The sequence below is a fragment of the Juglans microcarpa x Juglans regia genome, chromosome 3S (genome assembly GCF_004785595.1).
Source record: "Juglans microcarpa x Juglans regia isolate MS1-56 chromosome 3S, Jm3101_v1.0, whole genome shotgun sequence".
Lineage (NCBI taxonomy): Eukaryota > Viridiplantae > Streptophyta > Magnoliopsida > Fagales > Juglandaceae > Juglans > Juglans microcarpa x Juglans regia.
Window position 1 is genome coordinate 12,565,366 of NC_054599.1, and position 72,089 is coordinate 12,637,454.

General features: G+C 36.1%; 1 non-coding gene and 2 pseudogenes across 1 annotated transcript; all 3 read right to left on the reverse strand.

Moving 5' to 3' along the window:
• Nucleotides 1-17,172: 17,172 nt before the first annotated feature.
• On the reverse strand, nt 17,173-17,742 carry LOC121257145 (annotated as a pseudogene).
• Nucleotides 17,743-20,357: 2,615 nt separating this feature from the next.
• Nucleotides 20,358-20,460, reverse strand: LOC121258908. The gene has a single exon (XR_005939460.1). It is a non-coding gene; the product is annotated as a U6 spliceosomal RNA (small nuclear RNA).
• On the reverse strand, nt 20,452-31,108 carry LOC121258695 (annotated as a pseudogene).
• Between the last annotated feature and the right edge of the window lie 40,981 nt (nt 31,109-72,089).

Genomic DNA, 72,089 nt, shown 5'->3' on the forward strand with positions numbered 1-72,089 from the left:
GACAAAGAGCACTTGAGTAGTTACAATAAAAAAAATAAAAGAACCAACAAAACTCAGGTGCCAAAAAACCCTGAACTAGACCAAACACCCCACCAACAAACCAAAGCCATAAGTGTCTAAGATAAGGAATCCCAAGTTTGTCGATACGAATAATTCCCCGAATAGTTCCTTGTACAGAATTCGCGCCACAAAATTCATCATTACGCCCTCGAGTCCCTTACTTTGCTAGAAAATCTGCGACCATATTAGCTTATCTAAAAATATGATGAAACCTGACATTGAGCTCAGAAGCCAGCACTTTAACATACTCCCAAAAATCCCATAGAAACCAATACTTACAGATCCCCAAAGCCAACCAACCAACCAACCAACCTTTGAATCTGACTCGACCACTAAATCCGCAAACCCAATTGCTTACACATTCATAGGCCATCGAAAAGAGCACAACATTCAACAATGGTATTAGTAGAAAGCCCATATGAATGAGCAAAGCCCGCCACAACCTCACCTTTAAGATTTCGAACAATACCACCTCTCCCTGACTTCCCTAGGTTACCACAAGAGCCTCCATCCACATTCAATTTAAATCACCCTCGTTTCAACGTTCTCCAAATAATTAACTTAACTTTCTTTGTAACCATAGGAATAATCGGACAAGATAAAATCTTCATTACCTCCCTATCATGCTTACCCAAAACTGGAAAATTTTTAATCTTACCCGAGTTATCTCTAATGAATATTTTAACAGAACGTATAACATCTTCAAGATTGAATTTTGCCCCTTCCATTCTTGCCGCACATCTAGCTCTCCATAATGCCTAAGAAATTACTATGGGGAGAGTTCCTTGAAGCCATCCAACCTGAGAATGCATTGACGCTCTCTGCCACTAGAAATTCATCATCCCCTCCTATTTATGAATATGAAACATCCTAATATGACAAGCATCAGCAAAACAATCCCATACTGTTTGTGCTCCTTCTCCCTCACATAAAATATGGTTAACAGTTTCCATGTGAGGTTGAACACAACATTCACATTTAGAAACTAATGGAATTCCTAAATTCTAGGCAATATCATTAGATGGGATAGCCTTTCTTTGAAGGTCAACTTGACTACATAGTTGAGCTCCTCTCCCTGCTGGTGATAATGTGCACTCCCACTCCCCTACCATCCTGGCAGGATGAGCCGTCTACGTAGACCTGCCAGGGCTTTCCTTGGGGTGCACTCAGGACTTCCTCCGGGAAGTGATGAACTCGGCAACAAAATCTGCCAACACTTGTCCTTTGATCGCGGCTCGGGGCAAGTACTCCATATCAAATTCGCTGAACTCGATCGCCCATTTGGCGAACTGTCTCGAGGTGTCTGGCTTCTGCAGCACTTTCTTGTGGGGGAGATCGGTGAGCACTTTCATTGAGTGGGCCTGAAAATACGGCCTTAATCTTCTGGCCATGATGGTTAGGGCAAATACCAACATTTCCATCCAGGGTACCTTACCTCTGCTTTGCAGAAGGCTCGGCTCATGTAGTAGACGGACCGCTGCCCATCTTCAATTTCCCAGACAACTACGGCTAATAGGGCATGTGGGAACACTACTAGGTACACAGTCAGGGTCTCCCCAAGTCTTGTCTAGCTTAGCAGTCGGGGGTGGCTCAGGTACAACTTCAAATCGGTGAAGGCCTCTTCGCAGGTCTCATCCCACTCCTGGGCTTTCCTCTGGATTTTGAAGAAGGATAGGCACCAGTCAGTTGATTGAGCGATGAAGCGGTTCAGGGCTGCTACCCATCTAGCCAGCCTCTGAACTAAATGAAGGTTAGGGGGAAGGCATTCCTATCACTGCTTCCACCTTTTCAGGGTTCACCTCAATCCCTCTCTCGGAGACCATGAACCCCAGGAACTTACTGTCTATACTCCAAACGTGCACTTCAGCTGGTTGAGCTTCATCTGATATTCCTGGAGGAAGGAAAATGCTTCCAGAATATCTGCCAAATGTTGTCCGGGCTCTTTGCTCTTCACCAACAAGTTGTCTACGTATACTTCCATCAGTCTATCTGTTGCTTGAACTTTCAGTTGACTAGCTATTGGTAGGTGGCCCCCGCATTGTTTTGTAGCATTAGAGGCCTTGGTCCATTACAAACACTATCTTCTCTTCGTCATCTTGGTTCATCCTGATCTAGTTGTACCTGGAGTAGGCATCCACAAAGCTAAGGAGGGGATGTCCCGCCATCGAATCCACGATCAGGTCGATGCATGGTAAGGGGAAGTTGTCTTTCGGGTAGGCTTTATTCAGGTAGGTGAAGTTGACACACATCCACCATTTCCCATTGGCCTTCTTCACTAAAACTACATTAGATAGTCATTCCAGGTAATGGACCTCCCAAATGAATCCTGTCGCTAGGAGGTGATCTACCTCCTCGGCCATCACCCCATACTTCTTAGTGCTAAAGCTCCGCCATTTCTCCTTGACTTTTAAAGCCGCTGGATCGATGCAGAGCCATGCTCGATGATGGAGTTGTCGATCTCAGGCATATCCTCATGGCTCTAGGCGAACATGTCTCGGTGTTCGATAAGGAGAGATATCAGCGCCACTCTCATCAACGGGTCTAGCTTAGTCCCGACCCGAACCTTTCATTCTAGTTTTTGCTGATCGACTATAACCAACTCCAAAGGGTCATTGGGTTCTGCCTGCCGAAGGGACTGTTCATCGCTAACTTCTTCATCCCATTCGGTCAGGGCAAGAGGTGAACTCGGCTTGGGCGCTTCTTCCATCCTTTTGATGGTCGCGATTACTTTGACCTTATGCTTTAGCTCTCGGTCATAGCATTCCCGGGCCAGGGCCTGCTCGCCGTGGACTTCACCCACCCCCATGTCAGTGGAGAACTTCATTTTGAGGTGGTAAGTTGACATCACTACCCTCAAGTTGTTCAAGGTGGGGTGCCCCAGTATGGCATTGTACGAGGCTAAATTTTCACTAATTGCAAACGAACTCCAAATTTAATAAAAATTCATGGAATTTATATTTTTGGCATTCTAAAACCATTTATGTACTTGGATTTTCAAAAATCAAAGTGGAACTTGCCCAAATGCTCCCAACTCGTGGCATGCACTCTAGTTGATACCTAAGTGTATTTTCAACGATTGGTCCCTATGAATGCATGCATATTAGATTTTCTTTAATCACAAATGATCACTAACATCTTTAATGACATAATAAAGACTAATTATAGGATAATAGAATTCATTCCAACACTTAATCATGGCTAAGATATCTTTAATCTCTACTTCATTCAAACGATTCATACTTGATGATCAAAACAAGATAGATTCAAAACCTACCATGGGAGCTTCTAACCACAATTTAAACCTTCCATAACCATGTTAATACAATAATGAATCATATAAAATCATGCTTAAGACATGACATAGCTAAATTCCCACTTAAAAACATTTAACTAATCAAACCATCCCTTAATTGACCCAGTTTTGATTTAAGCATGATAACCTTCCCAAAACTCACCCAAATTTTGTACCAACACATGGAAACAAAACTTGAAATGCTAACTAAGATCAAAAGCAAGAAAACTTACAAATTTTGTGACCTTCCAAATACTCAAGACAACCTTACAGAAGAATACTCAAGAACTCACTAAGTACTCACTCGATTTCACTATTTTGATATCTAAGAGCGAGAAGTGCTCTTCAAGGCTCAAGAGGAAGCTTGGAGCTAAGGTGTGGAGGAAACGAGAAGGTGAGAGGGCATTTTATAGGCAACCAAGTGGAAGGGGACTTGGCTTTGGTCGAGGGGATTGATGGATCTGAATTTTCTAGATTTGCACTCCATCACTTGTGTCATCTTGTGCAGGTCAAAACAGTGCCCTAAATCACAATGATTTCACTCCTATGGTTGCTACATTACTCCTATGGGGGCTGGCCAGGTCGTGGGGCAGAGGAGATGGGAGCAGAATCATCAAAACCACGCAAGGGGGCTGACGGGTTCAGCTGGTTTTCCTTTGGCAGATTTTGATCATTGACTTGACTGATCCCTTTGAACCATCATCATGGCTGATTTGTGCAAGCGCAAGGTCACTTTTTGAAGACTTTTTTTGGTGGTAGAGGGTGGAGAGTTGGCTACCAAGTGATCATGAAGGTGCAGCCTGAAATAAGGTGATGAGATGGAGGTGTCCTGTTGAAATTTCCAAACTGCCTTCTATAGTTTGTGTCCTTTTGAGCAAGGGGAACAATGGCCTAAAACCACCATGATTTCTTCCCTATTGTGGCTATAATGGTCCTACAGTGGTGGCCAGGTCGTGGGGTGATAAGTGTTATTTTCCCTTCAATGCTATTGATTTTATTTTATTTCTATATATTTTTATTTATTTTTCATGGATTTGAATGAATGAGAAGATTTAGTGCAAAAGGAAAGCATTTTGGTACAAAAGAAGAGACTAGGCCTTGTTTGTTTTCAGAAAACATCTCATCTCATCTCACCTCATCATTACAACTTTCTCAAATCTCCATACAAAATAAAATAAACAATTAAACTTTTTCAAATCCCAAAACAAAAATAATATTAAAAAATATATTCTAACAATATTTTATTCAACTTTTTAACTTTAATCTAAACTCCTCTCATCTCATCTCTGAAGACAAACGAGCTCAGATCCAGACCGATGAGAGGCGACTAGATCTGAAGAGAGCCAATGAGATTTGGGCGAGGTGCCTTGTCCCGTGGGCAGCAATGAGATTTCTCTCGATCAAAGGTGAGAAGGCTTACCTCTCGGTAGGTGAGGAGATTCGCGACTAGAGGGCGAAGACCTGGGCACGAAAACCAAAGGGCGCGAAGACTTGGCAAAAAAGTTCTGGGTGGTTAGATCGAGCGACTAGTCTAACTGACTAACTTAAAAGTCCACCTAAACGACATCGTGGGCAATAACTAAAAAAGACGAGAGGAGTCTTTCATCCCAGTCGGGAGTCTTTCTACATAGTAAGCAAGGAGAGGGTCGTGTGGTCTTTGTGACCTCCACATATTCAGCGCATCCAACATCTACTCGGTGAGATAATTCATCTTGACCGAGATCAATCTGCTGCTGACCACCAAATCTGAGTTCCACAATCAATCTGTTGGCAACCAAATCCTTCTGAGCTCCGCAATTTAAGCCACGTATCACTGATCCTTCCATTTTAGATAATCTCGTTAATCTTATGTGAATTGTGTACTAAGTGCCAAGATTAAGGCTAACCTTACCATCAACCCTAATGTAATTAATAACCCAAAATTATAAGCTCCTCTTGCCAACTCAAATATATAAAGTTATTCTTATTCTAGAATAGCTCAACATCTAATTAACTAGGATTAAGGTTACTAAGGTCAAGGGCTAAGGAGCATTTTAGGCGGGGTGTTACAATTATGTTTTATAGTATGACGTGCTATTTACTAAGTATTCGGCTCATTTTTGTTTGTTTCTATGTTTTCGTCTGTCTATCTGTTACAGGTGGAGATTGTGATACCGTAAGATAAATATAGATTTATCAAATAAGATTACTCACAAAATCTCCAACTTCGATTGCATCAGATTCAACCATCTTTGGTTATAATTTGACCAAACAGCCTCAAGCCTTTGCCAACCAAAGGATCATCACCAATATAAACATTTAAATGCTTTCTAAGAACGTGAAAAATGGGAGAGTAAAAGCTTCCAGACTTGGTAATTACTATCTTCACTCGAGAAATTATGGCAAAAACAAAAGCAAAAGAGGAGTAGGAAAAAAAAGATAATGATTTCAACAGAGAATCTATGAACATCAATGATAATGACTTCACTTATTTTCTCTAGAAAAAAATTGTATTAAAGCATGCAAAAAGGCAGGGAAAAAAAAGAGGATTGCATGGAGGGAACCAAGAATAAGAATAAGATAATACCAAAATGTTTAAGTTGTCTTGTATAGTTACACTCAAAGAGTAAACTATAAAGAGTAAACCAGATTTGTTTTCCAAGTATTTAAAAATAACAGATTGTAAAACAATAACATATTCAGAAAAAATTCATAACCCCAGCTCGATCGGTCAATTGAGCACAACCAAGCCAAGCCAAACCCCTATTCCATGTGTGCATGTCAGTGATGTTACTTATAAAAAACTTGATGCAATCTCATCTTCATACATACTTACCCATGAAACTTCCCAAATAATTCACGAAACACTCAAACTCCCATGGCAGGTAACACTCGAAGTGGAAGTGTTCGAAGTGAAGAAGACAGTTTGGGACTTGGGGAGTTTAATCTTCAAAAGCTCAAAACAGCATAGCTTTGGCAAGCCTTAAGGAGCTAAACGACGTCACTTGTTTTAGGAGGGGGAAACGACACAGTTTAGTCTTATAAAAAGGGGATGGGTCAGTTTATGTAAACGCACCATTTGGAATAATAAAAATGGTGCGGTTTTATCTTATCTTCAGAAGTTAGTTACAAGGGGCTTTTATGTACTTTCAATTATAGTCAGTTAAGTATCACGCCAGGATGGATTTTCCATTCATTTTGGAGCATTTTCATCTATATGGCAGTTACCTTTTATGGAGGAATTGGAGACCTCGAATATCCCAATGCGTATGAATATTTGAGGTATTTCATCACTATTTGTGTCATCTTCTTCACTATTACTGCACTGTTTCCATACTATTACAATGTTCATCCTAACAGAAGTGGAGAAGAAAGCAAGAGGGAGGTGCTACGTAGTGGGTCAAGGGTGACGGTGAGGTAGATAGGTTTTCACTTTTCAGTGTCAACCCTAAGAAGAAAGAAGGCTTTTATCTATCGGGATGTAGGTATCTAGTAATCCGCATTTCCAAACTGCATCCAGTTAGGTTGTGGGCAGTTTAATATAAGTTTTACCCGCTGGGTATAATCTGGTAGATAACCGCCCGGATTAACTCTGATTTTCTGGTTTTGGACCGATCCGGTCCGGATGCACACCCCTAGGTTAAAGAGGGGAAATACTCCAGCCGAGGGATGTAGTTGTCATTTGTAGCAACCTTTTTCCATCTCCATAAAATGTGAGGGACAGTCCGGTAACTTTGGAGGTCTTGTAGAAGTAGCAACGCTCCTTGTGTGTGTGTATATACACAAATACACACATACACATAGAGAAACCTAGGTTTTTCTATCATTGAGCTTAGTCTTGCTAATCTCGTCGTAGATTTATGTGATTCTGCATCTCTCATGTGCTCTTTACGGTTTATCTTTACTTTTCTTCTTTGACATCTAAATTTTCATTCATTTTCTTTTCTGTTTTCACTCATGAATTTGATCCGCAACCTCCAACTTTTTACCCAAATCCTTTATTTACAAGTGTTATGTTTTCCAATTCGCTCATGTACAATAGTGTACAATAGTTAATCACTAAGTGAATATTAAATAAATATAATTTTCGTTCGCTTTGATGCTAGAGTTCTCATTCTCTCCTACTTCATTTGTTTACTCTAGGGTTTGTGAAAAATTCAGCTAGGGTTTAAGCTCTGCACTCGATTAACAATGTATTTTAAATACGTTTCAAGTTGGTGTGATTAATTAGAGGAAGTAGAAGTGCACTACTTCCCCTTCGTGATTTGGCGAGGCGTGTATTCAATGAAAGTGCTATTGGCTCGTTTTGTTCTTGCATCAAAAGGTTGTTAATTAATTGTTGGTAATAGTTGTGAAGCTTAGGTTTGGATCTATGCCAGTCTTAAATATAAAAGGATGCAGACTATTTTTTTCTTTTCATGTTACTTTTCTATTCACTTATTTTTCTTGAGTGGATTAGCTTGTGTAATGCCCGTTCTTGTGGTGGAATTTTTTAGAAAATGATTTTAGAAAGGACGATAGGAATTACTAGTCGTTTTAAAAATTTTTACTTCCATGCCCAGGGTGCAAAACTCTACGTTATAAAATAAAACATGCTTTGGGAATAAAACAAGTTTATAGCGGAAAAAATTTCACTTTATAATAAAAAGGCCTCTTATACACTTGAAACTCTTATGCCTAGACTTTCGTGCTCTTACCCTTGGGCCGTGTCCGTCCTGACGCTTTCTGCTCATTTAGTCCCTATGGGGGAGGGGCATACATAAAAAATTAAATGAGTTGAATACTCAGTAAGCATTATTTCATACCGTGAAAATATAGCAACATAGGATTTCAGTCATGCACTCTTCACTCACACGTACATACATACAAGACAATAGACATACATTCATTTTCTAAAACATCACTAGGTGGGGATTTTCTTAAAATGATTTTCCTTTCGTAAAACATTTCTCCCACCCAGTGCCTTCATTTCTTAAAGAGTCAACGGACTCGTGCATTCTCTTATCACTTTCCATAGGTTGTTACACACTATTACACCCTGTTTGCTAAGGTTAATGGATCTTCCTTTGGACCCTAATTCCGCCCGTGGCTGTGGGTTGGGAATCCATCGGTCTAGGTGCATCGCCAACACTACTTCCTGGCATTGCAATCTGCCCTTTCATTGGTACCCTCATTGGTTCATTCGTTCGTTCATCGTGGCCATTATGTATTTTCATACATCATAGCATTCATTCATCCAGTCCTTTATTTCATTCTTTCATTAGTCAGTTCATTCATGAAAAAAGATCATTTAAAAGCATAAGCATCAACTTAAATATTGCTCGAGGCATCATTCGAACCATCGGTTCGTGGCATCCATAAAGCATCAGTTCGTCAGGACATCTTTAAAACACTTTAATGGCATCGCTTAAAGCATCAGTTTACAAAAGCATGAGGCATAAACCTCAAGTTTTCATTTTACATCCAATATCTACTATGTATAGTCATCCATCACATGCATACAATTAATTACATCGGTTGCATAAAAAGGGGCTGCCAATAAAGGTCATTGCATACGTATACTTAAAGACTTATATTTAGCATGTTCTTGTAAAATGTGAGTCATTTTCGTAAAGCATCATAAAGAGAAATATTTCCTTTTTCATTTTATTCGTATCTTTAGAAAACTCTAGAAGCGTATGAACATAATACTTAGCTGGTTTTCAATCTATTCTCATACCATGCAATCCATTCACGTGCGTGTCAGATGACAACCAACCTACATGCATACACATAACCTTAGCGTCATTCTCTATCCAATACATAAGTAACTAAACTAGAAAGAATCTACACTTCACTTGGGACACTCTCCTTCTATCCTCATGTCCTATGTCTTCCCTTACTATGCTAAAACCTTTGGGGATCCACTTATGGTCACTACCTCTTCCAAACTCAACGTCCTATCTTGAATGTTTATCCACTAAAGTGAATCTCCATGATTCACCTTAGGGTTAAGACACTAGTACCTAGACCTTACTCTTCCTATTAACCTCATCCCGATGCATGACCTAGACCGACCAAGTCACACATCTCAATCCTAGTCAATACACACGTCGCTTCCCGCATCCAAGCCTACGCTTAATCATCGTCATCATCATCCTTTTCCATGCATACCACATGACTCTAAGCCAGCTCTGAGGCTTAAATATCGTGTACCTATACTTAGAACAGATTACCCATTACATATAGTAAATTTGTCTGGCACGTATGTCTCACCAGATACACTTGTATCTTACCCCCTTTTATCTAAGATCTCAATACGTTGATCACTTACCTGTATAAACAAGCACCATAGTCTGATACCAACTTTCTCTTACTTGGCTGGCAGGACTCTTCCTACTTCCCGTCCCGTTACAAGTTCATCCCAACACTTGACATGACAGGAATCCATCACAACTACACCTTTTGACATGACACGTAGTGGCGGCTAGAGGGTGCTTGGAGGTTGTGGGTGGCGGAGCTTGGCCATGGGTATGGAGAACCTATGTAGGAGATGGGTTCGTGCGTGGGTCTAAGGAGGAGCTATGGGCTTTGAGTCAAGGGGAGGAGGAAGAAGGTGGTCATGGCGACACCGTGGTGGTGCTCGGTGGGGCTGGAGTCTGGCAATGACGCCGCATGGTAGCTAAATGGGTGAAGAACCTGTGTAGAGACCCATTTCGGGTTGAGGGAGAAGTTGCACATGGAGGGGGCTGCCATGGCGCTCAACAGTGGCTGGAGGGTGCTTGGAGGTGGCCAGTGTGAGGGGGAGGTGGCCAACGATGAGGGTTGCTTGGAGAAGAAAGAACAAAAAGGGTGAGGGTTCATGCGAGCTGAGGGAGAAAGGGAGGAGAGAGAGAGAGAGGGAAAAGGGAATGGGGCCTAGAGTTTCCTCTTTTGGTATTTATAGGCCCTACACCTTGGGGTCTTCAAAACAATCTGATGGTAGGCTTTAAATGCTGATTTAAAAATACGTAAACACTGACTTAATTGAAAATACTGAGGAATTAAGATAGAATATAATTTAAACTAAACTTTAGTTTATAAAATATAATCTTTCATCAGTAGTTAAATAATGAAGTTTTGCTAATGACTTTTAAGAGGATAAAACCATCTAATTAATTAGAGTTTTCAACATAATTTAAATCCCATAATATTTTAAACAACTGGAATCATTTAGATAAAATGATTTTCTATAATTATAATATTTTTGGAGCTCTTCAAAAATATTACAATTGTCTTTTCTTAAAATAGGCTTGGTCCAATAACATTGGAAATACCTCATATAAATATTTTCAGTACATTTAAAATATACGAGGACATTAAAACACTGGGCATACTTTAAAATCAACTGCTATCTTTAAAAACACGCCATCGAGGTTCAGCACGTACAACGAGACCCATGACTATTCGAGAGAGAAATGAGCAGGTTGTCACATCCTTCCCTTCTTATAAGAAATTCTGTAATCGAAATTTGCTAATACTAGAGAGAAGAAGTTGCGGGTTATTAGAGCATTGGCATTGGATTGGCCAAATACCTTTTTATCTTTATATTTGACTAATTTTAACAATAATTGGCCCACATTGAATTAGCCAAAGACTTTTCATCTTAAATATGAGCTACAGTAATTTCATTTTTCTTTTCAAAGATGAAAAGTCCTGTAGCAAGTCTAAACCCATTGTTTATTATATTTCATCTCCTTCTCTCTCCCGCGGCTCTTTTCCTTGATATCGTGTGATGAAATTTTGTTTATTGGATTGTTAAAATGAAAATAAATATGATTATTGGAGATTATAGGAGATTATGAAAATAGAATTAATTAATTATAAAAATATGAAAATAAAAAATAATAATATTTTATTATTATAGAGAGTGTGATGACTAATTCAATGTTGATTTTAAGTTTTGAATGATTAGCTAAAAGTGAAAAAGTTATATATTAGTCAAAATTTGAAGAATAAAATAGCCAATCCAATGCCAATGTTCTTACATCTTGATATGTACAATTTGACTGTTAATTATTTTAGTAGTACTTGGATATTGAGTTTTGGTTTTTGGGTTTTGGGTTTCTCATGTTGTAGGAAGCTATGAAAAATCCCATGTTTATTACCGAACAGATGAGTTGTAATTGTAACTTTTATTTAATCAATTTTTCTTTCGGGAATTGTCTACTCATTGCTTGTTGGATTCATGCGCTTGTGAACTGTTTTAAATGACTAATTGTGAATTTTGTTTTACCGGAACTCAAACCAGGTTTTCTCTTCATGCAAGTGTGTGGTTAGTTTAAGAATAGAGTTTGGTGAATGTGGATGCAGCACTATCGTTGCTATGTATCCTTGACATATCCTTATACATGGCATGTACGTGTCGCACGGATATTGTATATTCCTTCATACTTTTTTTTTTTTAATTTTTGACAAAATATATTCCTTCATACTTGTGTCCGTGTTGAGTTGAGTTTTGGGATACTTGGAAAGCTTATTTTCTCATCTTCGGTCTCATTAATAATCAGCTCAAGAGGTCCTATTAGACTATTAGTATTTGTATAATTAGACTATTAGTATTAGTATATATATTAGTATTAGTTATAGTGATTAGAATAACCATATATTAGTATTTGTTATAACGAGTTTAATTTATTATAACTATATTATTGATAGAGTATAGTGATAGTATTAGGATACTAATGCTAAATTACTAATAGTATTAGTATTACTATATCATTATTTCATATGTAATTATTTAGAATAGTGGTTTATAAGTAATTTATATATAGACTTAACGTATATTACTAATAATAATATAGTATTAGACTATTAGTATTAGGCGATAAAATGAAAATTGTAATTAATATACATTATATACAAATATTTAGTAATGTATTATGTACTTATCAAAAAGAATATATTGAGAAATTAGAATTTATTAGGCCATAAAAATTTGATAATAATATTTGAGTGATTCTTTTTTTTTTTTTTGCTAAATAATATTTTAGTGATCTTATTTACAAATTTGGTATATAAATTCAAATATTTTGATATTTAGGATTTTTTTTCTCAATTTTAAACTGATTTTAAGTGATAAAAAAAATATTGGTGTGATTCATCAATTTTATTTATAAGTATTTTTTCTCAATTTAAGTGGTTCTTATGATAAAATGTTATTAATATATATTTTATGTTTAAAGCATATGATCAATTAAATTCTCATGTTTAAGATTATACTTTTATTTTATAAATTGTAATAACATTATCTTATATATAATTATAATTTATATTATTATATATATTACATATAAAAATTACATATAATATAAAACATATTATATATAATATTAACTAAATAATTTAAAATATATATTAAATGGAACCGGGCCGGTCCGGGCCAAAAAAGTCCAGAACCAAAATCAGACTGGTTCCAGTCGGTTCTTCCATTCTGGAAACCAGTTCCGGATCAAATCGATCCAAAACCGAACCAGCTTAACCAGTTCGAGCAGTTCCGGACAAGTTTTCCGGTTTTACGGATTTTTTTTACACCCATAAGAATTGCAAATATCATTACCATTTCTGCCTTTAAATTCCGTTTGAATAAAAGAAACGTTTTATTTCATCTTATCTCATTATTATAATTTTTCTAAATTTTCACATGAAATATAATAAATAATTCAGTTTTTCCAAATTCTAAAAAATAATATTATTATTAAAAACTAATATTTTAATAATATTTTATTGAACTTTCATATCAACTTACTATCCAAATCGCACATAATAAATTATCTCTTTTAAGTAAATCCAAACCCTCGATTGATCTATTGTCTCTCTATTGAATATGTGCTTGTGATCCTTTTTCTCCTTTTTTTTCTCTCTCTCTTTACTTGTTTAGAAATTGCCACGAGCCAAATGGAACCAAATCCAAGCATTCACTGGATCAGAAGTAAACAAAGCTCAATGAATAGCAATAATGTATGCTGCTGCTTCAAGTTCTACACATGTAGCCTTTGCATCTATAAAATACTCCACTGCCTTCTCAGCCTCCCCTTCCTTCAAACATGCACGCATCATCACATGCAATGTATAGCAATCACCGCTAATTCCTTTCAACACCATCTTATTATGCATCTCTCGCACTTCATTGAACAAGTTTCTTCTTACCAATGCAGTCAAAAGAATATTCATATAGGGTACCCAAGGAGTTATATCACTCTCTATCATTCTATCAAAAGAAAACATAACATCTTTTATTCTATTGGCTCTAATATAACTATTCAACAAATAATTAAAGACCCTTGGATTTAACCCAAACGCAAAGCTTTTAGCTCATTCTACTAAGTGATCGACTAAAACATTCGGGGCGGGACAAGAATCACCCGAGATGCACTGATTAAGCAAAATTTGAGAGGCTTTATGGGTCGGCGAAAAACCCCCCAAAATGTGCAGCAAAACAAAGAAGGAATCCACGCTTTTAACGAAGCCTCACTTTTTCCCGACGCTTTTGAAGTACTTTAAAGCCGATCTTGGTTCACTCTTGTGGCTCAGAAGGATGTTTATCACGTGGGCTTGAGTCAAAACCGAGTTTTGAGAAATTTCTGTGGCGACGTCTGCGTGTTTGGGTTCTAGGGAAAATGCGCTGATGGAAACTTCTGGTTTTGTGGTGGGTTTTGCAGGAAAGTTAGATTTTGAATCGATTTCCTAAGAACAGTAGGCATTTGGATTAGGATACTCTGAAGATGAAGGCTCTAAGATGGGTGCTTTATTGGAAAATTGTGGTTGCGAGCAGAAAGATTTAGGGTTTTAAAAGGAGCGGGTAAGGCATGGAGAATAAGTGATTGAAGATCTCATCATTCGAGGGATCGCACAAAGAGAAGGTTACGAGCTAAAACCCTGAGACGTTGAACTCAAAAGCACACTTCAGATGTCTTCACTACTATTTAGACGAGGCTGGAGCTTGTCTAATGTCTAGTGTTTATGCCCCCCATCCCTCTACTATTTCGACACTTAAAAGTTGAGAGAAAGAGAAAGAAAGTTGTAGAGAGAATTCCACAGAGGGAAGTAGATGCTGGAAGAGTGCTATTGGAGGCGCTACTAGAACAATGAACCCTATTGAGCTACAAACAGGCAGAGCTTGTGTAACACCCCACTCCCTTATAAAGATATTTTTAGAATTTTTGGGAAGCCAGTGTGCTACTAAACTTAACTAAAAACTTTTCTTTTAACGACGCGCCAGATGCGAAAGATAACATAAATAAAACGAACTTTATTAAATACTTAAAATCCAAAATAGAGTCTGCAGAAGCACTTGTTTAAAAAAAAATACTAAAATCTCATGTGCTTATCAAAATAATTTATTTAAACCTTAAATCATAAACTGAACATGACATACGCTATCTAGGCCTCTGTCTCGCCTCCTTGAGTCAAGTCCTGTCCTGCAGTCTCATCCTTATAAATGTCATCACCTAGAGTGGTTTAAAAACATAAAAATATACAAAAATGGGTCGAATACTCAATAAGCAATGCAACATACAGTAAACATAATAAACATAAGGTTTCGTGAAAAACGTGCATACTCATAAATACATACGTAAATAATATGAACATGAACATGAACTTATCTTTCAATTATCATAGGCCGATACTCACTGTTGACCCCCGTGAGTTAGGGTTAGTGAATCTAAGTAGATTTCAATTTCCGCTTGTGGCCGCGGGTTGTGGAATCCATACATAAGGAAGACATACTGGGTGCACTACCAGCATGTACGACCTGGCAATGCAATATGCCTATAGCATAGGTATCGTCTTCATATCATAACATAGGCTATTACATATCTTATCATTCATACTTCATCACAATAATACTTGCATACTTGTCATATCATAGATTTCAAAAGAAATCAATGCATACTTCTCATATCTTATTATATCATAACATAGATTTTAAACGAAATCGCATTATTTCATAAATTTCTGTGATACATGTTTCCTCACATAAAATCATGATTTTTCAAAAATATTTTGATGCATAAATCTTCACATAAAATCATGCATGGCTTTTCATAAATATTTTAATGCATAACTCTCATATACAATCATGTCATTTCATAAATCGTTTGATGCAAAACTCCTTTCATAAAATCATGAATTTTCATAAATAATTTAATACATAATTTTTTATAAAAAAATCATGGATTTTCATAATTTTATCATGACTTGGATACGTAAAAAGGAGCTTCCAATGGAGGGCTACATGCATATATTTTTATAAAGGACATGTCGTTTACCGTATATAAGTGTAAGGGTATAATCATGCTACTTACCTTGTAGCGCTAATCCACTATTTTCGGCACATAATCAGTCGCCTATAAAAATAAACACGTAATTTGCATAAATTTCTAATTAAACATATGATTTTATTTAAAATCTAAATTACTAAAATAACCTATATTTCCTAAACCTAAAATCTTCCTAACACTAAATTATTCTCAATTGTAAATCCTAAAAAGGAAGGGGTATTTTCATAATTTGACCCCACATACACTTAATATTTCATGCTATTCATGTATTCAAAGGAGGCTTACACAAGACAATGGTCATGGCTTTCGGGCTTGGTGGTGCTTCACGGCGGAGCTGGGTGGTTCATCGGTGGCTCAAGGCTGGAGAGATAGAGAGAAACCGAAAGAGATTACGAGAGGCAAGAAAAATGCCGAAAGGCTATGCATGGCGAGGATTGGCGTGAGGAGTGTAGAAGAGGTGGAACGGTGGTCTTGAGTGGGGGAGAGGGTTCATGGTGTTGAAGAGTTTTGGTAGTGGGGGCTATTGCTGCTCTGAAAACCCTAGGATGCATGAAAGGCAATATGTGCAAGGGGCTTGCATGAAGTATATTAATAGACGTAGAGATGTGCATGTGTGATTAACGGAGAGAGATGTGCAAGGTGTTTTGGTCCTGGTTGTAACGTAAGGTATGAGGTGCGGCTGGTTCTGGTTTATGTCATGAGAGAAGAAAAGTCAAGGTGGGGGAGGGAGAAGCAGGTATATATTGTATACTATTGGTTCAAGAAGTTTTAATGTGAAGAGGTTACGTAGAGTTGTAATCCTAGTGAACTGTGATAATGAAAGACATGCATGGCTTGGAGTTTACGGAGGAAAATTAGTTAGGGGTTTTATTATGAAGATGAATCTAGAATGCTAATAGTGTTTGGAGTCTAACACTCCCGAGCTTGGAGTTTAAAAAAATTAATGGAGCCTTAACTCTAGATTAAAATAAATATAACTTATCCGATAAGCTCTTTTATGGGTTTTAACTCATTTATTGAACATAATAAAATTATCTATAATTTATCCCTAAAAATATAGGATCGGGTCGTTACAGCTTGTCTAATGTCTGGTCTAGGCTTGGGACGAGAAAATGAATCACTGTAGAATCAAGATTTTTTCTCTTTGTCGTTGTGTTTCTCTTTCTAGTAGATTTGTGTGTGTTGCGATTGTGTGCTGAAAGGGGGGAAAATAGATAGGGTTTGTTAGAAAAAAAATAAAGCAGTGATGCTAGGGTCAACTGGGAGGTAATCGGCTTTGCATGGAATTAAAAAAAAAAAAAAGCAGAAAAGTAAAAATTAAAAATTAAAAGGCAAAGGACCCATGCTAGTGATGTCACTCCCTCTTCATCTTCTTCACCCTCCACTCAATCCAAGCAACTCGAGCAATGTAGTCCCTCAACATCCCAACCAAGATCCATGTCAAAGCAAGAACAATGCCACCAACACCACCCTCCTCTAATCTTTCCATCTCAATCTCCCTTGCTCTCTCCCTTTGCTTCTCAAGTGCCAATTTTGTTAGTATAGAAACATAAAACATTTTGATTCTTGGCAGTTCAAAGAGATCGCAATATTCCATAGTGACTGACTAAAAGGAGTCAAAATTCTTCAACCACATTTTTCTACCCTCAAGGAGATCTTCAAAAATAGAAATCAATTATATTCTCTCTCCCTTGCTCTATTGTTTTCGAGCTTCGACTTTCTTTTTTTGCCAGAGACGATCCAGCGCATTGTCAACATCTCCCTGAGCACGAACAAATCCACACAGAGCAAAGGTGGAGTAATGGCCATTGTAGAGCCATTCTCATCCAAATGCCCAATGTTGATCTGAACGGAAGCATGGTCCTTTGATGTAATCAACTTGTTTGTAGCCAAACATTTCCTGAGAATGTAAAGCTTGGTTATAACCCACTCTTCGTTCTGCATCTTGGCTTCTGTTTACTACTTCGTCAAACACTTACCGATCAATGAAGAAGATATGAGCAAACGGTGACAGAGACGACTGTGGATGTGAGACAAAGAGAAGAAGAGAAAGAATGGAAAAATTGAGAAGCCTCTAGAATGTAGTTCTTAGGAGAGAGAGAGAGAGAATGAGAGTGTCGATGGCGAGAAAAGAAATAGAAGAGAGAAAAATGAAAATAAGGAAATCGACCAAATGGGCAGCGTTTACCCAGTTGTTGTTCCAGCCGATTGTATTTAGCATTTTTCAAAATAAATTGGTATAAATAATAAACATTTCTTTTACCTCTTTTCCAAGTTCAACTTGGACTCTCGATGATAAAAAAGAAGGGGGGCGTTGTGCGCACTAACTCGTCTAAAAGCGTTATCCCATTCATCTGGACTTTGTTTCGTTTCGTTTTTTTTCCCCCTTTGAATGAATCACAACACATATCTCTCGAATTTTAATATTTAATATATAGATTAAATTTAAAAGTCAAGGAGATCAAATTTTTTACGGCCATAAATTAATTTTTTTAATGTATCTTTCAAATTTTTAACTTCTTTTTAGCGAAAATTCAATTTCATTTAAAAAATTAAGGAACTTAAAAAAAAAAAGTTTTGTATGGTTGTCAAACGTGGTACTCCCTAACATGTTTTATGTAACGGAGAAAAATATATAAAATGTCTGATAATATCGATTAAATATAAATTTATATTTGGGAGATTTATATAAACAATAATAAATATTATAAAATATATTATATTAATATTTTTTTTCTTGATAGTATACTAGATGATAGAATATCTAATATGATTGTTAAAGAAAATATTTTAGCCACAAAAATATTATACAAAAATAAATTGCAAACTAATGTGGTTTGATGTGATACATCAAATTATAAAGTTATTTTTATTATAAAGTAAATCCAATAAATTGTAAAAAATCATGTCAGTTTGTAAATTTATTTTTACATATTCTCTTTATATTCGTAACAAATCTCAATTACTAAAGAGGCCCAATATGGAGGAATGATTATGAATTGACAAGTATCCAAACTAAAATTGATATTCAAGAATAGTATTGATCTCTCACATGCATAGTTATCATGAAAATCATTGTGAAAAATTATGAGAATAAAGTTTGTGTAATGACATATAGTTTTAGGATGTTCAAGTATCGTGTATTCTTTTTTAAAAATGATTGGACTTGTTATTAAAAAAATAATTTTTTTTACGTAGACTCATTTTTTTAAAGGAATGTGTTGGGTTTGCACGTCTTAAGAATGCGAATATAATTTCTCTAATAGTTCAGACTCCTCTATGATCTAAATAGAAACTGACCATAATTCGGTGAACAATTTTATATAATCTAGTATACTTGTCCTTGTAACACACTCTGTTGGTTAAATTTACAGATACATTTACAAGATTGCTGTGTTCTCTCTTTGAACAAGACTTCAGATATTTCTTGAAAAGATTATACGGATGAGAATGATATGTCCAATCTAACGTATAATATAAATATATGTTAATTTATAAATTTATTTTTAAAAGATCACTTTGTGATTAAAGCATCGGCCTTCACTCATCACCCACTAGCATGCACCACATGCGTCGATAGAGAAATCTATGAGCTTTAGATGTCCAACATTAATTAATCAGTCCAATTTTGTTTATCACAATCCATTGATGTAACACTACATTACAAATCTTCACCAAACTCTTTTTATTCAAAGGCACCCATTTTGGGACTACTACCAAACAGAAACTACTAGACACGATGATCTCCCTCTCTTGGGCTAATGAACCGATCCCTTTAGTTGTATTTCAAGTTCTTTTTTAGAGTTTGGTTAGGGGCAATTGTTGAGTATCCTCACTCCTCAGAAGTAAGAAAACGTAGAGTTTTTTCAAATAAATACAAGAGAAAAGTTTTCACTTTTCAGCTTCAAAGAATCTTTCTTTCACCTCCTCAAGAATAGCTGTCCATATGACGCACCAATATCTACTCTATTATATTAAGTGGCTATCTAATTGTAAATAGTAACTTTTGTTATTTTTTTGTTAATTTTTCTTGTTTTTCCGTCAAGTCCTATTTTTCCAAAAGGCCCTTAAAACCCTTTGACCATTTGACGTGTAGCTCCCTTATAGAATTTAATGAAGGGTCATTTCACCAAAAGGTCTTTAAGACTCTTGACCATTTGACGTGTAGCTCCATTGTAAAATTTAATAAAGATCATGTTTTACTAAAAGACCCTTAATATTAAATTAATAACATTTTATTATTATGTAGAGAGTAAATAGATAATCCAATATGGATGCAGACCAATGCTCATACTTTGTTAAAGTTTAGATTTTTTTTAATTTTGATTTTTTTTTCTTTAACGTTGTATTTTTTTTCCCAGACAAATAAACTACTGACTTTTTCACTTTTTTATTTATTTAAATCATTATATCAGGTACCGGCCTGGGGCCGTTCCCGTGTGTGTGTGTGTGTGTGTGTGTGTGTGTGTGTGCGCGCGCGCTCTCATGGTAGAACGACTGAAGATGGCACCTAAAAATTAAAATGAGCCAAATAGGCTGAGGGTTAGAAGTCTCAATCATCACAGAACTTTCAAATCCTTGTAGAAGATACTGAAGCATGGAAATTGATTAATGAATCCTTCAAAAGAAGAACAATATTAGCGGCAAAAGATTGAGAAAGTAAATTAACAAAGATGCACTGTCTGGCAGCCAAAATAACTAACAGACTTCTTATATAGGTAAAAAAAAAATTGTACAATTTCTCAAATTGCGCATGTCATCCCTGCGCAGGAGACATGCGAATCTTCTTTGTATTGGTCCAATTGACAATAACACGTTTTAACCTGTTACAAAGACCATTTATCAGAACGGTATAGGTGACAATGTCAGGCATAATATGGAAAGCATCTCCGAGTAAATTTCGGATGGAATGTGCAATTTACCTTCTCTTAACGATCCATCAATCAATGTCGTGTAAATTTGCAAATCGCAAGGAATATTCTCATTTATCATTTTCTTGTGCAAGTCAAAGGCCGCTTCCATGTTATTTAGATTCCTGAAGCCGCTAATCATGATATTGTACACAATTGTATTAGGAGACAAGCTGTGCTACGGATCAGCCACTATTCACGGCTGATCCATAGCATACCTTATGTGTCTACTCTTTTTTTTTTTCTTTTGTGCAAAACCAACCAGACCTTCTACCCCTCTCTCTCTCTCATCAGCTCTCTCTCTTTCTCTCTTTCTCATCATCTCTCTCCAGCGTCTCTCTCTCATCTCAACTCTCTCTCTCTCTCTCATCAGCTCTCTCTCTCACAGGCTCTCTCTCTCTACTCGACTCTCTGCCTCATCAGATCTCTCTCTCATTGTCTCTCTCTCCTCGACTCTCTCTCATCCCTCATCATCTCTCTCTCTCATCGACTCTTTCTCTCCTCGACTCTCTCTCTCATCCCTCATCGTCTCTCTCTCTCATAATATCTCTCTCTCATCGTGTCTCTCTCTCTCCTCAACTCTCTCTCTCATCAGATCTCTCTCTCATCCCTCATTGTCTCTCTCTCTCCTCGGCTATCTCTCTCTCATCACCTCTCTTTCTCATCCATCAATTCTCTCTCAGATTCGTCTCACTCTCAACTCACTCAATGAAACGGTGCGTTTGCTGCCCAAGTCAAGTGCACGCCAGATGTAGCGAAACAATGGCTGCTCCCGAAAATATTTCTTAGGAGACAAACCAACTTCACAAGAGTTCAGAGGAGTTCACGTGCGCTTTCCATGTCCTTCCTTTTACAAATTGCATCAATCAAAGTGCTATATCCAATAACATCCAATTCAAGACCCTTATTTTTCATCTCATTCCTCATTTTTAGAGCAAGATCAATATTTATTGCTTTTGCAAAAACCCATCAATTATTCCTTCTCTTCTCTCACATGAGTTTCATCTCAAAGCCTCAAGTTTTCAACACTTGCCGTGAGATTATTAATCTGTTCTCGATTGACTTAGGATGTTTGCGATTTCTATGATTTAAGGTTTCTCTGATTTATTGACCTCGTGTTTTCTATGATTTGTTTCACGATGAATACAATGTAGAGAACCTGGAAAATGAAGAAATTTGATAAAGCAAGAAAAATGTGAAATCAAAGGCAGTTGAAATCAAATGAAGCAAGAGAAATGCAAATCAAATGTAGTTGAAAAATACTGTTGGCGATGAGCTCAATGTGAGGTGAGCACGAAGCAGTGTACGTCAGCGACTTTGAGAACCTTTGATAGTGAGCTCACGACTTGAGTGCAAGATGGAGAGCTTGGAGTTTTTCCACCATACTGAATGGTTTTCGCTTGCTCGTAGTGGTTTGAATGGTTTTTCAGTTTCTCATTTTTTTTGTAAGAAAAGTACACGTCACTTACACACTATTGGGTGTGGCTAGAGTGTTAAGATTTTGACTAATTCGTAGCACGACTCATAAATTATACTTTTTGATTTTTTCCTTATTTTTATATTTTTAAATATTTTTTAAAATATATATAAAAATATATTAATACTCACTTATTTAATCATCAAGTAAAAAAAAAATTAAAAGTAAGTTAAATATATGAGCGATCAAAATAAATGAGCAGTGATCTATGTGACATACTATCATTTTTCTAATGGAAAACTTTTGAAGAGAGCTACTTATGCACAAATGTAATATTTATATAAATAAGATCATTTTATAAAAAAATTATGAATTTAAAAAATTTTAAAAACGTCGTAAAATATGTTATGGAATAATGGAATAATATTATATACAATCTTGAAATATGTAATTTTTGAACTATATTTAAAAAAAAATAGAGACTACCATTAAAAAAAGAATTTATATGGATCCAAATTTATTCACTTATTTACAAAAGAACACAAATTGTACGGTCCAAAATTACAAATATCATTTTTCTTAATCATTATTATCAATCAATGAACATGTGATCATCACACGTCAGCACAATATTAAAATAAAACAATAATAAAAATAGAAAAACCTCTCAAGGGTGATGAGAAGGTGGGGAGGGAGAGGTCTCTCCTGTCTAAAAGGATAAAGTCGTAAACATTTCTCTATTTTAAACGTAATAAATAATTGAAAATTGATATTTATAATCTTATAATATGCAATTTCGACTTTAAAAAAAATGAATAAAGTTTAAATATATTGACATCAATCCACTCAACTATGTAAGAACAGTGTTGGGAAAGAAAAAACAAAGCTTCAGTGCTGGGAAGGAGGATGTTCTTGTTGTTTGCGTCGAGGTCAATTCACGTACAAAATACCCAAGAGTACGAGTAAAAAATTATCAATCCTGGGGAGAGAGATCTTGCTCCTAATAATGATTTAGACATGTAGTGGGCAGTTTTCTTCACTGCTTTCTGGGTGAGGAAGCACCATGGCCTTACCTTCAAAATCACCGAACTAAGACCTGCATGAAATTTCGGAAGTTCGTATTTTGTAAAGATGAATAAACAAGCTCTCATAAAAAGGACCTATAAACATTCCGAGATAAGCTATACTCAAGTGAAAATTTTGCATTTGTCACAAATTCATACCAATCCAGTCATTTGAATTTTGAACCAAAACCCAGCTTGCAAGACCAGTAAATAAAGGGAGGGGAGAATAAATGAAATATTGGAAAGCAGATATCAGTACAAAATGAAATAACAGCTTAAAAACAAAACAATACAAAATTAAAATTTATTCCCATGATTAATGAGATGTTTAAGCCTCAACCAATTCTCTCTCCAGTGCAGGATATAATGAACACTAAAAACCCTCATTAAGGGTTCTTTTCTTGTGTATAAATCTGCAGCCTTTAATTCAAGGCACTTTGCAGGCAACAGTTTTTTGGCATTCATTGAAGATCAAGAACAACTTTTCTCTCAGCGCTTTGCAATTCAAGTGAGCCTAGGCACCTATTCAATAACACCGGTCATAATCCACTCAAGCATTTCAATATGTAAATAAACATACACAACACCACCCACTCTACTTTCTACAAACAACGTCAAATTCAATTTAATTACAATTTCCAAACAGATACCTTACTCCAAAATTATAGCAGTTCCTGGCTCTAGACACGCACAACTTCAATTACATGTGATTCAAATCTCCCCACCAATAGCAAACACTGAAAAGGAGAAATCTCCCGTCTGCTTCAGATATATATGGCCAAAATAGTGATAAAAGCAACCAAGACAGTTCTATTTGGACTCCTCAGATTTTTCCAGTTGAAGAGAAATCATCCTTTATTTATGTCACGTAAAATGCTAGAGCTAAAGATTTAAAGAACCCAACTGCATATTGTATCCCGATCATCAACAAGGAAAAGAGAAAAAATTGAAGAGAACTTCAGAACTTGCATCAAAGGAATTGATGTATATTAATAACACGCTTGATTAACATATTGAGATTGCATTGATGTATCGAATATAATAATATATTCAAACCTAAGGATAGACATAATAGAAGCTTCAGTGTATATTCTTCCCATAAGGTTAAAAAAAATAAAAAATAAAAAAATAAAAAAAAACAGAAAATAGTACCTCAAATTTCAGTCTGTTCACCAATAATCCCGGCAAGAGCACAACCCGTCTTTGAAATGGTGGAATCTCTTAGCAACGTCTCCATACGCCATAACCAGTGAACCAATTACTTACGGTCATGAATCTGGAGCAAGGGTATTTATTCCCTTGGCCTTCCCATTCACAAGAATATCGTAAGTATTCTGATCAGGTACAACACCTTTGTCAAGCATCTCATCATGTAGTCTAAAAGCTTCTTGCAGATTCCCCTCCTTAAAGTGTCCAGCAATCAAAGTATTATAAATAAGAGCACTAGGAGTCATGCACTTCCCATGCTTCCAAAAGCTCATGTGCATTTTCTAGCTGTCCTTTGCTACAAAGACAATTTCTCAGAACGGTATAGGTGACAATGTCAGGCATAATACACTTGGAAAGCATCTCCGAGTAAATTTCGGATGCAATGTGCAATTTACCTTCTCTTAACTATCCATCAATCAATGTCGAGTAAGTTTGCAAATTGCAAGGAATATTCTCATTTATCATTTTCTTGTGTAAGTCAAGGGCTGTAAGGCCTAGTGATGTGAGGCCCGAATCCGTGAGCAAAGCCTAGCCTTTCTTGGAGAGCTTGAAACTGCGCCGTTTTGGGTAAGTGTTTTCTTCTTCATCAGCTACCTCCAGATTCTTCCCCCCCTCCCCCCCCCCCCCCCCCCCCCCTTCTCTTTTGGTTGTTCTTGCTTCTTCACTTCCAGACATCTCTCTCTCACCCATTAACCACTTTTCCTCTCCCGATTTTTCTCTTCTTTTTGTTTGGGTTTGTTCGTGAATCCGAGTTTCATGTCCTAACATTTCACCATTTCCCTTTCCCTCAAAATCGGTTTCTTTCTTTGTCGCATCCCTCCATTACTACAGATTAGTGTGCCTCTCTCTCTCGCGTCCCTCTATTGCTGCAGGTTAGTGCACCTCTCTCTCTCTCGTCCCTCTATTGCTCGGTATTTGTTGGAGCTGCAGTTTTGGGTAAAACAAAATTTAAGTCTTGGTTGCCGAGAGCTTCTCCAGTTGGTAAATCTCTTCTTTTCTCTTTTCCTCTTTAAGATTTCACATCTCTCTTCCTCTTACTCGAAATAGTTATTGAATAGAATTTTTTTTTAAAGTGCAGTCCATGGTTTTGGTGGATTTTCTTTCCCGTGCGTCTTTGTGTTTGTTGTAGTGCAATGAGTACGTCGTTCTACTTGGTTTCTCATAAACGTTGAGCCTTCAACCATAAGTTATTCACTTCGTTGGGTATTTTTCTCTCTTGAAGAAACAAAATTCTGACTTTCTCACTGAATCACAGGGAATTATTTTTTTTCATCTCTAGAAAGTGTTGCGTCGCTCCCTTATTTCATCGATCACCACATGACGCTAGGTAAGTGATATTGTTGTAAACTTTCTTTGGCACCAGTTTACGTGTGTTAGAAGAATAAAATTTGACTTGTTGAATTGGTGTTTTAGAAATATATAGAAGTGAGTCTTGTTGGGTGCCGATTAACATTTAGAAGTGTTGGATTTTCTTTTGTGGAGTTGTGAACGGAGAGAAACGCTTAATGTGTAATGTTGTTTTGGTTAAATTATTGATGGTTGCTTGGAGTTATGGGCTGCTGAAATGGGTGTGATTTATTGATTATTTGAGTTGACATTGGTTTTGGTGGGTGTATAGGACAATATTGAAGTATGGGTTGAAGTGTGGGCTGTCCAGATTGTTATTTGGCTGTTTGAGTTGGATTAAATTTGTTGAAATATGGTTTAGAGTTTGGGTCGTAAATTTTTAGATCGAAATTGCGTTGTTGGTTTTTAATACTTAGTTTATATATATTATTTTTATGCGTAGGTGACGAGACTGATAGAGATCGTTTTCAAGGCATAGATAATACGCTGTAAGAGTCAGGTAAGCGATGTTCCTATGGTAGGTTTATATGAGTTAATAAGACTGAGGTTGACTTTTTGAAAACTTGCATATTTTGTGATGTAATGAGAACTTGGGAAAAACAAAAACCAACCTCGGTCGCTTATTTGAATTATTCATGAAATCTGTGTGAAAAGGAAAAATATTTTCTGACATGCATTGTGTAGACATGAGCTAAATTCTGTCATGTGGTCTCTGAAATCTGAAAAAGAGCGATGTTGAGAATTTAAAAAATTGTGCATTTATTTAGAAAGATGTTTTGGCTTTTGTTTTCAGTATGTGCAAATGATCTGATTTTGTTTTGGTACTCTGTATTATTTTGATATAACATCTGAAAGCCTTTGGCATGGTGTACTATTTTTGTATCTGACTCTATCTATGCTTTGCTCTGCTCTACTCTACTATGCTCTGTTCTGTTTAGGTTGGTACCAACTTCTCTATCTCTGAGTGCACCCACTTTGGAAACAAAGTGGTTTTATTGTGGTCTTTCTTGTGTGCACACTCAGGGCTCCGAGAAGAATAAAGAAAAGATTTCACCTTTGTTTCTGCCTGGTTTGGCCACCGGAGTTAGCACAACCCTACCATGGGGATGAAACATGGTCTCTGTTCTGTGAGATGCTCTGTTTTGATGTGATGATGATACTCAATTTAAGTTATGCCAAAGTACTACGGGTTTTACTTGTCTTAAAACCATCGTTTTGTTACTCTTGAAAAACATGTTTTGTTCTGCATGATAACTCTCGAAAATATTTTTGTTCTAAATGCTGTACTTTGTAAATGTTCATGGTTGCACGCTAGCATATGTCCTCTGCTTACTGAGTTGTTGATAACTCACTCTCATTATCTTCATAATATTTTCAGATGATGTGGAGAGTCCAACTGAGGACCTGGATTAGAATGGTGAGCATGATTAAGCTTAGGAGAGGATGTTAAAAAAAAAAAGAATTCTGATGTCCTTTAGATTTGATATCTTTTAGATTTAATTATATCTTGGGTTTAGTAAGACTTATGAAATTATCAGTTTGGTTTGTTATGACTATCGGGAGATTTTGGACCCCTTAATTTATTTTTTTGTTGCGGTAATGACCTCGCGGAGTTTTCAAGGTGTTTATTTAGAAGGCGTGAGATTGAGCTTTGATTATAAAGTTTTGGAGATTTTTTTTTTTTTGTTGTGTTGGGAAACATGTTTTTAAGTGATAGGTAGTAATTCTCCAAACCACCCGGGTTTGGGGCTTTACAAGGGCCGCTTCCATGTTATTTAGTTTCCAGTAGCCGCTAATCATGATATTGTACACAAATGTATTAGGAGCCAAACCAACTTCACAGAGTTCAGAGAAGAGTTCATGTGCACTTTCCATGTCCCGCCTTTTGCGAAACGCATCAATCAAAGTGCTATATCCGATAACATCCAATTCAAGACCCTTATTTTTCATCTCATTCCTCATTTTCAGGCAAGATCAATATTATTGCTTTTGCAAAACCCATCAATTAAGCTCGTGTATGTCACAACATTGGGGGAAACTCCACTTTAATTCATCTCTCTGTATACAGCCAATGCAGAATTGATGGCACCCTCCTTGAAAAATCCATGTATGATGCTATTGTAAGTCAAACACATGGGAACAAAACCCTTATCAACAAAGTTCTTCAACCTATCCCTTGCCTCATATGTGCGGCCAACTTTGCATAAGCCATTGATAATAGCGTTCAATGTGAAGTCTGTGGGAACAATATTTGCACTTGCCATTTGGTCAAACAAATCAAAGGCATGTTCAGTATCTCCTTTTCTGAAATACCCATTCATCAAAACAAAATACGTGATCATCAAAACAAATCAAAGGCAACATCCATATTACCTTCTCTACAGTGGCCAAGTATCATGTTGTTGTATGAAACTACACTGGGCACCACACCATTTCTGATCATCTTTTCCCATACGCTTTGAGCCTCATTAACCTTACCTTCTTCATAGAACCATGACAAAAGATTATTATATGTGATCACATTGGCAATACCGCATTTGATTGCCTCATCAAACAACTGGGACGCATTTTCAAGAGAGTGAGATTTTAAGAATCCAGGATCAAGGAATTCACGTTAAAGACACTTGGCTGGATACCCTTGTCTTTTCATTTGGGTGTAAAGCTCGTTGGCCTTTTCCATGTTCCCATTGTTATAGCACCATTCAATCAAGACTGAGTATGTAACCTTGTTTTGTGAAAGTCCAAACTCACCAATCTTATTGAACAAATCCAAAGCACTATTTAGATCACGTTGCACACAATACCCTTTCATCAAACTTGTTGCCACAACCAAATTCATTGGCTTCCCACAACTCAACATCTCATCCTTAAGCCTCACTGCCTCCACAATATTTCCTTGCTTCACACAAGCCCCAATAACAGAAGTATATGTACCCTCGGAGGGAACATATCCCATTTCTCTTATTTCCATCAAGAATCCATAAGCCAAACCCCAATCGGGTTTGCACGAACTGCCTGAATAGCAATACTGTATGTTCCTGCATCAAGTTCTACACCTGTAGCCTTTGCATCAATAAAATACTCCGCCGCCTTCTCAGCCTCCCCTTCCTTCAAACACGCATGCATCATCATATGCACTGTATAGCAATCGCCACTAATTCCTTTCAATACCATCTTATTATGCATCTCTCACACTTCATTGAAAATGTTTCTTCTTATCAATGCCGTCAAAAGAATATTCATATAGGGCACCCAAGGAGTTATATCACTCTCTATCATTCTATCAAAACAAAGCATAGCATCTTTTATTCTATTGGCTCTAACATAAATATTCAACAAATAATTAAAGACCCTTGGATTTAACCCAAATGTGAACCTTTTAGCACATTCTTCTAAATGATCGAGTAAAACACCCGGGGCGAGATCAGAATCACCCGAGACGCACTGATTAAGCAAATTTTGAGTAGCTTTATGGGTCAGCGGAAAACCCCCCAAAATGTGCAGCAAAACAAAGAAGGAATCCACACTTTTAACAAAGCCTCGCTTTTTCTCGACCCCTTTGAAGTACTTCAAAGCCGATCTTGGTTTGCTCTTGTGGCTCATAAGAATGTTTATCACGTGGGTTTGAGTCAAAACCGAGTTTTGAGAAATTTCTGCGGTGACCTCTACCTGTTTGGGTTCTAAGGAAAAAGCGCTAATGGAAACTTCTGATTCTGTGGTGGGTTTCGCGAGAAAGTTAGATTCTGAATCAATTTCCTGGGGACAGAACGCGTTTGGATAGGGATTCTCTGAAGATGGAAGCTCTAAGATGGGTGCTTTATTGGGAAATTGTGGCTACGAGCAGAGAGATTTAGGGTTTAAGAAGAAACGGGTAAGGCATGGAGAAGAAGTGATTGAAGATCTCATCGTTCGAGTGGGATCGCACAGACAGAAGGTTACGAGCCAAAACCCTAATACGTTGAACTCAAAAGCACACTTCAGATGTCTTCACTGCCGTTTAGACGAGGCTAGAGCTTGTCAGCATGCCCTTTATGTGCCACAATTGGGTGACATTTTGCAACGTTATCTGGGAATTAAAAAAAAGTGAAGTTTTAGATAAATATAGTTAACATTCTATCAAATAAGATTACTCACAAAATCTCCAACTTGGATTGCATCAGATTGAACCATCTTTGGCTATAATTTGACCAAACAGCCTCAAGCCTTTGCCAACCAAAGGATCATCACCAATATAAACATTTAAATGCTTTCTAAGAACATGACAAATGGAAGAGTAAAAGCTTCCAGACTCGGTAATTACCATCTTCACTCGAGAAATTATGGCAAAAACAAAAGCAAAAGAGGATTACAAAAAAAAAAAGATAATGACTTCAACAGAGAATCTTTGAACATCAATGATAATGACTTCACTTATTTTCTCTAGAAAAAAAACTGTATTGAAGCAGGGAAAAAGGCAGGGCGACAAAAAAGAGGATTGCATGGAGGGAACCAAGAATAAGAATAAGATAATACCAAAATGTTTAAGTTGTCTTGTATAGTTACACTCAAAGACTAAACTATAAAGAGTAAATCAGCCTTGTTTTCCAAGTATTTATGTTGATCATAACAGATTGAAACACAATAACATATTCAGAAAAAATTCAAAACCCCTGTTCGATGGATAAAATGAGCACAGCCAAGCCAAGCCAAACCCCTGTTCCATGTGTGCATGTCAGTGATGTTACTTATAAACAATTTGATGCAATCTCATCTTCATACATACTTACCCACGAAACTTCCCAAATGATTACACACGAAACACTAAAACTCCCATGGCATGTGACAACAAAGACTTGTTCGAAACTTCCCAAATAATTATTACCCACTAAAAGCTCAAATGGAGGTTTGGGTTACAAAAATCAAATTCTGTTTTCTTGTTCTTGGCTACAAAATTTACTAATAAACAACAAAAAAATGGTTTCAATAGAAAAAACAAACCATAGATACAGATCCAAACCAAAAGGAAGAAAACAAAGTGTTACGGGTCCAAATTTTGGGCTTAAAACTAGTATTTTATATTTTTATTTTTATTGTCTTTAGTATTTTTATTATCATTTTAGGAAATATGCTATCAGATATATTAAAACAATGATTCTTCCTCTATCAAAACCTTTGTATAGTTATCAATTAGTATTAGATTAGTTTCCTAGTTTGAAGCTACAACTCAACACTTCAAAATCCTCTCAAAATCCATATCTGCATGGGAATAATTTTTCCAAGTGTAGCCAACTTCAAACCCCAGCATATCAATTGAGGACACACGCCGGTCCCCTCCCCATCTTCTATAAACCCGACAAAAATCCTCTCTCTTAAACAAACAGAAATACGAAGAATTCACTTGTACCTTTTATACTCTATCCATCAGCCACCGCAGCCTCCCTCCCAGCAACCAGAAGCCACTGCGGCAAACCACCCTCTCCTCGGCCATAGAAACCGCCGACCAGCTCAGCCCCGTCGAGTCCACTCCCTTCCGATAAGCCCACCGTCATCGACCACCAGTTTCTCTCCCTAATGTTTTCGGTTTAACAGTTTCTCTCTCTAATACTCTCTCTCCCTCTCACTGTGTCAAACCACCATGCCCAAAGAACCACCCAGTTACGCCACCATGACCCCGCTTGTCGCCAGAACCGTCAAGCATCAACTCCTCTCTGTGAGTATTGCACGCCTTTCTCCCGAGTTCTCTATTTGGTCCCGACTCCTATGCGTTTTGATTTCCAGAGGAACTCTGGATGGGCCCTTGGGCCCTAAGGCCTTATGTGCGGGTGCTGGGCTTATTTAGATGGATTCATATAGTAATATTATGATAGGCCAGATTGCAACTCTTACAGATTCTAATGATCTTTAAATAGTCTTGTATTTTGAATTGGGCTTAATTTTATTATACTGTTGTAGTAATTTTATTAGGCTGGTTATATTTTCAGAAAAAGATTTCTCTTCCATGGGCTTTATCTACTTGAGTAATTATGAGCCCATAGACGCAAATTTTATAAAAAGTATTTAAGGGATTTTAAAATATGTTTTTAAAGTTTGTTATGAAGCCTATTATTTTAGTCAAGTTCCATTATACGTATTTAATTACTCGGAGTATTACGACACGCTTTTCTAAAACATTAGTAACGTCTAGTACCTCGTATAGGTAACCCACTACAAGTTGGAAATCAAGAAGCAGTGCTAAGAAGTAAATAGTATGATTATATAAATGTATGCGTACTTGTGAATATTAATGTTATGTATGAATTTATGATGCGTTTATGATGGTTATCTACACTACGCTAAGAGACAAGTCAATGTTAGATTCCTTTCACGATTTGGATGAAATATGAAATTATGCTTGAATGAATGAATTTGTTTAATTGATTGAATGTTACTAAAATCATATGAAAGCCATGAGATGTTCATGTAGTAAATCAAGTCAAGTATGTCATGTAATAGAATAACCAGATTATGCAAGCCATGTTCATGTAATACTTAGATTATGTATGCCATGTCCATGTAGTACTTAGATCATGTATGCCATGTTCACTTCGTACTTAGATCATGTATGCCATGGAGTGTCATAAAATGTTCAGATCATGTTATATTATGTCATGTTATGCTATGCCATGTACAAGAAAATGCCATGTTATGCTATGCCATGTACAAGAATATGTCCTGTCATGTTATGTCATGATCAAGAATATGCCATGTTAAGGAAGTTCATGAAGCCTAGTGAATTCTCATGTATCAAGAAAGATAAGAAGTTTTAAGACAGTGTCAAGGACTCAAGCATGGTTAACCACAAGTGAAACATAACTCAAGCGTGTTTCACTCCATATTATTCAGTTAAGGGAAATACGGACTCAAGCGTGTTTTACTCCATGTTACTCAATTAAGTGAAACATGGATCCAAGCATATTTCACTCCATGTTACTCAGTTGAGTGAAACACGGACCCAAGCGTGTTTCACTCAACACGAACCCAAGCTTGTTTCACTTCATGTTATTCAGTTAAGTGAAACATGGACCTAAGCGTGTTTCACTCCATGTTATGCAAGTTAAAGTGAAACACGGACCCAAGCGTGTTTCGCTCCATGTTAAGATAAGATAAACAAGTTATTATGCATTCACATTACATGTTCGCCATTTATATATGATTCCGCTCATGTTAATGATGAGTATATATATGCCATGTGAATCTATGACAATATATGTAAAGTTTTTTGTTGTTTTTAAAAGTTGTGTTACATGTATGATTGTGAATCTGTGACGTTGTGTGTATGTTGTGAAGAGTCTTCAAAAATTAAGTCCATGCTAGGCCAGATTATATTTTACAGTATGATGTGCTATTTACTGAGTATTCGACTTATTTTTATTCGTCTTCCTGTTTTCTTCTATATCTAATTTTTACAGATGATGATTATGATGATGCAAAGCTAGATGGCCAAGAGTAGATCTAGTACAAAGACTTACGAAGAAATAAATGATATTCACACAAGAACTATAATTCTTTTATGTCATTAGTAGGATTGGTTTATGTTCTTTCACTTTACGTTCAGTTTCGAAACAATTATGTTCATTTCAGTTTTTGATGCTTTTCAATAAACAAGGTACTTCAGGACATGAATCTCTTTACCAAGCATTATGTTATAAATGTTAGCAACATCTCTATCCTATGGGAGCGGGGTGTTACAATTGGTATTAGAGCCCAGGTCGAGAGATTCTGTAGACTTTTTAAAAGAAAGAATTCTAGGATAGAAAACACCTAGGATGACTCCTAGCCAGCTCAAAGTTCAAGAGAGGTTATTTACTATTATGTTTGATGTTTATTGTCATGTTTTGCTAGATTACATAATTGAATTATTACTTGCTCATTGCATGGATGTTGTTGTTAGATAATGGCACCAGGTACTAGGCGTAATATGCATCCTGAAGGTTCCTCAGAACCTCCACCAAACGAACCAAAGGTGATAGCGGCTGTCGTTACCAGACTTCTCCGGTATTTTGTTGATGAGCAAGGCTTGGTAGCCAGGAATCCTAGGGTCGGTTGTACCCTAAACCAGTTTACACAGCATCGAATTTTGACGACAGGGCAGAAGCACTAGATGCGGAAAGTTGGATCAAAAGAATGGAGAAGATTTTTAGGGCTCTTTTTTGTACGGATGAACAAAAAGTGGAGTATGCCACATATATGCTGACAGATGAGGCGGACGAATGGTGGACCTCTACACAAGAACAACTGCTGCTTGATCTTGGCGAGCAGGTACCCATCACTTGGGATCATTTCAAACGGGCGTTTTTGGACCGATATTTTTCCCCAACATTCCATGAGGCGAAAGCTGGCAGTTTATTGACCTAGTACAAGGAACCATGACAGTGGAACTCTACACCGTGATGTTTGTGGCATTATCGCTGTTTGCAAGTTATCTAGTACCAGATGAGGAAAAGAAATGCGAATGAACGGGGCTTGCAATCGAGAATTTGAAGTCGCCTGATACCCCTGAGGATCCGTAATTTCACCAACTCGGTCACATGAGCCACCTTGATTGAAGAAGACTTGAGGGCGAATACGGAACTATTCACTCAAAGGAAACGCCAACAATGTCTATCTGAGCCCAATAGAAACAAGAAGCCTGCCCCCAACTACTGACCACAATCACCTCAGAGTATTCCAATGAATCCGGTTTGCCAGAATTGCGGAAAGAGGCATCAAGGAAGCTGTTTAGTGGGCCAGAATGTTTGCTTCAAATGTGGGCAACCAAACCATATGGCTCGAGACTGCCCAAGGAACGCACCACCTCCAGCTACAAAGGACTACCGCACCAAATTCTTGATTGGAATACTCTGATGTCAAGTAGGGGATTAATGGGACACTTTGGTATCAAGAAAACTTTAGACATTTTGCATGAACATTTCTTTTGGCCTAAAATGAAGAGAGATGTTAATCGTATTTGTGGAAGGTGCATTACATGTAGAAAGGCCAAATCGAAGGTTTTGCCATATGGGTTGTATACACCTTTACCCGTTCCGAGTGAGCCATGGGTAGACATATCTATGGACTTTGTTTTAGGGCTGCCTAGGACAAAAAGAGGTAGAGATTCTATTTTTGTGGTTGTGGATAGATTTAGTAAGATGGCACATTTCATTCCATGCCATAAAACAGATGATGCCACAAACATAGCTAACTTGTTTTTTAGGGAGATAGTGCGACTCCATGGTGTATCTAGGAGAATTGTTTCTAATAGGGATGTTAAATTCCTTAGCTACTTTTGGAAGGTGTTGTGGGGGAAATTGGGTACTAAGCTCTTATTTTCCACTACTTGTCATCCAAAGACTGATGGTCAGACTGAAGTAGTTAATAGGACTTTAACTCAGCTTTTACGCACTTTTGTTCAGAAGAATTTAAAAACTTGGGAGGATTGTTTGTCATTTATAGAGTTTGCATATAATAGGACCATGCATACTACTACTTCATATTCTCCTTTTGAAATTCTTTATGGATTTAATCCACTTACTCCTTTAGATTTGATGTCTTTACCTATTGATGGCAAGAGTAGCTTGGATGGACAAAAGAATGTGGAGTTGGTGAAGTCAATTCATGAGAGGGTACGATTTCAAATTGCCCAAAAGAATGAAAGGATTGCTTCCCAAGCCAATAAAAGGTGAAGGCGTGTCATCTTTGAACCGGGAGATTGGGTTTGGGTTCACATGCGCAAAGAAAGATTCCCAGCCCAAAGAAAGACTAAGTTGCATCCTCGAGGAGATGGACCTTTCCAAATTCTTGAGAAAATTAATGACAATGCATATAAAGTGGATCTTCCAGGTGAGTATAATATTTCTGCTACTTTCAATGTTTTTTATCTTTCTCCTTTTGATATAGGTGAAGATTCGAGGTCGAATCCTTTTGAGGTGAGGGAGAATGATGGGAACCAAGGTGAGCTTACTCGTAAAGATCATTTGCAAGTTCCAGATGGGCCAATTACAAGATCAAGGGCTAAGAATATCAAGGAAGCAATGCACGGATTGGTGGAATCCACTTGGGATGAAGCTAGCAAGAGCCCAACACTCAAGATGGGCTTGAAAGAAGGAGGAGAACCAACTTTGATCCACTTGATTCAAGCTGTAGAAGACATGACTTAGAGATGGGGCCTATTGTTATTGGAGGCTTCCAATTTGGTTAAATGATTTATTTTATTAGTTTAGAATAAGTGGGTTCGAAGATGCTTGGCCCACACGTCTTATTTTTAATGAACTAGGATTTTCGGGAAGGCCTTGTATTTTGGCCAATGGCTTATTTGGAAAGTTACTTTTTAGAAACTAGGGTTTCAAGAGGTTACTATAGCGTTACTGTAGCCGCACGTACTGTAGCCGCGACACTGTTCATCAGGGGCATTTTGGGTAAAAGGGGTTTTATTTTGACTAGGGTTTTAATTAGGTTTAGCTTAAATACTCCTTGTAGCGTCATTTGAAGGTTAGACAATATTGAATTTTATTTGTGAGTTGAGTTTTCTCCTCTTGTTCTTGATTGAACTCTTGAACTTATCAAAGGTAAATCACAACATTTGTGGTGTTCCTCCTTTGTAATCTGGGTTCTTGAGACGGGTTCTTCAGCGGTTCTAGATTTTAATATAATCTCGTTTCTTGAAACGAGTTCTCATCGGGTCTAGGTTCTCCATCCGTTAACTTGATTTTGGCTTTCTTGGAGAGTTTTCAAATTGATTGTGGGTTCAAGGGATTTCATTCCCACTGATTTCATAACTACCCTCCATTTGGAACAGGGTTGTAAAAATAGTTATAACAAAATAACTTACCTCTATAACTAAACATAGGCAGCCTACAATCAGAAAATTTGAAGGGCTACAGTGCAAACTACTTCGGATTAACACAAACATTTATAAAGTTGCATCCAAGTTCATGAAAAACAACCAACACTTACATATATAGAAATATATATATATACATACACACATATACAGATATTACAGATCACTAGCTATATTTAAAGTCTGATTATGGTATGAGATATACACATTCAAGATTGTTCCAAAGCTTGTTTATATGATTCCTACCATATTTCAAAGTAATTTCAAATAACTTAAATAAGTGAAATAAAAAAAATAAGTGTGAAAAATTACTGTCGAAGATAGAGAGACGTGAGAGAGGGGTTGCCGGCTGCGTGAGAGATGGGAGGGCTATGTGAGGGTGAAATGGTGAGAGACAAAGAGGGCAGTGCAGCGTTGAGAGAGGGGCCGAGGGGCTGTGTGTATGATGGCAACGGCGACAGAGCGGGTCTATGTTTCTAAGGGTGAAGGCGAGAGTGAGGGGACTCAGGCTAGGGGGTTGACGACGAGATGTACACAGTGCGATGTTGTGGGCCGCGGCCGCTTGAGAGAGCAGAGAGGTTGTGAAGTAGAGACGTAGAGTGAGAGAGTGAGGATGAGAGGGCGGGTCTTAGATTTGGGGTTTTTTCAATTGGGAATTGGGATATGGAGGGGAAACAGCACCGTTTCCTAATACAACAATGCATTTATCAAAATTACTACTTTTTTTTTTTTTAAATTTCCATGGCCCGTATTGATTATTGTTAAACAAGAGTCGGAATACAAATCGGTATTGAATCAAAAGAAGTAGTATAACCACTGATGCATAGAGCATCCTTACTTAAGGCATGAGCAATAGAATTATTTGCTCTAACAGTATGCCTTGCTGACCAATGAGTGAAAGAGTCGAGAGTTTCCTGGTATATGCTATTAACTTGCATGCATAAGTGATTAAGTCAGTTGGTGAGTTGAGGCTTATTACAACCTGCAAGGAATCACTTTCCATGATGATGTCTATGCTACTCTACTGGCCTCATTATTTTGAAAATTATTACTAATAGTCTAATACTATAGTGGTAATATACTATGGTCTAATATATTATATAATAATATTAATATTAGACTATTAGTATAGCTATATACTAGTATTAGTTATAGTGATTTAGTATAATTATAGTAGTATAACTATAACTATAGTCTATATTAGACTATTAGCATTAGAATAACTATATATTAGTATTAGTTATAGCAATAGAATATATTAAACTATATAATAGCATTAATATTAGGCTATTAGTATAGCTATATATTAGTATTAATTATAGTGATTTAGTATAACTATATTAGTATAAGTATAACTGTTGTCTATATTAAACTATTAGTATTAGAATAACTATATATTGGTATTAGTTATAGCTATATAATATATTAGACTATATAATAGCATAAATATTAGTCTATTAGTATAGCTATATATTAGTATTAGTTATAGTGATTTAGTATAACTATATTAGTATAACTATAGTCTATATTAGACTATTAGTATTAGAATAACTATATATTAATATTTTTTATAGCTATATAATATATTAGAATAACTATATATTAGTATTTGTTATAGTGAGTTTAATTTATTATAACTACATTATTGATAGACTATAGTGACAGTATTAGTATAATAATTCTAAATTACTAATAGTACGTTCGATCTAGAATTAGCAAATTATGATCCTCAGATTATGTAATCCAGAAGATTTACTACTTTCTCAAATAGTCAGCATGACAGATTATTGTCGAGAAAAACGACAAAACACTTTGTACATACTGTTCCAGTTCACGTGCTAATACTATTCGTGTAATTACTATTATTATAACACCCAGACCCAGCCAAGCCCGCTTTACAAAATTTTTGGGTTTATAGGTAAGAAAAGCCCACTTCAAGTTAACAAATTTTTTTTTTTATGGACCTCGAGCCCGGATTTTTTTTTTAATGACGGATTATGATTTTTCAATAGGTTTGATAATTAGGTTTTGAATATTTTAATAGACCTAGTAGATTTTCACCCGAAAAATTTATGGGACAAGTGTAACTTTTTACGTTGAGTTGAGGTCCAAAACTTAGACAAAAAGGCCATGCATTAACCTCGTTCAAGATCCAAGTCGTAGGCCAATTATTTTTGGGTTAAAGAGCCCTAGTCCGTGAAAATAATTTTAGACTCCACGTTTATTTACTCACTGCATGCACGACTTCAATCACGTCCCTCCTTCCTTCATCTCTAAGGTTTTGCTTTTAATTTTTCAACCACCTATATATATATATATATATATATATATAATATACGCTTATCCCTCATGCATGATGAAACCCCAAGCTGTTGCTGCCCTTTTTTCATGACCTTGGCCAGCCAAACTTCCCAGAGTATCTACCCTCCTTTGTGAACCACAACCATCCCCCAAACTCCTCCTTGAAACCGTTCCCAGCCACTGGGCATCACAGTTGAGCCCAACCCGAGAGGTAACTAGTAGTTGTTATGTGCATTGTTTTCTTAAAAACCAACCCCCGTGCGACCTCACCATCAGCGGAAGCAACCTGGGTTGTCCACCACGTGTAACCAACTACCTAGACCACCACCACCGTCGCCCAGCCGTTGAAGGAAACACCACCCACGAAATACTCTGTTTTTGACCCCCCGAAATAGAGAAAGTAGTCTTCTCCATCGTGTGCAACCAACCTGCCACCCTACGCCGCCAACCTCCTCCACGACATCGCCACCGCATAAAGAGCATCGCCGGGCACTGCACTCCATCCAAGTTCGTCGCTCTCCTCTCGGTAAGCTACCCCCGAACTCACCCACTCTCCTCTCCATCTCTTTCCGTCTCTCTCTCTCTTTTTCTACTTGAGATTCCTCTCTCTCTCATTAGTTGGTCTCTCTTTCTAACCAGTGTTCTGCCGCTGCCCCCATCACCACCACCATCGCTTGGTGAGTATGGCTCCATACGAATTTATACTGTTATGTATATGAACCTCTGTCATTCCAAAATGGTCCTTATGTGTTTTGTTTAATCCCTAAAATATCCTTATCATTAGACTAATTATAGGTTTATCATGTTTTGGTCTATATATATTAGTAGGTTTTGTTTTAAATACAATATTTTATAAAGAAAATAGAGAAAGATTTGAGATATATTATTAGATAATATATTTTTAGAAGTACATAGTAAGTGCAAGATTTTATTTTTAAACCCTTTAAAAAAAAAGAAACTAATTAGTCTATTTTTGTTAAATGAAATTTGTACTTTCCTAACTTTTAATCAGTTTTGTTGTAATTATGTTAATAGAATTTTTAAACTAGAGATGTATTTTTGTGGCATAGTTGAATTTAGTATAATATTATTATGCAATTTAGAAATGATAGAGTATAATAGTGAGAGGAACTCAATGGATATTGATGGTTTTAGAAAATGATGATATTTTAGGAATTATGAGAATTTTAGGTTTTGTAGATTTAAAATACGTTCTTTTAGTATTTTAGGTTTAAATATCGAAATACGTGGTAGATTGAAAATTTACGGGAATTACTTGATTATCTTAGAGGTGACGATTGTTAATTATTCGGCATTTTTTAGGAAAATTCTAAAAAAGTTAAGAAGTCTAGGTAAGCGAGGTTCCTATACTAGACTTTGCATAAAAATAAAATGGGCTGAGCTTGATTTATGAAAAATATGCATGTTTAGTTATGAAAAGAAACTTGAACTTCCTCAGTTTTTTGTTCTACATTACTCATGAGATTCTGTTTAAGAATAAATTATTTTCTGGCATGTCTGTGTAAACAGGAGCTTTTTTGGCATTTTGTTTTTGAACCTTGCAAAAGAGAGAGAATATGAAATTTTGTGCATAAAATTATGTTTTGTGATCTGATTCGGTTTTGTTCTGAAGATGTTCAGTACTCTGATATGATATGATGCGTTTTGAAAACCTCTGACATAACATTCTGTTTCTGTTTCTGTTATGTTCTGACTTTACCACGGCTGTAAAACTGTGGCCTCTGTTCGGGTTGGTACAAACTTTTCTGTTTCTGGTGCACCCACTTTGGAAACAAAGTGGTTTTCTGCATGGTCTTTCCTATGTACACACTCGAGGCTCTAAGAATGAATAAGGAGAAGATTCACATTCTGTTTTTACTCGGTTAGCTACCGGGGTTTGCACAACCCTACCACAGGGGTTAAACATGGTATCTTTTCTGATATGATAAAATAAGATGTGATGTTTCAGTTTATGCTATGCCAAAGAGATTTTGATTATGAATATTTTTTAACTTTCGCTCTGATATTTTGATAATATGTTTTGACACTGCATTTTGAAAACAAGTATTCTGATTTTGCATTTTGAAAGAAAATATTTTGTTCTGCATTTTGAACTCTACAAATGCTTATATTTACACACTAGTATATGTCATATGCTTACCGAGTTGTTGATAACTTATCTCCAAATATTTTTCAGATAATTTTGATAGTTCAGTTGGAGAACAGGGGTAGGAAATTTTAGCAAGATATGATGATCGTAGTGGAATAAATGCTCAAGGGTAAAAGTGCTATTTGAGAGTCGTAGTTAGTAAATTGATTTATTTTCGGTTATTCTAATTTGATGAGTTAATGATATTTTCGAGTTTTTGGAGAGTTTTTAATTTATGTTATTGAGAATTTTTTTGTTGTCCCCATGAAGGAACATAGATATTTGGGTTAATTAAATAAATTAACATTTTATGGAGTTTTTTGAGTTTTATAGTTATGTTGTTGAAGTTGATATTAAGTAATAAGAGCTAACTCTCTGGACCTCCGGGAACGGGACATTACAATTATGTGCTGATGTCAGTTTGTTTTTAGTGTTGGCTGATATTGTTCTGTCGGCTGATATTGTTCATGTATTATTAGGATTATTGTTTTGTATTGTTCTAGCGTCTATATAAAGGAGTTTGGAAAGAAAGGAGGGCATTCAGAATTCAGAAGAAGCACAACATCTCGCTAGATTATCTCCAGTACAACAACCTGCATTATCACCAGCCCATTAGGCCTCTCATTCTCAAGGTAACTCGGCATCCTCTTCTTCTCAAGATTTACTTACCTTACCATCCAGTACATCTGATTAATTCTCATGACCTAAATTACTAATAGTATTAGTATTACTATATCATTATTTCATATGTAATTATTTAGTATAGTGATTTATATACTAATTTTTATATGGACTTAAAGTATATTACTAATAGTAATATAGTATTAGACTATTAGTATTAGACCATAAAATGTAAATTATAATTAATATACATTATATACTAATGTAGTAATGTATATTTGTATTACTAATTTACTAATAAATTATGTACTTATCAAAAATAATATATTGAGAATTTATTAGACCATAAAAATTTGGTAATGATATTTGAGTGATTTTCTTTATTTTTTGGTAAATAATATTTAGTGATCTTATTTACAACTTTGGTGTATTATAAATATCAAATCTTTTGATATTTAGGATTTTTTTTTCAATTTTAAATTGAGTTTAACTAATAAAAAACTATTGATGTAATTTATCAATTTCAGTTTAAAGTTTAACAATTTCAGTTTATTTTTAAATTAATATATGAAAAATGTTATTAATATATATATATTTTATATTTAAAATATATGATCAATTAAATTTTCATGTTTAAGATTAAACTTTTATTTTATAAATTATAATAATATAATCTTGTATATAATTATAATTTATATTATTATATATAAATATTATATATAATATTTAAAAAAATAATTTAAAATACAAATTAAATGGAACTGGTCCGATTTGGGCCTAAAAAGCTTAGATCCAGAATTGGATAGGTTTCGGCTAGTTTTCCCATTACAAAAACCGATTTGGGCCAGTCCGGACCGATTTTCCCCTTTTTCAGGTTTTTTTTACACCCCTAGGGCTGGGTCAGTTTATGTAAACACACCGTTTGAAATTATAAAAATGGTGCAGTTTTATCTTATCTTCAGAAGTTAGTTATAGGAGACTTTTATGTACTTTTAATTATAGTCAGTTAAGTATCAGGCCAAGATGGATTTTCCCATTCATTCTGGAGCATTTTTATCTATTATCTTTTATGAAGGGATTGGGGACCTCGAATACCCCAATATATAGGAATATTTGAGGTATTTCATCACTATTTGTATCATCTTCTTCACTATTACTGCATTGTTTCCATATTATTATACTGTTCATCTCTACAACATCCTAACAGAAGCAGAAAAGAAAGCAAGAGAGGTGTTGCATAGTAGGTGATGGGTGACGGCGAGGTAGAGAGGCTTTTATCTATCGGGATGCAGGTATCCGATAATCCGCATTTCCAATCTGCATCCGGTTTGGTTGCGGGCGGTTTAATATAAGTTATACTCGGCAGGGTATAATCTGGAAGATAATCGCCCGGATTCACCTAAATTTTCAGGTTTTGGACCAATCCGGTCCGAATGCACACCCCTAGGTTAAAGAGGGGAAAAAATCCAGTTGAGGGACGTAGTCGTCATTTTTAGAAACCATTTTCATCTCCATAAAAAGTGAGGGACAGTGCGATAACTTCAGAGGTCCTGCAGAAGTAGCAACGCTCCTTGTGTGTGTATATATACACAAATAAAAAATGATGTTTGCAACTGGCCTGGGGAACCCTTGCGGCATTGCGTCTGACTTGGCATTAATAAAAACAATGTCGTTTCAGTTTTGTTTGAAGGTGCAGAAGCCTCCCATCCCACGAGTCTTCGTCTGTGTTCTTTCTGAAATTCCCAAGTCTTTTCCATCAACGAATGCAATGCCCCCACGGTTGCCAAAGATGACAACGTCTGAGGCTTCTCTCCAGTTGCTATCGTCTTCTCCACCGACGACGTCTGAGGCTTCTCTCCAGATTGTCCATACACTAACTCCTCCACATGTTGCCTCCACCAAGAATAAAAAAAATCACCGCAATTCGACACCTGTATTCACATCTCCTCGAAGTTCAATTCGGTGAAAGTTTGAGCTCGGATTTGAGCTAACTCCCAGTGGAAAATGGAAGATGAACTCTGCAAAAAAACTCCACTTTGAAGAAAACTATGAGCAACAGTAGTGAAGAAGCTAAGTTTTTGGAAGCAAATTTATTTTTCTTTTTCTTTTCTTGAGTGTACATGGCAAAGAAAAAGAAAATTAAAAAGGGAAAAATCCTCAGCACTGAATAGATCCAGGAACCTCCGCCTCCACCCTTCTTGAAGCACCAAATTTGACTGTAGAATCTCAAGAACCGAGTGGGAATCAATTCAAGTGAAAGTTGACAAAAGTTGGCATCAGAAGAAGAATCAAAAGTCGACCCAAAGATCTACTTTTTCTCTTATCCACGAACAAGCACAGAGCTGAGACCCACGAATACGATCCCTCTGCTAATTTCATTTGGGCATCCGTTGGTTTATGTCTTCTTCATGTCCATTTGCTTTTTCGTTTTTACTTTTTTGCAGCATTTTAGCTTCTTTTTTTTTTTTTTTGTCTTCCACATAATTTTTGCCATGTACAACCGGTTGCATCCCATTTGCGCATGCCAATTGTACAGAGAAGCCTAGGTTTTTCTATCAATGAGCTCAGTCTCTCTAATATCGTCATACATTTATATGGTTCTGTGTTTCTCAGGTGCTCTTTAGGGTTTATCTTTACTTTTCTTCTTTGACATCTAAATTTTCATTCATTTTCTTTGTTGTTTTCATTCATGAATTTGATCCGCAACCTCCAATCTTTTACCCAAATCCTTTATTTACAAGTGTTATGCTATCCAATTCGCTTGTGTACAATAGTTAATCACTGAGTGAATATTAAATAAATATAATTTTGGTTCGCTTTGATTTTCTCATTCTCTCCTACTTCATCTGTTTACTCTAGGGTTTGTGAAAAATTCAGCTAGTGTTTAAGGTCTGCACTTGATTAACCATGTATTGTAAATTAGAGAAAGTAGAAGTGCGCTACTTCCCCTTAGAAATTTGGCGGGGTGTGTATTCAATGGAAGTGCTATTGGCTTGTTTTGTTTTTCATCGAAAGGTTGTTAATTAATTGCTGGTAATAGTTGTGAAGCTTAGGTTTGGATCTATGCCAGTGTTAAAGATAAAAGGATGTGGACTATTTTTTTTCTTTTTACGTTATTTTTCTTTTCACTTATTTCACTACAACACAATTACTTTTTAGTGACGGTTGGGAAATTGTGACAGTTCCCAAACCGTCACTAAAAATTATTTTCTGTGGCGGTTTCTGGAAACTGTCACTAAAGACAGATGAGATTTTTTTTACGTTCCAACGTATAGGAAATTTACGTTCGAACGTCACATAGACATTCAAATATTGTGGCTATTTACGTGCGAACATGAAATGTTTTGGCGCCAACGTTCGAACGTTAGTAATTAATGTTCGAACATGAAATGTTTTGCACTAACGTTCAAACATTAGTAATTAACTTTCAAACGTTAATTGTAAATTTAAATTAAATATGACTCTAATTTAAAAATTATGCAGTTTTTATAATGCATAATTTGTGAAGAAGTCTAAAAATATTTATATATACACAATTTGTAAAATATAAATATATATTTATGTTTATACATATTTGAAGTGCAGTGATTTAGTATTAAACTTGGAAAATATAACATTAAAGAAGATTGAGAATTGAAATTAAAAAACCATAGAAATACTAAATAATATTTTTCCTTACATATATTAAAAGCAAAATACAAAATATGATAGAATTTCGTAAACAACACTCAGATGATAGCGTTGCTCGCGAAATTCGTACTCCATATCTCCTCAGTTAAGATATCAACATTGTCATTGAGGATACCTACACGATGGACTATCTCGACGATAGACGCCTCTAGAGTCCCGAGCGATTAATTGATGTTACGATCGATATGCGCAGTCAGCTGTGAGATCACCGCATCAACCTAAGTAGGCCGGACATCTCCAGCAGATGTACTCGTCGACTACTGACTACTATTACCCACACCTGGCTCAGGCTACGTTGGAGGAACTAGATCCTCTACAGGGGTGGCTAACGTCCCCTCGCCTGTCCAATGCTACATTGATGTGTGGTCATGTCGAGAAGGCTCATCTAATCTTTGACCTGCTCCTCCAGCTGGGTTGGCACTCTCCGATCAAGTAATAGCCGGCTGATCAGGACAATGTATGGGAGATTGTCTGTGATGCTCACCTCATAACGGATCCTCTCAAAGATGTGCAGTAGCAAATCTATGGGATCTCCATGTGGCACTTGTATCAAAAACTGTGCCCGAAGTCGACTAAATGTGGTTTTATGTGACACATGATCCACGTTTGCTGCAACAATAAGGTGCAACATGCAGAAGAAAGGTAGCAGATGGTTTTGGTTGAAGGCGTTCTTCCTCTCGATCTGCATGCAGTCCCTCTGAATGAGGATGTAGAAATTCTTGTCTTGGTCATCATCCAAAGCCTCAAGGCCAGTATCCTCAGCCTCTGACCGGTCTGCATCTTTGGTTGATGCTGGCTCAAATGGGCAAGTAGATGATGCAGAAGTGCCTACATCCTCATGGGGTGTAGCGTGATGTAGATGTGCGAATCATGCCTAGAGAGTCAGCCGTAGTTGATACCTCAACTCCTCGATGAATCTCAAGGTGCTCGACGATGACATCTGGTGAAATCTCAATGGAAAAACCGTGTATAGTCTCGGTATGAGAGGATGCATCCTGAGGCATGTCACACATCCCCATATAGAACTCCTGACCCATTGAGGGGTATACATTCCCCTGCAATGTGTAGATATTTTCCCAGCCACTACTGACGAAGACATCTCCGAGGTTCGTTTGCTCCCATTTGAGTTCGTCGAACTCATTGATCATGACGTCTAGCTCCACCATAACAGTGCGAGCCCCGATACGAGCAGTGTCTTGAGTGGCTCCTTCCCTCATTCGTTTCCTGGTATGCAAAGGATGAGCCATATACTGAAAATAGAAAAGGAAAAAGAAGTATTTACATTAATGCATTTTTTGTGTTAATTTAAAACTGCTTTGCATTAATGTTCAAACATAGTAAAATAAATGGTCGAACGTTCAGATAAAACGTTCAGACGTGTATCATTTACGTTTGCACGTAAAACACATACGTGCGAATGTATAACATACACATTCGAACGTAAGTAGTAAATAAATTTAAATGACATACGTTTGGACATTTATGTTATACATTTAAACGTATGGGTTTTACGTGCGAACGTAAAAGATGCACGTCCGAACGTTGAAGCAAAAATAAATTTAAAAAGTAGTATGTTCGGACGTTATAATTAAACGTTTGGATATAAATGTTATGAAAAATAATGTCCGAATGTAAAAAAATATTCGTTCGAATGTAGAAGACATAACGGATATGTAATTGAAATGTTGTACATTCGAACGTCTTGGTGAAACGTTCGAACGTTACTACACAGAATGGCTGAGTCGACTCAGTCATTATTGAAATCTCAAAAATCAAGTTACAAGGTTCTAAATGCCAAAATGCGAATGTAGAAATGAAGTATTAACTTCAAAAAATTTTTTTACGGTGACTATTTGACCAATGACAACCCGTGGTGGTCGGAAAATGGAGTTAAAAATCTGGCCACCACTCAGCCGTTTTAAACAAAACAGAACCCAAATCTCAAATAACATACATATTAGAGGTTGAAAGATGGATGCCTACCTTTTAGTGACGATTGTGGCGGGGTTTAACGACAGCGGTAACAGAGGAGTAGCGGCGTGCAAACGGGAATGAGTACAAAACGGTGAAATGACGTTTTGCAGTTTTGTTTTGGGCTAGTACGTTCGAACGTTTGTCGATTGATTTTCAAAAATATTGACTATAATATATTATATTATTAATATATGTTATATATTATAATGTATACTATAACATATTGCATACAATATAATATTATATTATAATATATGTTGTATATTATAGTATATATATAGTGTATTATATAGTATATTATATATATTGTACTATATATATAGTACAGTATATCAGACAACCTGATATAGTTAAAATTTTAACACAAGGATTTTCCGATGTTTTAAGAAACTAGTGGGATAAACACCTAACCAGAGATGCCAAGGAAACCATTCAGAACGCTGTCAAGTGTAATGATGAAGGGTTGCCTATTTTTAATGAATCCATTGGATCTGCCTAATCTGATGGAGTTAATACTTTGATTTACACAATTTTAAAACATTTTATTGGCACACCATCTGATAATATATTATATATTAGGATCCATTATAAACTAATGATCTTTATCACATTATTCTTCTCTAGCACCTTTTAGCTATCATACACCCAGATCTGTTATTACATCAATTTCTCAAAATAAATCTCAAAAGTTTGACAACAAATCCCAGAATCTAGACACACAGATTCTGAAAATTATTCCTGGAAAGATTATTGATACACCAGTATATATTGTTAATCATCCGGATAAGACATTCACCTCTCATAATCCTGAAAAGGAACATTCTTCTCCAACATGTGATTTTATTGGGGATTTTGCAGAATTCTCTGGTGTAGAACACAAAAACCATCCAACTATTATCAAGGTAAGTAACTCAGTTACAATGAGAGAGTGTTAGAGTGAGATAGAGTTGAGTGAGAGGGGGTTAATTAATATTTTGAAACTCTAGTTCCATTGATTTTGGTGAGGAAAAACTTTTTTTCTTTTGTATTTTCTTGAATTTTATGATATTTGTCTTGTGTTTTTGTTATATATATACTTCTAATAAGTTAGTATTGTATTTTTTTGAAAGATTGGTTGTTTTGGCAAATTGGAATCTTTTGATTTGTAAGAGGATATTGTAAGTGCCAGGTATATTTCTAAACTTTAGCAATATGTTTATACATTTTATGCTTACTCTTGAAATATTGTGATTATTGTTTGTGAATTTGTAAATCGTTTGTGAGTTTATGGTATTCATTGATGAATTAATATGTGTAGAAATATTGTTGTGAGAATATTGTGAATATAGTGTGATATGGAGTTGAAATATTGTGATTATTGTTTGTGAATTTTGTGAACTGTTTGTGAGTTTATGGTATTCATTGATGAATTAATATGTGTATAAATATTGTTCTGGGAATATTGTGAATATGTTGTGATATGGATTTAAAATATTGTGATTATTGTTTATGAATTTTGTTTGAATATGTTTATATGGTTGGGAATATATTGTGTTTAGGTTTTGGATTTATGTAAAAATTTTGATATAATATTTTTTGGTGTTTTTTGAATTTGTGAGTGCTAGTTATATTTCTAAAGTTTAGTAATATGTTTATACATGTTGTTATGATTTTATGCTTACTCTTGAAATAATTGTGATTATTGTTTGTGAATTTTGTTAATAGTTTGTGAGTTTATGGTTCATTGTTGTGAGAATATTGTTGTTGTTGTGATATAGATTTAAAATATTGTGATTATTGTTTGTGAATTTTTATTGACTATGTTTATATGGTTAGAAATATATTGTGTTTAGTTTGTGGATTTATGTGCATTTTTTGATATAATATTTTTTGGTTTTTTTTAATTTGTTTTTTAACAAGAAAATTATAAGTTTAGGATGTTAATTTAAGTAAAGATTAAAAATATTTAATATACATTTAGTATGAGAATTAATATTTAACATTTAACAAGTATATATAATATATTCATACTAATTTAGTTAAAATATGATTATTATTCAAATTATAAGTATAGTATAAAACTTAATTTTAAAAAAATATAACTTAACTACATATAAAGTATAATATACATATAATAACTATAATTAATAATTACTTATTAAATATTCTTACCATTGTGAGGTTCCAAACCATTATATTATTAAATATATATATATATATATATATATATATATATAAAGAAAGAAAGTAAAATACTCTTCAATAAAAAAGTCTTGAACCTACCAAATAAGTAGACTTTGAATAAATAAATATACTTATTTAAAATAAACTAGAGAGTAAATAAATAAGGATAAAATAAATGCTTATATAGAAATTATATACTTATTGTCTATATAAATAAATAACTCACTCAATTAAGTATAACAATTAAAATTATAATTTAGGAATGATAATAATTAAAATTATATAATAACCTTTAAAATTATATGTAACAATTATAATAACAATTATATAATAACAACGAGGGAAAATGATCTTGAATAAATATCTATCAAATTGCTTGACTGTCGTAGTCTCTCCGGCCTTGACAACTCCGACCTTGAGAGTTATCAAGGCTAGATAGTCTATGACAATTAAGCAATTAGACTAAAATTTAGACATTTCTTCAAGATCATTCTCCCTCGTTATCTACTCATGATAGGAAACTTGTGAATATATTCTTCCATCTCTCTCTAGCTAGTTTAACAATATAACATGCAATACTATTTGTTTGACAATCTAGACACAATATGTATTATTGTCTGTAGTGTTTTTTGATAGATATGGTATGACATTGCATAAATAACCTTGGAGCCGTTTGAGAATTAGTGTACATTTATGTGTCCACTAATTCTTGAATTGTCCAGTGTGGACAGTTTGTGATTATATTATTTGTATTGCACATTTTTGTTACTCCTACTTTTCAAGTTTAATATGAAGTTTCGGTGTCTTCCTCTACTGTTCTTCAAGTATAATGTTCGTAGGGTCATAATCTCTATATTTGAACATCTATACTTGGAAAAATATGGGGAGGTGCTGTCAAAATTTCTACTTACATGGAAAGAGTAGAGTGATGAGATTTGTGCAATATGGATAATATAATTTCAAATGGGATATGACCAACTACCTTATCAAGAAAGCAATGAGAATTGGAGCATGACATGCATGTGAATTTTCTATGTACGTTTTATTAATAGATAGATGTTCTTAGAAATGGACAAAAATTAGATGCGTCTAGGCGATAGACTTGGAAATGATTACGTACCATATGCGCGTGGAGTAAGAACCTTTATTGATTTTGCACGGGCCTCTGCTGATAGTCATAGTTACATTAAGTGTCCATGTTGAATGTGTAAAAATTTATTTGCGATAGGATTGAATGAAGTTGAAAGTCATATATTTGTGAACGGTATGGATCTGGAGTATACCCATTGGGTACTGCATGGTGAGCAGTATGAACAGTCAGCAGATGTATTGGTCGATCATCACAATTATTTGCGGCACATGGATGATGATTATGAGTCCGATGAGATGGAGGAGATGTTGGGTGACATTGGAGCGGGGATGTTTATGGATGAGGTTGACGACAATGCCTCAAGTGGCGGAGAGACTGATTGTGAAAATTTTGCTTCAATGTGTGAAGATGCAAAGTGCGAACTTTATCCAGGCTATACAAAACATTCCAAAATGTCGTTTATTGTGCGGTTGCTTCACATTAAGTCATTGTGTGGGATGTTGACGAAAGCAATAAACATGGTATTGGACTTATTTAATGAGGTGCTTCCCGAAGGGTCTGCATTGCTCATGAACTTTTATGAAGCGAAACAGTTGAGAAAGGGATTAGGATATGAGTACAAGTCATACATGCATGCAAGAATGATTGTGTTTTGTTTTGGAATGAGAACGAGGAGAAACAAGCATGTCCTGTATGCAGAGAGTCGAGGTGGAAGGGTAAGAAAAAAGTGCCGGTTAAGGTGTTGCGGTATTTTCCCTTGAGACCTAGGTTGCAAAGACTATATATGTGTAAGAAAACAGCTCACGATATGAGGTGGCAAAAAGAGAAAAGAGTTAAGGATGATGCATATATGCGGCAACTAGTTGACTCACTTGCGTGACAATTTTTCAATAATCAATACCTAGAATTTGGGATAGAAGCTCAGAACGTGCACCTGAGACTTACAACCAATGGATTCAACCCTTTTGGGAATATGAGTACAAGTTATGGCACTTGGCCCGTAGTGTTGATTCTATACAATCTTCCACCATGGAGGTACATGAAGGCGCCCAACTTTTTGTTAACTTTACTTATCTCCGGCCCGAGATCACTTGTGAATGAAATTGACGTATTTATGTAGCCGTTGATTGAAGAGCTGAAAGAGTTATGGGAAACAGCGTTAGAACTTATGATGCATCAACGTCAACATCTTTTCAAAAGCATGTTGCGGTAATGTGGACCATAAATGACTTTCTGGCATATGGAAATCTTTCCGGTTTGAGTACGAATGGGAAGTTAGCGTGTCCAACGTGTAATAAAGAAACTGCTAATGAGTGCTTAAAATATTCTCAGAATTTGTGTTTCATAGGTCATCGACATTATCTACCAGCAAATCATGCATGGAGAAAAGAATGTGCTAAGTTTGATGGGAGAGTAGAGGATATAATTGCACCAATTGAGTTGTCTGGAGAAGAGATAGTGGAATAACTGGTACATGCTAGAGCGAATAATTTTGGTAAAGGTCGGGGAAAGACCAAGAGAAAACTAGGTGCAACAGAATTGAATTGGACAAAGCGTAGCATTTTTTTTTACTTGTCGTATTAGTCGTCTTGCATGTTGCGACATAGTTTGGATGTAATGCACATAGAGAAGAATATCTGTGATAATATACTGGGTACATTGATGAGCATTAACAAAAAGACGAAGGACATGATCAAGATGAGGAAAAATCTTGAGACAATGAGAATTAAACATAATCTAGATTTGAGGGTGGAAGGCAATAGAGTGGTCATGCCGCATGCATGTTTTACGATGACGAGGGAGGAGAGGATGAACTTTTGCAAATGGTTGCAAGGTGTAAAGTTGCCAGATGGTTATGCTTCAAATATTGGTAGATGCGTGAGCCCTGATGACTGGAAGATCAGTGGATTGAAAAGTCATGACTATCAAGTATTTTTGCAGAAGTTATTACTTGTGGGAATTTGTGGGAAGCGTACATTTAATATACGTGTCGCCATATCTGAACTCTGTATGCTTTTTAAGGATTTGTGCGCTCGGCTAGTAAATCGAGATGTGTTGCGGAAATTGGAAAAAGACATTGCTACTATACTATGTAAATTCGAGCAGATATTTCCACCATCATTTTTTGATGTCATGGACCATTTAGCAATATATTTACCGCGAGAGGTACTGTTGGGTGGACTGGTGCAGTTCTGTTGGATGTATCTAGTTGAAAGATATTTGGGTCGACTGAAGCGCACTGTTGGGAATAAAGTCAGAGCTGAGGGTTCAATCGCAGAGGCCTATATACACGATGAATGGTTAACATTTTACTCTCTATATCTTCATGGTGTTGAGACACAATTTAATCGTCAAGAGCGAAATGCTGATCTTGTTGCTCCACCTACTCGTGAGCTATCAGTGTTTTTGTAGAATGTACGAGCCCTAGGTGCACAAACGAGTTACTATTTAATTGATAGAGTTGGGTAAAGTTCAGTGGTATGTGCTAAATAATTGCTGGGAGATTGATGACTATCTCAGGTATGTCGTTCCATGCTTCGAATAATTCTAGTTTTCTTGAAGTTTAACTATAACTGTATACTTCTTTTGCATTTATATATAACAAGGAGCACATGGACAAACTTAGGACGAAAGGCGTAAAAAATATAGAGGCAAGACACGAGGAATAATTTCCTGGATTGTTTGAAGAATGTGTATGAGCTAAAATTATATATATGTTACATTTTGAAACTTTTAACTCTGGATAACTTTTAATAAATATATATTATTTCAATTGTTAAATTTTGGAATAACGTGCTCGTGATCCCGGATTAATTTCTCCTGAATGTATGCATTAGCCCGTGGTCCCTCAAATAGAGCACTTCAATACACTGCATGCACTGTTCGTGGTTATAGATTCCATGCTCTGGACTATGAATATAATAGAAAGACTCAAAACTCTAGTGTGTTGGTCAAGGGCAGTTATGAAACAGATTATATTGACTATTATGGTGTCATACGTGATTTTATCGAATTGAAATATCTGGGTGAGTTTGTAACATGTCTTTAAATGTGATTGGTAGGATCTAGGCGGTGGTCGGGTTTCAATACATAGCGATAATCACTTTACGAGTGTCAATATTGTATCTAAATAGTACGAAGATGATCCATTCGTATTGGTTTGTCAAGCTACCCAACTCTATTACTTGATTGATCTAATGAAAAGTGCTGATGAAGATAGTGGAAAGATAACTTGGCGATTCGTACAAAACTTTTTTCCTTGAAATATATATGAAGCAAGAAGGAGTGCAGATTACAAGAATAGTGGAGATGAATATGACACTCCGATTGTAGGGGCATATCAGGAAGATGGAGAGGGTATTAATTTGTTTGTTGACATCGGTGCACTCGAGTTGCTCCCTTTGTGTAGAGATGATGTCCCATCCGTCCATATCGACCCGTCTATATTAAATGATCATTCAATTCAAGTAAGTTTGGAGGAAGAACAAGAAGAGTCAGAAGATGAACACGAATTAGAATCCAGCCAGGAGATGGATAAGGAGGACAAAGAAGAGGTGCATGATGATGATGAAGATGTTATTAAGGGAGATTCTGAAACAAGCATGGAAAATATATCCAAAGATGAAGAATAAAAGTACTAAGTATTTTATTCATATATGTGACTGTAAAATATCTTGAATTTTCATAATTTCTTTCAATTAATTTTTCTTGATATAATTAATTATTTTCAAAAATGCTGCCAAAACGACAACAAAGAAATGTTCCTCCGCCAAGTCCAAGTCCCGAACCCATTGAGGACTCCCCACTCAAGAAATTTGCACTTGAAGATCAAGTTAACACACAAGAGAACAACAACTAGTCAACACCTACCAGTAAGGAAATATTGTCGTTGATAATTAATTATATAGTTAATACTTTTCTCTCAATAACTATATAACTATAATTATACTATTATCATGTAGTTGATGCATCTGCACGTCGCGGTCATGGCCATACATGTGGCATCTCTCTTGAGAAAAATAGAAGTTACAGAAAACTCAAGATCACCATTTCTGTTAATTCCACTCGAGGAGTGCATGATAGTACATTAGCGCTTTCCTCCTATATTGACATAATAGTTCAAGCTTATGCTCTATTTTATGTGTGCTCATGGCGAGATTTTCTGAATGAGAGTAAGGAGCACATTCGAAGTCGTGTGCTGGTGAGTTTACTTTGAGAGTACATTTTATTCACTTAGATTATTAGTATATCATATTTTTTACCTGATTCACTTATTAGGAAGAATTCGACCTCGACTTTGGTCGTAGTGAGGATTTGAGAACCGTGAATGAGTTGATGGCTACACTATTCCGATGTCATAAATGACGATGTCATGACCACTTCAAGAAGTTTGAGACATTGGAAGAGGCTGCATAGTCCCATTTCCAGCGGATGAAGTTAGATGATTGGAGAAAGTGATGTGATTTTTTCGCATCACCAAATTATTAGGTATTTTACATTCATATTCATTCTATAAATTATATGTATACATATTACAATTAACATTCTTAATATATTTTGTAGCACTTGAATTCTGTAAATACATAGAATAGATTTGCTCTGACTGTCCACCATCATGCCAGTTCAAGGTCATTCCATCGTCTTGTTGAAAAAATAGTAATTAAAAAATTATAGAATTCATTTATTTTTCTGATATTCTTTTATTTAAGTACTAACATTATCAGCCAGCGTTTTTCCTGAGACAAAGTATGCTGGACTTATTTTCAAATGGATTTGTGTTTTAAAAGTAATATGGGCCAGGTTACACTTTTATAGAAACTATTCTAGTTATTTTAAATGAATTGCTTTCTCAATTAAGACTAGGCTGATGATTTAAACCCAAGTTTTTAATTAAATAAATATATGAGTCATAGACTTATTTTATAAGAAAGTGTTTGAAGAATTGGAAATATATTTTAAAGTATACTATTGACCCTAATATTTTGGTTAATATTTCCTTTGTTTATTTAGTAGGATTTTAATAAAATTATTATGTCATACTTTAAATAGAAAAATTAAGAAATCTGTTAAGAATATGTAAATTATAATTACTAGATTTCTTATAAAATTAAATAATTATGTTAATCATGGGAAAGTAAATCTATTTTAAGAATTGAGATTTTTATGATTTATTTTAAAATAGCTCAATTATTCTATTAAATTATAATATGTTATTAGTATTTAAGTAATTTAAATACCAAGATTTATTGATTATGGTGTTAAACAAAAGATTTATTTGACTATCTTTTAGATTGTGAATTTAATTTAGTAGGATATTAGTACATATTGTTCTCAAATAGATTTAGTGATCGTTATTATTGCTTACAGGTGTCTAGTTACGAAGTGACATTTAAGAAGAAGCGCAGCGAGGTAAGTAAATCACAAATTATGATCATCACAGTCCAGCTTATATCTAACTATTATTCAATCCAATTCATTTTCAACCATTATTTACGCACCGCTCATGTCATATGCAAACATGTCATCTAGCATGGTATACGATTATGTCATTCTGCATCATGTTCAAATTCAGAAATTATAATTATATATGTAATATGTCATGCATCTCATGTATAAGACACATAAGCTATCTTAAGTTCAAGTGCAATATAAGATAAGATCAGTTAATTAGATAGCTATTCAGATGCATGGTACCAATGCAGTTCAGTTTCAGGGTGGGTGTGCAAGCCACGGACTCAAGCATGGTCCACCATAGTATGCCAGAATACTATCAGCGGCTCCTCTTGTGGCGGCGGGACGTGGGGTTGGTGCACAACCTCGCACACAGAGTTAAGTGTGTTGGCTAGTCAGATAAATCAGTTAAACTAAATAAATCAGTCAGACCAGTCAGTTAAATCAGTCATGCATAGCATAAGCATCAGTATGAACAGTCATGAATTTAAACTCTCAGCATAAAAACTTTTATGAAAACCTTACGTTTATTACGTTTAAGTTGTGATGGATTTATTGCTGAGTCTTCGACTCATTTTAGTTTATTTTCATGTTTTTAACCACCCAGGTGAGGATGATGAATACGAGCAGGCAGACCAAAATTAGAAGGAGTAGTTAATTTTAGTTTCAGACTTTCTAAAATAAAATTTGCTTTTATGACATGAATTTGTTCAGTCTATTCATTTAATATTTTTAGAAGATATTTTATTAGACCTTTTTCTACAAAATAAATTTCTAATTTCATTTATGAAATATGAGATCTCTTGCCGGGTTTATTTTATGAAAAATACGTGACACTCCTAGCCTACGGGAAGGGGGTATTACAGGTTTGAACCTTAGCAAGTTAGAAAATGAGAAGATTAACTTTTTCAAAAATGTTAGAACCAGGGAGTCAAGAATTTTGATGTTTATTATTACCTCTTTTAATTGTTCATTGTTATGACTTATTTCCAAGTGTTAATCTAAGAGAGAAACATGGTTGACTATCTATTCTGATGAGCTTAGCTATTTTGACATTGTGTAGCTCTTATATTTAGTTTTTTATTGGCTTCGTTTGGAATTATGGCCCCTTCATAACTTTCAACCTGTAAGTTTGTCCTCTCTTCAATTTTCTCATATCATAAACCTCAATGGGACCACTCTTATTGGCTTTGGCATTGTTCCTTGACGCAACTATTCAAAGCACCTAGTATTTTCTTATTATTTATGTTTGTCTAGGTCTAGATAATGTGTTCTTTGTTTCAAATTTTCAATGGTAAATAGAATGGGCATAACTTCTTTTGACAATGTGGTTCGTACCAATATATAGGTGTCAAATTGATATGAACCCGTGGGAATGAAATCCCTTGAACCCACAATCAATTTGAAAACTTCCCAAGAAAGCCAAATTCAAGTCAATGGATGGAAAAACCTAGACCCGATGAGAACTCGTTTCAAGAACCTAGATTATATTAAAATCTAGACCTGTTGAAGAACCCGTCTCAAGAACCTAGATTACAAAGGACGAACGCCACAAAGGTTGTGATTTACCTTTTATAAGTTCAAGAGTTCAATCAAGAACAAGAGGAGAAACTTCAACTCACAAATAAAATGCAATATTGTCTAACCTTCAAATGAGGCTATAAGGATTATTTAAACTAAACCTAATTAAAACCCTAGACAAAATAAAACCCATTTTTACCCAAAATGCCCCTGATGAACAGTGTCGCGCTACAGTACCCGCGGCTACAGTACGGCTACAGTAACACTACAGTACCTCTTAAAACCCTAATTCCTAAAATGTAACTTTCCAAATAAGCCCTTGGCCAAAAATACAAGGCCTTCTTGAAATCCCAAGTTCATTGAAAATAAGACGTGTGGGCCAGGCATCTTCAAGCCCACTTATTCTAAACTAATAAAATAAATCATTTAACCAAATTGGAAATCTCCAATAACAATAGGCCCTATCTCTAAGTCATGTCTTCCACAGCTTGAATTAAGTGGATCAAAGCTAGTTCTCATTATTTCAAGCCCATCTTGAGTGTTGGGCTCTTGCCAGCTTCATCCCAAGTGGATTGCACCAATTCGTGCATTGCTTCCTTGATCTTCTTGGCCCTTGATCTTGTAATTGGCCCATCTGGAATTTGCAAATGATCTTTAAGACTAGGCCCACCTTGGTTCCCATCACAAATTTTCCTGTAAAAGTCATTGTCAACTTAAGTATCTTGCACTTGCAACGTACCAATATAGCAATTAGCAAATGCTGGATCCCTAGACAAAAAAAAATAGTGTTCAGGGCGGTTCAGTACCTATGATGAAAGGAGGATGTGTTGGAAAATAAAATGGTAGTTTATGCGAAGAAATATGTGCTAGTATGCTTGTTATCAAGTATTATATCCTAAAATGGCTATCTTCAAACTTCAGATTGACGTTATCCAAATATGAGGACATGGTCCATGCTTACAAGCTTGTACTCAAAAAGCCCAGAAAAAGAAAAATAGTGCACAAAGATGCTGATATAGAGGATATGATATATCAAATTAAAGCTAATGAACCTAGCTTTCCAGCCATATAAAAATTATTACCAAAAAATTAGATTTGGTTGGCTAAAACTTGGTTCGAAATCACGGTCCAAACAAGAAGTTTTAAAACTAGGGTTTCGGATTTCTTCTTCTATATGCTACGAAACTTCACCAACCTTAATATACATGTTTATGACATTATAAGGATCATTTTCATGTAAATATTTCAATCTTAAACATGTCATACCATAACCTCTAATGAAAAATCCGAAACTCAATAGACTATGGCATATCATTAATAACATGCTTTTAAACTCATTCCAAAGCATCAAACAACATATAATCTTATTCACATGGACGAAAACAAGCAACCTGGCTCTGATACCAATGTTAAATAGGGTTAAATCGAATTACGTCAATGAGCGAAATTTCCACAAAGTCGGATCTTTGCTCGTTTTACAGCCCACGTCATTTTGTTTTTTGCACTTCTACGTCATTTTGGAGGCTACTAGAGTCTCCTAAAAAATTCTACGCTTCAAGATCAAGAGATCTAAATGGTTTATCTAGGAAAAAATGAAGAGTGAGAGAGAGAAGTGTTTTTGTCTTCTTGTAGGACTCTTTTCACACCGTACACAAAATGATGTACTTCCTCTTATGTAAAAGAGTTTACATGTGGAAGTTAAATAACTTCCCTTGAGTTGTGATAGTGGTGGGGAGTTAACAAATAACTTCCCCATCCATGTGAACATCACTTGGTCATGGGATTTACCTATTACAACCAATACTGCACTCATTGTTGCTATGCGATTTCATCAAAGTGTCAAAAACATTGGAAAATCAACTTGATTGAAAATATACATTGTGGAAATTAATGTGGAATATCGAATGTCTGTTGGGTATCTCTTGAAATATGTTTAGTGCAGGCCTTGTAGGGGCCTTATATCCTCCTTGTTATATGCTACATATATTTGTATGTGTTGCCTGTAATTAGATTGAGTGAACGATAAAAGAACGTACATTACTTTTTAATAAGAGTTTCTTACTCTATGAGACTATGAACAAAACAATGGAATGGTTTGGGTAGATGGTAGCATACTCAATCGGAAAGTTTCCAGTCAAAGTGTTTAACCATTATGTCAAACAATTCTAAAAAGCAACAATAGGTTCCTAATGTTTGATCAAATGGTTTGCCTATGTTTTGTAGGTTAAAAGGGAGAATGCAGAACGTGAGGCCCTGGGAGCTTTGCCTCTTTACCAGCGTATCATTCTCTAAACTGGGTGCCTTCAATGAATTAAAAAGGATGCCGATCCTGAAAATAAGGATTCGAATTATTTAGGTGTTTATTGTCGCCAGTCATGTTTATTATATGTTTGAAAAAAGAAAAAAAAAATGGTTGATTTTTTTTCCCATTGATTCTTCGCCCTGTTCATTGGTAATTATTTGGTATGTCTTGAGTTTTAAGCTGTGATCTTGTTCTTCTATGCTCGATCTATCAATAATTGTGGTCTGGGTTGTTTTCCTCGTTCTTTTTTATTTATTTATTTAATTATTCATTAATATTTACTCCATATGGATTATGAAGGTGGATAATGAGAAGCTTACTACCTTCTTACTACTCATTTACTATTTTTTTATTTTTATTTTATTTTTAATTATTTTGTTTACTTAATGGTTAAGGAAGTGATTATTAATAGAATAATATATATTTTTTAATTTTTTCATAATAATTAAAGATGTTAAAAAAATACTTAAAAGAAAATAATAAAAAAATAAAAATTTCAAATACATAATAGAATAGTAAAATGATGTTAAAAGGATAGTAAGTTATCATTTTCTTTTTATTAATGGTAAATGACTCGGTGAAAATCTGAGTGTATGTATGTGTGAAGTAGACAACTCATAAATATAGTTTGGATCCGTTTGAGGTTGCTGTCAGACACGGCCTGATTTGTGGAAAAGTTTTGTCAACTCGAACAATGCTTGCCAGTAATACACAACAGTTTTGTGAATTATAGCACGCACGCATCATGCATCTTTCACAATAAGGTGCAATTATTAGAAGTTCTTATCCACCAAACAAATTAATGTCCACAAGCTTCGAACTCGATCTCCCTTAATTATGCAATGCTATATATGTTTCTCATCAATACATGTGATGTGTGCATCTGCCAATGGCTTTGATTGTTCATTTTCTACGAGTCAGCCTTTTTTTTTTTTTTTTAAGGGACATACTTTCATTAATGGTAAAAGGAATTACAAATGTAAATCAGCCCAAAGGACTTGATGAATACAAATCCCACCATACATTTGTATGTTCTACATTTCTAGCAAATTTAGCTAGTACGTGTGTTGCCTGGTTTCCTTCCTTGTTGATATGAGAAATTGTACAAGTAGGAATTCGGATCATGAGTTGCTTGATATATGAGATTATATTACTAAGAATGCTTGAAACTTTAGAAGTTGTTACTGCTTTCACTGAGAGAAGAGAATCACTTTCAATATACAGTACTTGTAGTCCTAAGGGAATACAGAATTGCAGTCCCCTCAGAATTCTCGAAAGCTCTATGTCCATAGGATCCATAACTGCCTGTTCTTTCATACTGACAGTAAGACCTTTCCCTCATTATCTCTTGCAATGATGTCCACACCTGCATTATTTCCTTCATAAAAAATGGTCCCATCCACATTGACCTTGAAAGCCCCCTCAGGAGGTGCCTGCCAATAGAGTTGCCTCTGCATTCGATCTGGGTTAAGGCTCTTAATTTTCTTGAATGAATGATACAGAGAAATGGCAGAGTTAATCCCATCTGCAACATCCCTTTCTTCTCTCTCAAATATCCTTAAGTTTCTTCTTCTCCAACAAATTTTGTCATTATCTAATTGTTTTCAAATGGGTCCATTCAACGATGCAAAATATTACAATGTAATAAAAAAAGAATCAATGAAAAGAGATACTCTAATTCCAATTAGGAATTCGTTGGGGCCTTTAGGATTAGGAAGAGCCTCTAAAAGTAAGAATTTGGATTCATTTTACCATTTAATAACTTATAATAGATCTCGGTAACTAAATATTTACAACTTGACAATTTAAAGCCCATCTATCATAATAAAAGTCTCGAATTATTCTTTACTGCTACACTCCTGCACTTTGATCACCACTTCAAGGAATAACAATGTTGTTTCTTCTATTGTAAAATCAGGAATATGCTTCTACCATATGTGTCTCAGTAAAGGACAAGAATAGAGAGCATGTAAGGAGTTCTCTACCCCAGATGAACAAAGTTGGCACAAATTATACTCTACTACTCTTCTTTTATGCAAATTCTCTTTGGTTGGTAGGGCATCTAACACTGCTCTCCATGCAAAAAGCTTAACCTTGTGAGGTATCTGCAGCTTCCAGATTGTTTTAAGAACCTGTTTCTGTCTATTTGCTCCCTTTCTGATTTGCTATTATCCATTCCCCTCAGAAGTCTGTATGCAGTCTTAACACTGAAACTTCCACTTCTTTCCAGTGCCCAAATCAGCTTGTCATCGTGGTTATCAGAACTTTTTACTATCTTCAGAACCTCATCTGCTACTGTAGGTGGAAGTAAGCATCTTACTTTGAATACATCCCACCAACCACTCTTCATATCAATGAGGGACTTTACTCTAGCATCATCATCAATATTCTGCCTAGCAGCCATCTATTTGAGATCTTTTATACCAGGGATCCAGCTGTCCTTCCAAATTCTAACTCCTCTGCCATTGCCAACCCTCCATCTACATCCCAACATCAACTTGTCTTTTGCTCCCCAGATGCCCCTCCACACGAAAGATTGATTGTGTCCCAATCTTGAATCTGAAAAATTAGCATGAGGGAAGTATTTCACCTTGAAAATCTTGTGAAGAAGGCTATCAGTTGACTGCAGAAGTCTCCACCCTTGTTTAGCTAATAAGGCATCATTAAAAGTTTTTAGATCCTTAAAACCCAAACCTCCTTCACTCTTAGGGAGACACAGCCTCTTCCAACTAATCCAATGGATTTTCTTCTCCTTCTTCCTTTGACCCCACCAAAATTTTGCCATCATTTGTTCAAGCTCATTGCATAATGTAGTTGACATTTTGAAACAACTCATAGCATATGTGGGTATTGATAGTGCTACTACCTTAATAAGGATTTCTTTACCACCTTGAGAAAGCAACTTCGCCTTCCAATTTTTTTAACTTTGTCCACACTTTTTGTTTGATGTTAGAAAAAGCCCTTGCTTTGTGCCTACTCACCATTGGTGGAAGGTTGAAATATTTTTCATAGTTCTAGAACTCATGAATACCCCAAAAAGCCATAAGCTCCTGTTGCTTCTCCACTGGTACATTTTTACTAGATACCATTGCTGTTTTTTCTTTATTAATCTTTTGCCCTGATGCATTTTCATAGATTGAGAGGATCCTATGAACATTCATGGTTTCTTGAAGTGATGCCTTATAGAGTAGCACATTGTCATCTGCAAACAACAGATGATTCACCCTTGGGGCACCCCTACACACCTTGATTCCACTTATCATCTTCGCTTGCTCAAGTAAGAAGTGTAACCAGTCCTTCTATTATAGCAAAAATAGGTAGGGAGAGAGGGGGTCTCCTTGCCTAATACCTCAAGATGGACAAATAGGCCGAACTGGTTCTCCATTAATCAGAATAAAGAATGTGACAGACTTCACACAAAACATGATCTTGTCAATCCATTGTCTTGCAAACCCTATATGTTGCATCACTGCTTCCAAGTAGGACCAATCTAGCATGTCATAAGCTTTACGCATGTCCAGCTTGAAAGACATGAATCATTTTTCGCTTTTCCTTTTGCTCTTGAGAAAATGCACCATTTCATAGGTCACTAGGATATTATTAGAAATAGCTCTACTAGGAACAAATGCACTTTGAGAAATAGAAATTACATCAGGTAGAATGGTTCTTAACCTATTAGATAAGAATTTTGAAATCAATTTGTAAATAACATTACATAAGCTAATAGGTCTGTATTCTGGCATTTTCTGAGATTTTTTCTTTTTTGGAATTAGGGCTATAAAAGTGTGGTTTATGGAGGAAGGAAACTGACTAATATTTAAGGCATTCAGGAGTGCTTTAGTGACTGTTTTACCCACTTTGTTCCAATACTTCTGATAGAAAACAAGCGCCATTCAATCTGGTCCAGGGGCCTTTGTTGGATTCATATGTTGCAAGGCTGCTGTCACTTCATCTTCAGTAAATGGTCTGGTAAGTATTTCATTCATATTTATTGTTACTCTTCCACTTAGATCATATAAGAACTCAAAATTTTTGTCATGGCTTTCAGCTTTAAACATTCATTCTAAATACTTCATGATCAATTCATCATCCTTCAAACGAGCTATATGATTCTTTTTCTTTATTTGTGTTGCTTTGTTGTGGAAGAACTTAGTATCTGGTCCCTAGCTTTCAGCCTAAGTGCCTTTGACCTGTGTCTTCATCTTATCATCCCTCTCAAGCCAGCATTGCAAGTCATCTCTAGCCTGCTGCAGTTCAACCTTGTTTAGAGCATTGTTATTTCCAGCTTGAGCTTTTCCCAACTTGTCTCTAGCTTGCTGGATCCTCTTATGTACTAGGCCAAAATTTTGCTTGTTCCATTTTGCTAGGCTTTCACTACAACCTTCAAGTTTCTACAGCACATCATTCATAGGGCCAAGACCATAGTTGAAAGACCAAGCCTTCTCAATCACCTTTCCACACTCCTCATTTTCCACCCACATTGCTTCAAATCTAAAAGGTTTGGAGCCCTTTCTTCTTGGAATACAATCTTCTGTTTGCAACATGATAGGCACATGGTTAGAATATGCAGTTGAACCATGGGGCACTTTTGCCATGGGAAAAGCTTTGCACCTTGCATTGTTAGCCAAGAAACGGTCTAATCGTTCACTTACGCTATGCTCTCCTTCTCTTTTGTTCCCCAAGTGAAATCTATGCCCTCATACCCCAGGTCAGTTAAACCACGGTCATCAATCAACTTTCTGAAACCTTCCATTTGTACTTTAGATATATCCCTCCCTTGCCCTCTTCTCATGTCTGCTTATTATTTCATTAAAATCACCTAGAACCAACCATCCACTATGATTAGCAGAATTTAACGTTCTTAGAAGGTTCTGTGTTTCAGATCGTTTATTAGTTTTTGGATGACCATAGCAGCCTATAATTCTCCAATGTTGGCCATTCAGTCGTTCATCACCCAACATAGCATCAATATGATGTTTAGAGTAACTACATGTCTTAAGGTTGACATCACTCCTCCACATTAAACACAACCCACCACTTCTGGCTTCACAATCCACGGTCAAACCATTCTCAAATTCCAACTTAAACTTCAATCTATCCATCTTTCTACCAACTAGTCTTGTTTCTTGCAAAAATACAAGTCAGCCTTTTAAATGTTGGAGACATGGTCGTTTCAATTCCAATCTCTATTAAGAATAGTAAATAGAGGTCGAGAGTGCTCCATCAATGATTGGGTTGTGGTAGTGTATGAAACAATGGTGACCTAAGGACTAGTGCCGACAAATTGATTACATTGACAATCAGTACAAAAATAGTGTTAGTTACAAATTTGACATTTCAAATGAGTAATGTTACTATATCGTCTTTTTTTTTTTTTTCTTATTTTGACTGTTCATATATTTTTTTTAAAAAAATTGCTTAATGGTTAAGAAAGTAACTATTAATGTGTTGATATTTTTTTATTTTTTAAAAATGTTTAAAAAAAATTTGAAATAAAAAGTAAAAAAAATAAAAAAAGGAAAATGTAATTTGTACTAGGGGCACATCAAGTGGACAAATTGAGGAGGCATAGTAGCACTACTCATTTCAAATAGACAAATTTCACGACATCTCTTTGTAAAAAAGTAGGCCACACTAAAAAAAGTATTTTTATTTTTTATTTTTTTACAAATAAATTGTACAAGATTTGTCTATTTGAGAGAATTCTCTCGACCACCATTTAGAAAAAATTAAAGATGATGATAATGATGACGATGATGATAATAATAATAATAATAATAACAATAACGACCATAGCCCAGTAAGTAGCTAGATTAGAAAAGAAAATAGGGTAAATGTAAAAAGAATTGCTACCAAAGTTTCTAGGCAGATTCTTCCGAGTATCATAATGGTACTTTGTAATATACATCTTTCTTCTTCTTCTTGCTCTTTTTATTTCGAGGTAGATCTTAAATTTGTTCATATTTTCCAAATAGGAGGGACATGCGTACTCCTAATGGAGGACCTAAAAGTACCATAAAGGACAACGGACCTTGAATTAAATTTTCTTTTTGTATGGGTATGACAAGAAATTGGCGCAAAGGGATTTCAGCCCTAGCTAGAGTATCTCTTATCATACTACTGTAGAGTACTTGAGGATTAGGATGCATATGCCTCATGGAATTTTATCTTCCCTTGGACATTCCATGTCATAACCAGTCCCACGTTTTAATGAATGAGTATTGTAGCAATTATAAGCCATCTTCCTTTTTGTCTCTTGGGGTACTATTTTATTACTAAAAAGTAAAGACCCCCATCTCTGTCTTGGCCGGGAGATCAAAGCTAATTGCTACCCAAAACCTCTTGATGAGTGTACGAAAGTACACCCTAAATATCATATTATTTGACTAAAATGCTAAAATATAAATAGAAATCATAGGAATTAATATGTATTTTTTAATTGAGTTTCTATTTATTTTGGGATACTCCTGAGCAGATTTTTATGTTTAATTTCAAAGTCTATAAAAGAGCAAACAAAAACTCAGTTAAATTCAAAAGACTTTCAAGTGGGCAAGACGTTGGAACAACTTAAGAACTTTCAACGAGTGTAGTGAAGCCTCGTCAAAATGCTATCTCCTCGTCCATAGTGAAGCCTTCAAAGCCACCATGGCCAAGATATGGAAACTGCGAGGATGGATCCAGTTCAAGAAAATAGATACCAATCTCTTTTTTATAGAGTTCCAAAAAGCAAGTGATACGGCAAAGGTCAAGCAAGGTAGACCCTGGATGTTTGACCACAACCTGATTTGTTTAGAGGACTATAATGGATTTGGTTGCTCCCACAGAAATGGGGTTTGACAAGGAACCAATCTGGGTTCAACTCCATAACATACCCCTTGGGGGCATGTCCAGGAATGTGGGGAAAAATATAGGGGTGCTAGCTGGTAAGGTACTGGAGATTGATGTTGATAATGAAGGGGACGGATGGGGGCCTTATTTACGAGTTAAAATCTCCCTAAACATTACAAAGCCTCTAATAAGAGGAGCTATGAGTTCTTTTAAAGGTAACTAAGTATGGATACCATTTCGTTATGAACAACTACCATCGTTCTGCTTCAGATGTGGCATTATCAAATATGGACCAACAAGGTGCGAGATGCCCATGCAACTGAGTTCCATGCATGGTAAGGAGGAGCCTCAATATGGAGCATGGCTAGGTGCTTCATATCAGAAGAACTATGTCAAAGAGATGTAGGGAGGGCAAGGTGGGAATAGAGTTGAACCAGGCCACGGTTCTGAGCTCAGGGAAGGAGATGATGACGTGGATCAAGCCCACCTACCACAAGAGAAGATGTCGTCTAGCCCTGACATGGTCGGGGACACCCAAGACTCTTCGAAAAGTCAAGATTGCCCACATGGGGATCTGCCACCTTTGACAAGACTAGGCTCTCCAAGTCAACCACCAGGTAAGCTCTCCATACCTTGCTTTGAGGCCTTTTCCAAGAAAGGGGGGACAGTTAACATGAAGCATGTGAATATAGTAGGAGGCCATACGTTGGGGTGTATTGATACTCAGAGGGAGGGAAAAATGGCAGTAGAAAGCAAAGCACCAATACGAGGCAAAAAGAAAATCACGTGCATAAAACAGTGCCTAGGATCCCAACCCAAAGTTGTAGGCCTCGAGACATGCCCAACATAGCCTTAAGTGTCCTAAATGAGATAGAAATGAATGTCAAAATGAAGGGCAATGGGCCAAACCAGGGGAGAACATGGAAGAGAAGGGCACGTATAGAACATGATAAACCTGCGCTAACCTGCATGAGGAAAGGCAGGCTCCAGACGACCTTGATAAACTGGCTACTAATAACATGAAGAGGAAGGGAGTGCATAACTCGACAAGAAAGAAGATGAAAACTAGTTTGATGCTGGTTGATGAGAATATGACTGAAGGGGCAGTGGTTGGTGACCAACCTTGCCCAACAAAATGATTTGCATTAGTTGGAACTATTGTGGGCTTGGGAACCCATGGGCAGTTCAAGCACTTCGTGACCTAGTCAGGAAGGAAGTTCCCATGATCCTGTTTTTACAAGAAACTAAGTTACATGTGACTAAAATGGAGTATGTGAAAAGAAAGTTGGGCTATGAATGCTGTTTTGCTCGAGAAATGGGGGATATGTGGCAAAAGGAGACAAATTTAAGCTTACAAAGTTATTCTAAGAACCATATTGATGCTATGATTTATAATGAAGAAAATAAGAGGTAGTGGCAATTTACTGGTGTATATGGTCACCCTGAAACAGAACTAAGACAGGAGACTTAGAATACAATTAAATCCTTTAGGGGTGCAGAATCTGTTCCATGGTTGGTAGCTGGTGATTTTAATGAGGTGTTATGTTGGCAGGAAAAGAGAGGTGGCAAGGACAGACCTGAAAGACAAATGAGAGCCTTCTGACAGCTTTTAGATGATTGTCCTTTAGTTGATCTGGGCTTTGAGGGACCCCAATTCACTTGGTGCAATGGAAGGGATGCCTAACATACAGTCAATGAAAGAATTAATAGATACTTGGCTAATCAAATATAGATTGACTGGTTCCCAAATTTTCGAGTGGTACATGGAATGGCAGCCTCCTCTGACCACCTCCCAATTCTTATGTATTCAAGGAAAGAAAAGAGACCCACAAGGAGCAAGCTATTTTTGTTTGAAGCTATGTGGGCTGAGGAAGAGGACTGTGAACGAATTGTTGAAGACTCATGGAATGGGAGGACAGATGACATCCTTATGAACAACATCAAGTCAAGGATTGGGGCAGGCTCCCAGAGATTAGCAAAATGGAACAAGGCCAAGTTTGGCAATGTGTAGAAGCAAATTCAACAAGCTAGATACCATCTATAGTAGGTACAGGAATGGGACCCCTATCATACTCAGATGGAACTCCACCAAGAGGCATGAAACCAGTTACAAGTCTGGCTGGAAAGGGATGAGATTTGGTGGCACTAGAGAGCTAAATCACTGTGGCTGCAAGGGGAGACTAGAACACCAAGTATTTCCACCAGAAGGCATCTCAAATAAGGTCAAAAAAGTGGATTAAAGGACTGAAGGATTAGGCAGGTGAATGGCAAGTTGATGAAGGGTGAGATAAGGTGATCATGGATTACTTTCAGAACCTGTTTAAAGCCACCAATCAGAATGCCAATCTGGACTTCCTAAATGATATGGAGGGTAGAATAACTGAGGACATGAACCAGGACTTATTGAGAGAATTCAAGAGAGAAGAAGTAGAGGCTGCTTTAGACTAGATGCACCCAACCAAAGCACCTGGGCCTGATGGCCTTTCCCCAATGTTTTACCAAAAATATTGGCATATAGTTGGGACTGCTACAACTGATGCTGTGATGCAGGCTCTACAAAGTGGCACCCTCCCACCAACCATCAATCATACCTTTATCACTTTGATCCCAAAGAAAAAAAAGGCCTGAAAAGATTACTAAATTTAGGCCAATCAACCTATGAAATGTGGTCTACAAATTATCTCGAAGGTCTTGGCTAATAGGCTCAAACTAATTCTGAATGAAGTCATATCAAACTCCCATAGTGCCTTTGTCCCAGGAAGATTAATTAGTGACAATGTAATGGTGGCATATGAGATGATTCATTTCCTGAGAAACAGAATGCAAGGGAAGGAAGGATATATGTCCATTAAATTAGACATTTGCAAGGCCTATGATAGGCTTGAATGGGACTACATAGAGGCTGTGATGACTAGAATAGGGTTCCACCCTCGATGGAATCAGCTGATTATGATGTGTGTAAAGATTGTCTCATTCTCAGTTCTCATCAATGGCAAACCAAAAGGCCCTATTGATATGAACCCGCGGGAATGAAATCCCTTGAACTCACAATCAATTTGAAAATTCCCCAAGAAAGCCAAAAATCAAGTCAAGGATGGAGAATCTAGACGCGATGAGAACCCGTTTCAAGAACCTAGATTATATTAAAATCTAGACCCGTTGAAGAACCCGTCTCAAGAACCCAGATTACAAAGGAGGAACGCCATAAAGGTTGTGATTTACCTTTGATAAGTTCAAGAGTTCAATCAAGAACAAGAGGAGAACACTCAACTCACAAATAAAATTCAATATTGTCTAATCTCTCAAATGAGGCTACAAAGAGTTTTTAAACCCAAACCTAATCAAAACCCTAGCCAAAATAAAGCCCCTTTTACCCAAAATTACCCTTTATGAACAGTACCAGCTACAGTACCCGAGACTACAGTAACCCCTACAATAAATTGATGAAACCCTAGTTCCTAAAATGTAACTTTCCAAATAAGCCCTTGGCCAAAATACAAGGCCTTCCCAAAAACATAGTTCATAAGAAATAAGACATGTGAGCTAAGCATCTTCAAGCCCACTTATTTTAAACTAATAAAATAAATCATTTAACCAAATTAGAAGCCTCCAATAACAATAGGCCGTATCTCTAAGTCATGTCTTGCACAGCTCGAATAAAGTGGATCAAAGCTGGTTCTCCTTCTTCAAGCCCAACTTGAGTGTTGGGCTCTTGCTAGCTTCATTCCAAGTGGATTGCACCAATCCGTACATTGATTCCTTGATCTTATTGGCCCTTGATCTTGTAATTGGCCCATCTGGAATTTGCAAATGATCATTAAGACTAGGCCCACCTTGGTTCCCATCATTCCCCTTCTCCTCAAAAGGATTCGACCTCGAATCTCCACCTGGATCAAAAGGAAAAATGTTAGTAACATTGAAAATAGCAAAAACATGATACTTACCTACTTCATATGTATTTTCATTAATTTTCTCAAGAAATTGAAAATGTTCATCCAAGCTACTCCTAACATCAACAAGCAAGGCCATTAAAGGTAATGGAGTAAGTGGATTAAAACTATAAACAACCTCAAATGGAGAATAAGAAATAGTAGTATGCAAGGTTTTATATGCACACTCTAATAAGGGCAAATGATACTCCTGCAAATGTCCATGTAGCAATTCAATGAATGGCAAATGATACTCCCACAAACGTTCATGAAACACACCTAAATTTTTTCTTACACCACTCCAATTATATGCAAACTCAATGAATGGCAAGTAATACTTCCACAAATGTTCATGCAACACGTTAATGAATCACAAATGATATTTCCACAAATGTTCATGCAATACATCAGTGAATGGCAAATGATACTCCCACAAACGTTCATGCAACATATTGAAAGTCTTCCTTACACCAAAGTTACCCAACAAACCACCATGTCTATCACACACAAGCAACTTAAGCATAAAACTAGTTAGCACACAAAATCTATTCTCTCTAAACAAGTACCAATTTAATTTATAGAACTTACTAAACGATGTTTTTTCACATGTTCCATACACACTAGCAAAGTCATCATCATTAGCATGCAATTCCTTATTATATTCAAGTCTCAACAATTTTCCATCTAAAATGAAGATAAAGACGTACCTTCTTGCTAAAGCATTAACCACAAAAATTTTCATACCTTGTGTGTATTTGAATACATGACGAAAAGTCTCAACACAGTCCTCCCACTTAGCATGCATTATAGTCAACGACATACCTTGTCCCTTCAAGTGTGTAAAAAACTCATGTTCTTCAAGGAAAGGTCGGTTAGGAATTGTCGCACCTGGCACAAAATCAATGTAATGCTTTATCTCCCTAATAGGTGGCAATCCACAAAACACGCCGCTAGGAATCATGACCTCATATCCCTGCAGCAAAGAAACAACAACACTAGGCAAAGAGTTGTTAAATTTGTTAGTATAAAAGTTTGTCTTAGCATAAAAACTCACTTTTGTCTCTCTGTTTCTCTTTGCAATCTCTCTTTCTTTTTCCTCTTGTGGCCCCACTATTTTTTCTTGACTCTCAGCCACCTCTATATTTTCTTTTTCACTCTCTCTTTCTCTTGATGTTTCGGCCTCAGTCTCTCTTTTCATCTCACTATATTTTTCATTTTCAGTCTCTTTTTTTCTTTCACTCTCCTCCTTTTTTGAACTCTCGGCCTCACAATTGTTTTCCAACTCATTCTCTATTTTTCTTGAGGTTTCAGCCTCACCCTCATCTTTTCCCTTAGGTAGTTCGGTCTTCCCCTTTGTTACAGCTTGATCATTTTTGTCCCACTTTTGTTTCCAAGGAGTACTAGAAACGAAAGTATACCTTGATGTACCCTTTATTTTCAACTTCCTCTCCACCTTCATTGCCATGTGTACCATGTCCTCTACCTCCACATAATGTTGCAACTCAACTACATTGGCTATCTCCCTATTCAACCCACTCAAAAATTTTGTCACCGTGGCCTCCCGATCCTCCACTACATTAGCCCGAATCATAGCCACCTTCATCTCCTTATAGTAATCCTCTACACGCCTAGACCCCTGTGTAAGATTTTGTA